At 34.9% G+C, this 72089-nt stretch overlaps 3 protein-coding genes and 1 long non-coding RNA gene across 8 annotated transcripts in view; 1 reads left to right on the top strand and 3 right to left on the bottom strand.

Moving 5' to 3' along the window:
- ngly1 (N-glycanase 1) overlaps positions 1 to 10141 on the top strand; it is a 16171-nt gene extending 6030 nt beyond the window's left edge. The window contains exons 6-12 of one of the 3 annotated variants that reach the window (XR_012394569.1): positions 1681 to 1802; positions 3588 to 3627; positions 3736 to 4708; positions 7324 to 7500; positions 7610 to 7798; positions 8966 to 9143; positions 9264 to 10141. Coding sequence is in view for 1 of the 3 variants with exons in the window: in NM_001020601.1 (NP_001018437.1) it covers positions 1681 to 1802; positions 4452 to 4708; positions 7324 to 7500; positions 7610 to 7798; positions 8966 to 9143; positions 9264 to 9439 (1099 nt within the window). In the remaining 2 variants the exon portion in view is untranslated. 3 annotated transcript variants of the gene reach the window in all.
- An 8718-nt stretch (positions 10142 to 18859) lies between these two features.
- On the bottom strand, positions 18860 to 46786 carry kat2b (K(lysine) acetyltransferase 2B). The gene is made up of 18 exons (NM_001045034.1): positions 46586 to 46786; positions 44000 to 44138; positions 43655 to 43800; positions 39981 to 40067; positions 39426 to 39607; positions 35912 to 36103; positions 35731 to 35828; positions 35524 to 35649; positions 32158 to 32297; positions 31150 to 31358; positions 29173 to 29299; positions 28966 to 29076; positions 26911 to 27054; positions 26719 to 26833; positions 25718 to 25748; positions 21736 to 21799; positions 21549 to 21633; positions 18860 to 19053 (listed from the first exon to the last, which is right to left on the bottom strand). The coding sequence occupies exons 1-18, from the start codon at positions 46784 to 46786 to the stop codon at positions 18860 to 18862; spliced, it is 2391 nt and encodes a 796-aa protein (NP_001038499.1).
- A 2261-nt stretch (positions 46787 to 49047) lies between these two features.
- Positions 49048 to 62753, bottom strand: rab5aa (RAB5A, member RAS oncogene family, a). Of its 3 annotated transcripts, none has more exon segments than NM_201485.1 (6): positions 49048 to 50696; positions 53729 to 53822; positions 53899 to 54021; positions 57397 to 57548; positions 57624 to 57855; positions 62615 to 62742. In NM_201485.1, coding segments are annotated over 5 exon segments (651 nt in total). In that variant the 5' UTR covers positions 57790 to 57855; positions 62615 to 62742; the 3' UTR covers positions 49048 to 50580.
- Positions 62754 to 70054: 7301 nt separating this feature from the next.
- LOC141379071 (uncharacterized) overlaps positions 70055 to 72089 on the bottom strand; it is a 19569-nt gene continuing 17534 nt past the window's right edge. The window contains exon 3 of the long non-coding RNA XR_012395038.1: positions 70055 to 70256. This is a non-coding gene — a long non-coding RNA (uncharacterized lncRNA). The remainder of the gene's footprint in view (positions 70257 to 72089) is intronic.

Raw genomic sequence — 72089 nt, 5'->3', positions numbered from 1 at the left:
AGCAACAATTGCTCTTATAATGTAGTTGAATATTTGTTATCATTGGAATTTTTTTTTTTTTACTCTTTATGTTAAATTGATACGTAGGAATAACAGGATTAATCACCCACCCTCATGTTGTTACATGCTTGAATGACTTTTTTTTCCTATATGGAACAGAAAGTTTTTAAAATGTTTTTGTTTATTTTATACAAAAAACAAAAGGCTTTTGGGACCATGGACTGTTAATCCTCTAAAAGGCACCATAAAATATTACAAAAACAAGATATAATCACTATATCCATATTAATCTCTACTCTATTAAAGGGTACATATTTTACCATCTTTTTACGTCTTTTACCCTCCAGAATTTTAACAGCAGATGGCTCTGTGTGCTGTACAGACAGCCATACTCTGCTTGCATCTAATTCCTTACAATTACCACTTGAAACTAAAATAATCATTATGGTAGGAATAGTTTAAAGGATTTATACATGTAAGTGTTCATACTGAGCTGTGATTACATTAATCTCATGACATAAAAGTTAATATACATGATGCAGCTAAATACACAAGCGCTCTTTCTCGTGAACATTAAAATGTAAGGTTAAAAACTAGCCTAGAGCTTAGATTTAGTGGTGTAATGGATCACAAATCTCACAGTTTGGATCACATTATGGTTTTTAGTCACAAATTGGACCATTTTTCGGATCAGGCAAAAAGGGAAGGAAACAAGTAATTTGCTTTTCATTTATTACAAAACAGTACTGCAAGACACTTCTGGTTTTAACAAACAGAACTTAAAACATGTAAGTTTATTAAAAACAAAACATAGACATAATCAGCTGATTATTCAGCGAAAAAAAATTATAAAATATTTAGTACTGTGAAAAATTAACTGCCACTACTTTGCTGAAATGTTACATTATCATTTGTGCAACTGATACTTACATATAATTCAGTTATTTACTCATAAAATTGCTTGATGTGTCATTTTTGAGGAATTATTCAGTGGCATATTTTTGATGGCTGGTTATCACCACCTATTGGTTAAATAATGTAATTGCTGCCGACAAATTTCTTTTTTGAGTGTTGTTAAATGCATATGACGGTAATTTTATTCTTTACCATAAACATTAGTGGCTTTTATCTAAACTATAAACTGTTATCCCAGTACTTCTGTGTTATTTGACTGTTTGTAACTTCATAACTAACTCAAAAATCTGACTAAATCTCTATCTTGATTTTTGCATTTTTCAAGCACAGATTTCAATGCAGCAATTCGAACGATTAATAAATATATGCAAATCACTATCATTTATAATTTATGTTGAGTGGCTGTTAAGATCCCGATCTTTTAATGATTAATTGTGTAGCTTACACTGAATGCATTAATGCAGGCTAAACAAGTAGTGACAGAAAACACCTTTAATGAAATTCACCACATCCAGAATAACCTACCACAACTTCTGTCATCATTGTATTTTACATGAAAGCCTAAATGCTTTATACATATGATTTTAATGACGCGAGAGTCAATCTTTCTGTGATCGTTACAAATTTAGGATTTATCTACCAGTAAAAAAAAATAAATGTTTCGGTATTAACCTGTAGGCCACATGCATATATATATATATTATTTTTTTTACATTGTTATTTCTGTCATAGTAACATATTTACGTTACTTTTTCCATTACGCAGGTACAATAACCCAGAGAAGCTTCTAGAGACCAGGAAAGGACGTTGTGGGGAATGGGCCAACTGTTTCACCCTGCTCTGCAGAGCCTTAGGCCTTGAAGCCAGATATATCTGGGACAGCACAGGTACATATCTTCACAAAAGCACTAAAGGGATAGTTCACACAAATTTGCCCATCATTTACTCACCTTCAAGAGGTTACAAACCTTTATGAGTTGTCTTCTTCTGGTGAACACAAAAGACAATATTTTGAAAAAATGTTAGAAACCTGTAACCATTTACTCCCTTAGTAGGAAAAACAAATACTAAAGTCTGCTTCCTTCATGTCTGTCTGTTATTTGAGGCAGCCGGGGGTGAAGATTGAGGCACACTGACAGGCATGTGGGAACGGTGGGCAGGAAGACTAGCATTAAAGGCACAGTTCACAAAAACTGCTTTCACAAAGAAAAGTTCACAAAAAAGTTGCTCAAAGCAAAAAATTACAAACTTCTGAGAGGTATATTCAATAATCTGATGGGTGTTTTAAGCTGAAACTGTACAAACACATTCTGGAGACACAAAAGATTTATAATAAATCTGGAAAAAGGGGTAAACTAGGTGCCCTTTAAAACCACTTTTTATTGCATTATTGCTTTTTTAGTTGCTTTATATATATATATATATATATATATATATATATATATATATATATATATATATATATATATATATATATATATATATATAGTGAAGTGAAGGATTTGACCTCCTTTTTTAATAAAATATAAAGATTTAGGCCTAATGCCAATTCTTTTTTTTACCTCTACCCCATTGCATTGGCCCTTGAAACAGACAGTGGAAGGGTTTCAGATTTACCTCTTAGAAATGTGACAGCATTACAACACCTGCACACGTCATCAAATGGTGACTGCTGTAGTTATTTCAGCTAGTTTTTGGTATTTATCTTCAGGAAATCATAATCATAACGAAATAATGTGGCAATAAGCTTGTAAATACAAATGCAAAATAATTACACCGTGGCCACAAGAAAACAAAGTTAATGTTTTAGCCTACCAGACACTATTAAAAAGGTAAGTCCCAGCTTCTAAACTTTTCTGACTGGGTTTTCGAGTGTCATCGAGTGACAGATGTTAAAGTATGTTGTGGGACTACAGGAATTATTATTATTTGGTAAATAGCGAAATTTAGTTTTTTTAATTGTTTTTTTTTTTTTTAAAAACAGGACTGTAAAATACAAACTCTGTTATGAATGTATTCGCTTGTCAGGTCCAAGCCGCTGCTAATTTGAATTGAGAAAATATTCGTTTGTGGCTTTTTAGTCATATCACACATCTCTGGGCTTGCTACATCACAAATACCAAAATTTTTAGCAAATTATTAAAAATTAATCACTTTCTGGCCATCGGATATTAGGTATGGATATATATATTATGATTGTGATTTTCGAAAGTATTACAGCGCTTTATTATTATCATTTGACGAGTCACCCCATAAAGTTTGATGGAGCGCTTAGACCCGGAAGCCGCTTTGTCACACTTAATAAGTGAATTAAAATGTGCTTGTTGTAAAAAAAAAAAAAAAAAAAAAAAACTAATTTATCTTCTGACTCACGTGTGCAGCCATGTTGCTGTTGTAGATGATGTATTCTGAAAAAATTTGGTACCTCTTGGTTTCGAATCCTGGTCCTGGAAAATCTCCATTTTTAATTCAATTCACCTTTATTTGCATAGCGCTTTTACAACGTAGATTGTGTCAAAGCAGCTTCACATAGAAGTTCATAGTAAATTGAAATAGTGTAGTTCAGTTTTCAATGTTCAAGTTCAGGTCAGTCTAGCTCAGTTCAGTTTAGTGTGGTTTAATAATCACTATTGAGATTCCAAACACTGAAGAGCAAATCAATCTATGCGCAGCTCCACAGATCCCGAACCATGCAAGCCAGTGGTGACAGCGGTGAGGAAAACTTCACCAATTGGCGAAAGTGAAGAATTAAGAAACCTCGAGAGAAACCAGGCTCAGTTGGGCATAACCATTTCTCCTCTGGCCAAATGTCTTGTGCAGAGCTGCAGTCTAGGCACCGGAGGCTGGAAAGCTGGACCTCAGCGAAGACTTGTCTGTCCTGGAGCGTCACAGGAGTCAGTCTCATACTCTCCACCCCTCCATGACCACCACAGCAGCTGCCCAGGATACGGCCTGGTCCAGAAGATGAAAACCTTGTGATCATATTGTCGCTGGTCTTGGATCGAAACAGTGGCGCTGCATAGTCGCATAGTATAGAATAGTATACTTTTGAAAGTAAATCTAGCCCCTCCCCCGAACCTTGCACCTTTAAGCTAAAGAGAATTGGAACACCCCTACCCCTTCACGTGAATGCGCAAAACGAGGGGTAAGGGGAAGGGCTAAGGGGTAGAAATGGGATTGGACCATAGTCTTTATATAGTATCAGATATAGTTGTCTGCTGTCACTTTAAGACATATTGGATGTATATAATATACACATCTGATATTCTCCTATATAATGTATCAGGAGAGGCAGGAGTGATGCTCAGATCAGCTCTCTTAACAAATAGTAACTCCCTAACAATTAATTTTTTTATTTGTGATTTTACGTCTGTGAAAAATGTTGCTGCTGAAAACTGGCTAATTTTTTATCAACAAAATAATCAAATTTCTGTTTTTGTTCAATGTGACAAACATCAAATGAGTTCAAATATGGATGTTTTTATTGTACCATAATGATGCTGTGTAAAAAACTCAAAATATTGTCCTGTTTTCAGATCACGTGTGGACAGAAGTGTACTCTCAGTCTCAGCGCCGCTGGATACACTGTGACCCTTGTGAGAATGCATGTGATAAACCCCTCCTGTATGAAGTTGGCTGGGGCAAGAAACTCTCCTACATCCTGGCCTTCTCCAAGGATCAGGTGGCAGATGTAACGTGGAGATACTCCTGTAAGCACCCAGAGGTTCTGTCCAGACGCACACAAGTCCAGGAGACGTGGCTGCTTCATATGCTTAACAAACTCAACGCTGAGGTATGTTCACATTCTGATCCCCTCATCAAAGTAATTTTGCCAAAAGTATCATTATTTTGATACCTATTGATACTGAAATTTAACAATCTGCAATACAGAAATGACACGATATCACTGTTCTACTGTATTCATTCCTTGATTGCCATGGAACCAAAATTTTGCCATGATCACCCCAAAATAAAAATACTATTGTTAATTACTCACTCTCATCTCATTTTAATCCCAAGACTTTCGTTCATCTTCAGGACATTTAAATTCTACCTGTTTCTTATGGCTAAGCAATACAGTACCGTATTGTCGGGTTTCTGTAACCTAAAAGCCAATTATTGTAAATACTTTTATTCATTCATTTATTTTCCTTCAGCTATTTCAGAGGTCGCCACAGCAGATTAAACTGGCAACATGTTTTACGCAGCAGGTGCCCTTCCAGCTGCAACCCAGTACTGGGAAACACTCATGCACACTCACATTCGCACACACACTCATACACTATGGCCAATTTAGTTTATTTATATAACCTATACCACATGTCTTTGGACTGTGGGGGGGTATGTGGAGCACCCGGAGAAAACCCACACCAACATGGGGAGATCATGCAAACTTTACACAGAAATGCCAACTTACCCAGCTGGGACACGAACCAGCATTTTCCCTGCTGTGTGGTAGGGCTGCACGATTAATAGTATTATGAACACGATAAAGCTATTTGTGGCCCACTATCAATAATTAAATATCGTCGCGATTTTACAGTTTAAAGACCAAGCCGTTACTTTAATGGGCAGAGTTTACGGATTATATCGCATTACAAGCATGAGCTGACTGCGTCTAGATTGCAAGTGTTTTTTTCAAGGAATGCAATGTTGATCAGGTAGTCTTTGCTCCTGTTCAGTCCAAACATCCCAAAGTAACACAATAAACCTCATTAACCACCTTAAAAGCCATGTATATGTATATCTTTATGTGTGTGTGTATATATAGGCCCGTTTCCCAGATTGTTTGAGAAGTGTGAGTGCTCTGAATCGGGCTCAGGCACGGATTACTTGGCCGGCCCAGGCCCGGTTGGAAGAAGTGTGCGGTTCACGCTTGTGTGTGAGTGCAAAACGTGCCTGAGCCCAAATCTGAAAGCGAGACATAACTTTTACGGGAATGTTTCATATGGATTAATTAATCATTCTTACTGTTCAATGAACGCAAACTGTCGTCGTTTATTAAAGACGCAAACTCCTCACTGCATGACAGCTGCACCTTCAGCAAACCTCCTAATTCATGAGGACTTTATGATTGTTTATGAGTGTCAAAAGTGTCTGACCTGTTCGGCAAAATATTTGACTGCGTGTAATTGCATATCAAACGACTAAAACAATATAACTAAAGCAATGTCCACTGTGCTGTGCGAAAGTGCTTACTGAATAGCGCATCATCGATGACGTAAGCGTGCCCAGGCCAGAATGTATTGTGAGTACGGGCCGCCAGGGGAGATAGGAGGGGGTACAAGCATGCTTTGACCCGGTTCAAGGCAACAGTACATAGTGTGAGTACGCCCTAATATTCAAATTTGTTTGATGATTTAAAACATTAAAGTGTGACAAACATGCAAAGAAATAAGAAATCAGTAAGGGTAGAAAACAGTAAACCCAGAATTTCTTGTGTGTTTGTGCACACTTGGTGAATAAATCTCATGAATAAATCTCATTTTATTTTGATCATGAATTAAGATATTTTAGATAAAATCCTGGAGCTCTGACAGCAATTGTCCTGAGATGTTTAAAGTCCAGAAAAGGAAGCAAAAACATTACACGTGACTTCAGTGGTTCCACTGTAATCATACAAAGCTCCAAGAACATTTTTGTCTTTCAAAAAATGGTAAAACACCTTCCTATCAGGTCAGGCAATGCATTTACTACAGGTAATAATTTTCTTACATTTATTAATTTTTTTCCACAACAAAGGACAGTGTACATTAATCAACATTGCCCAAGAATGTAAATTTACCCAAAGGTCCCATTTATCGATGGTCCCTTTGTCAGATGTTGAAGGCCTATACCAATAAAAATACAAATTTAAACTGTTTAATTTTAAAATGATATATGATGTTTGCATCTTGCACTGCTGACTTAATGGCAATGGGGTGTGATTTACTGCACACAGTACAATACATTGTATAATACATACTTTTTTTTTTTTTTGGCCTACAAAAAATGTTCTTGGAGCTTTGTATGATTACAGTTGTATCACTAAAGTCACGTGGCATGTTTTGGCAGTGTTTTTTGGTTCTCTGGACTTTTTATCTCTGGACTTTCTGGACTACTATCTACAGAGAGAGCTCTTGGATTTCATCTAAAATTAAATAAATGAATGAAAGTTTCGGGGGATTGGTACTACATGAAAGTGATCAATTAATAACAGTTTATTTTTCATTTTGGGTGAACTAACCCTTTAAGACATGCATAATCGTTGTAATTAATGCTGTGACATCAAAAGTAGTTATATGAAAATGAATACTGATATGTTTTTTTACATTGCCATTACAGTGACATCACTATATCAAACTAAAGATCCCTTCATAGTTAATCTAGACAAACAATTCACCTCTCATTGCCACTTCTTTCCTAAAGAGGCAGCAGTTTCTAGGAGCAGAGAGAAAGCAGCAGCTGTTGCAAAGGCTGCTGGTGGAGCTGGTGGAGTTTATTTCTCCTAAAAGTCCTCAACCTGGAGAACTGGGTGGCCGCATGTCAGGATCCCTGGCTTGGAGAGCAGCTCGAGGAGAAACTGGTGCAAGCAATGCTAAAGAGGTGAGATGCTTGACCGTAATCGATTTTGCTTGATTTAAGATCTGTCATAAAAGACATTAGAGTAGATGCATAAATTTGATTGACGTTACTAATGTTTGTTTCTTCCCAGGACACACAGGAAAATGTCTTCACACCCTCAGAATCTGAGAAGGAAAGCAAACGCTTCCACATTTGTTACAATGTGACCAAAGACTGTTACTACAGAGTGAGCAATGGCCAAGAGACTATTCAAGGATGGCAGAAAGGGGCCTGGAGGACAGAAAACATGTTCAGGAAAGAAGAGCATGACTGGCAGATGGTATGTTTTTTTTTTTCAACTTTTATTTACATACAAATTTGATTATTTATTAATATGCCAGTTTTATTTTTTATTTTTTATTTTAACACTCCACCTTAAAATATTAATTTAACATTTTTTTTTTTTTTTACATTTTATTTTACAAATCCCATACAGTTAAATAGTTGGTTTTAATATTTTATCTTTTATATTTATATTTTATATGATATTTATATTTTATTTTTATCTCTGGGTCTAGTGTGAGCACTTTTTTAGCTTAACTTAGCATATATCATTGAATCAGATTAGACTGTTAGCATCAGACATTAGCATCATAGTTTAGATAGTTTTTCCTATTTAAAGCTTGACTCTTCTCCTGTAGTTACATCATGTACTAAGACTGATGGACAATGAAATTGTAGCCGTGGACTAGATTTTTTTACCTTTTGTCACAGTCTTGCACATGTGAAAGATTAATAACAACATTGCCTTTGATGTATTGATGTTTTTTTTAGCAGCCACCAACAGTAAATTAGGGAGGAAAAAATATTTTTTTCCATGACTACTTTTTATATTGAAAATAAGTAATTTTGTGTGTTTTTTCACTAAATCAGAGACATCATTTATGAATTTGGCAAATAAAGAGTTAAAATCTTGTAATTTTTAAAAACATTTAGTAGATTTGACCAGGACTGAGGTTGATTAACAGATTTATGCAACAATAAATATTAATCTGATGCATTTTTAAACCCAGTGGTTTCATCCCTAACATAACAAAAGGGTAGCAAATTTGCCAAGAGTCTATTATTGAGTTTTTTTTTTTTTCTTAAAGCATTACAAAGCATTTTCTTAAAATATTTGTAAAAATAAGATTTGTCACCAAAAATCATTCTGCTAGCTGAAACACAGAACAAGTTATGGCCAAATTACGACTCAGAATCACCCCAGAGTGGATGAAAACTTCCCCAGCAGTGTGCAATGGAAAGGTTCTTTGAAACCATCAATGCCAGTAACGGAACAATTTTATTTTGAAAAGTGTCCAATAATATTAATCAGTTCCACACAGCAGTCATTATTACGGTTATGTTTTCTATCTTTTATGTCATATTAGTCCTCTTCAACACATTGACTTTGAATTAGACATGCAGGTTCATGCATACTCACTGTGTTGTTTCTCTGGTACTGTAGGTGTATCTGGCACGAACAGAGGGCGCTTCCTTTGGGAGGATGAGCTGGAAGTTCAACTGCGCTCCAGCAGGAATGAAGATGAAATCAGCATCAGTCCGAGCCTTCAGTCAGACCTTCCATTCAGGCACTGTGCGTTGGAGTTTAAGTACCAACGAGACCACCACAGAATTCCCTGGAGGTATGAGACTCACTGTAGGCGTTGAGTCACTAAACTCAAGAGCTCATTTCTGTTAAATGTAACATGATTACTGCTAATTAAGCCTGATTTGTAATATTAGTGCTGGGCTTGTTTTGGCAGATGGTGAACTGCACTCATTTTCAAATGTGTCCGGAGGCACAGAGCTGATTGTGGAGGCCGAGCTCACTGGAGGAGATGGCAGCACTTCATGGCAACACGCTCAGCTCTTCAGACAGAGTTTAAAAGACACAGAGAAAGTTCTATTTGAAGTGATGGTTGAGTTGGAAAAGTCTTGATGAGAGACCGGCATGTGTGAATTGATATTTCTTGCACGTATGCTTATAAAATGAACTTTCCTAAGGTTTCTTTTAAACGCAACTCTGTAAACAAGTTGTATTTCCTTTTTTCAAAACTCTGCATTAAAGGAACAGTTCACCCAAAAATTCAAATGACATCACTGTTTACTCTCATATGGGTTTTAAACATTAATGAGTTATGTTGAACACGAAAGAAGATATTTTGAAGTACACATTGACTGCCATAGTAGGACAAAAATGCTATGGAAGTCATGAGTACAATCAATCAGCATTCTTCTAAACACCTTCTCTTGTGTTCAGCTGACCTAAAGAGGTTTTGAAGGGTGAATAAATGATGACGGGGATTTCATTTTTGCGTGAACTATCCCTTCAAGTCTTAGCCGCATGTCTTCTATTCTTACTGTACGCTTTTTCAGTTTTTTGTATTTAATACTAGACAAATATTTACCTCTACATTACACTGGCTAGCTGGTCAGTTCTGTGAATCGATTTTTAATGTAATATGTCAAGTAAATGTGATTTTAGATGTGGATATATTTGGGAATGTACATCTTAACGTTACTATAATTTGAAGTTTAGGGCATCACTTGGTATATATTTTAATATAGACTGTACATCATCTTTACGTCAAGTGTAATGATCTGACCTTTTAGCCATGCAATAAATTATTTAATTCTTGAATTGTGGGAAATCTTTCGTATTTAATATTCATTAGTGCTTATTTGGGGCTCAGGTTTTCCTCATAGTCTAAAGACATGCAGTATAGGAGAATTGGATTAACTAAGTGGAGTTTATTTCTAAACTAATTTGGAGAGGATGACGTGCTTATGATTGCTTGCACATTCCACCAGTAAAAGTGTTAATGTTTAGCTAGCAGAGTATTAGCGGAGTTCTGCTTAAAATATTGCAATGCACACAACATCATGAGTGGCATGAAGTTCAAAACAAGACAAACTGTTGGTGCGCATCTCACTGGTGCATTTGTGACCAAGACAGCAAGTGATTTATCAAGAGCCACTGTATCCGAGGTAATGTCAGCAAACCACCAAGAACAATTAAATGTGCACCACTTTTTTTTTTTCAGTGTTTTCAACAAAACTGTTCGTTAGGAACTCCACAGGGTCAATATAGATTACCGGACAGCTATAGACAAACATTTGGTCACTCGTGCTAATGCCAAACACAGGGTTTAATGGTGCCAGCAGCAGAAATCTTTAGCTGTGGACAATATGAAACATGTATTGTTGTCTGATGATCCGGGAGAGGTATAGTGTGGAGAAGCCCCAAAGAAGCGAACAACCCAGACTGTTGCATGCCCAGAGTGAAACATGTGGTGGATCAGTCATACTTTAGGTTGCAATATTGTGGTATTCCCTTTTCCCAATACTTGTGCTAGATGGGCGCGTCACTGCCAAGGACTTCCAAACAATTCTGAAAGACCATGTGCCGTGTATCAGGATGACAATGCACCATTGCACACAGCAATACAGAGGGGTTTGAATAAGATGAAAGTGAAGTTGAACATCTCCCATGGACTGCACAGTCACCAGATTTAAATATTATTGAGCCACTTTGGGTTGTTTTGAAGGAGTCAGGAAACATTCTCAACCAGGCATTTCAGTTTCATTGTCCAACTCTTGTATATATATATATATAATCAAATATAGCAGGATAATGTGCCATGTCACAAAGTTCTGATCGAACTGGAATCTTGAACATGACACAGTTCACAATACTCAAACAACTTCCATGACTATATATATATATATATATATATATATATATATATATATATATATATATATATATATATATATATATATATATATACACATATACATACACATCCTCACCAGCCATTTCTAGTCAGCAACTCAAGGCATTTGGCCATGTAGACATGGTCAAGACGATCTGCTGCAGTTCAAACCGAGCATCAGAATGGGGAATATTTAGGTGATTTAATAGGTGATTTAAGTGACTTTAAACATGGCATGGTTGTTAGTGTCAGACCAGCTGGTCTGAATAGTTCAGAAACTGTTGATCTACTGGAATCTCCATGCACAACCATTTCTAGGGTTTATAGAGAATGGTTTGAAGAAGCGAAAAATATCCAGTGAACGGCAGTTTTGGTGGCGCAAACGTCAGAGGTCAGATGAGAATGGCCAGACTGGTTTGACCTTATAGAAAGGCAACAGTAACTCAAATAACCACTTGTTACAACCAAAGTACGCAGAAGAGCATCTCTGAATGCACAACAAGTCTACACCGGGTCCCACTACTATCAGCTAAGAACAGTAAAAAGAGGCTACAATTCGCAAAGGCTCATCAAAATTGGACAATAGTAGATTGAAAAAACATTGCCTCAATTAGCCTTGATTTCTGCTGCGACATTCGAATGGTAGGGTCAGAATTTGGCGTCAACAACATGAAATCATGGATCCATCCTGCCTTGTATCAATGGTTTAGGCTGGTGGTGATGGTGTAATGGTGTGGGGGATATTTTCTTGGTACACATTGGGCCCATTGGTACCAATTGATCATTGTGTTAACGCCACAGCCCACCTGAGTATTGTTGCTGACCATGTCCATCCCTTTATGACCACAGTGTTCTCATCTTCTGATGGATACTTCAAATAGAAAAACACACCATGTCATAAAGTGCCCGACATCTCAGAGTCTGACTAGTTTCTTCAACATGACAATGAGTTCACCGTACTCAAATGGCCTTCAAAGTCACCAGATCTCAATCCAGAAGAGCACCTTTGGAATGTGGTAGAACATAAAATTCACATCATGGATATGATGTATATATACACACACACACAAAGTTGGAGTTCTGACCTTTTCCCCTCACCATTTTAGGTTTAAAATATGCTTTCAATTTTAAGATTATTTAGCATTTTTTTCTGTAAATAACAGGAAAAAAATCCAAAATCTGAACTGTATAAATTCTCAAAGTCTGATCAAGATTCATATATAAATGACAGCTGTTAAATAAACAAGCAGAGTGCGGATTTGAAATGATTTTATTCTCTTGTAGGACCATGGAGAGACACAAGCACAGCTATGTAGGGTGAGTAAATTAACTTTTTTCTTTTTATTTGGCTTTAGTATTGAAAAAAAAAATGCATATGCTACATCGTGATATTGCTAGACAAGACCAGCAATTTCAGCACAGACCCAGGACCTCCAGTCTGTTGATTTTAATACAGACAAATGCAATTTAAGCTTAAAGGAGAGTTCACCCAAAAATGAAAATGTCTTTAACTTTTATAAATTTCCTTGACTCCCATAATTTAGGGAAGGAAGCAATGTTTTTTTCAGGATACCTTCAGAGTTCGAAAGCAACTCAGAAAAGGAACAAGGGGAGGAAAAGTAAATGATGACAGAATATTCATTTTTGGGTGAACTGCCCCTTTAATAACACCTTAATTGGTCAGCCAAAATAAATGGCATACACATAACTGATAAACAATATACATTAACAGGTGTTCTAACACAACAAGTGAAGGATTGACTTTTTTTCTTGGATTTAACAACATCTATATCAAAAAAAGTGCAAAAACAAAAAAGAATTGTGCAGTTTGTGCAACATTACCCTCTACTAAAACAGTCTAACACAAAAGTAGACATTTTCACATTAGTTGCTCTAAATCATTCTATAAAATATGCATTGATTTTAAAAGCAGAGGTACAAAGACCTTAAAATAGCTTTATCCCCTCGTTCCCATGTATGTAGTACAAAGCCCATCTCTTCTTAAAAGTACAAATATTTTACAAAACAACAATAGTACGAGTCATTGCACGTGGCTGCATATTCTCATCAGAAGCACAGCCATGAGGATGAAGCATATTAAGACTGTTTTTCTTGCTGCACAAGGAATGTACATCACACGCACACAAATGTGCAAGTTTCTGATTAGGAATCTTCATTGTACGAACCACCATCGCTTTAGGTTTAATAATAAATAAGTGCTGTTTGCAGATGCAACATTAGCTAGTTAGAGTAATTATCTTAGTCGAGTTGTCGGCCATCTCCTTCACTACTATATAAAATATATATATATATCGCTTTTCATAAAATTGATCTATATAAACAGATTTGCACTATTATGTACACTCACGTACATACATAAGCATGAACACATGCACACCAATTGCATCCAGTCACACACACCGTAAAATTGTTCCACAATTTTGGCAGAAGGAATTTTTTAAGACAAGAAAATGACTTTTATCCACATTTGGTGGTTATAGAGATACAGATGAAATCAGAATTATTAAACCTCCTGAACTTGAGCCCCCGTTTATTTTTTCCTAACTTTTGTTCAATGGAGAGAAGAATTTTTCAACACATTTCTAAACATAATAGTTTCGAATAACTGGTTTATTTTGTCTTTGCCATGATGAAAGTAAATAATACTTGACTAGATATTTTTCAAGACACTTCTATACAGCTTAAAGTGACATTTAAAGGCTTAACTTAATTAGGTTAATTAGGCAGGATAGGGTAATAGGCAAGTTATTGTATATTGCTTAAATGATAGCTATAAGGGGCTTATAATTTTGATCTTAAAATGGTTTAAAAAAATTAAAAACTGCTTTTATTCAAGCCGAAATAAAACAAATAAGACTTTCTCCAGAAGAAAAAATATTATCAGACATACTGTGAAAATTTTCTTGCTCTGTTAAACATCATTTGGGAAATATTTAAGAAAGAAAAATTCCAAGGGGTTTCCCAGGGATGGGTTGCGGCTGGAAGGGTATCCGCTGCGTAAAAATGTGCTGGATAAGTTGGCGGTTCATTCCGATGTTGCGACCCCGGATTAATAAAGGGATTATTAATAAATTAATAAATTCAAAGGGGGTTTAATAATTCTGATTTCAACTGTATTAACATGCCAAAGTCTGACCTTTAAACACTTGGGTCATTATTTGCCAACATAACCAAAGATTCCTAGCTCAAAAGTGTGATTTTGATAAATTTACCAAAAAATCTGGAAAAAAGAAAAGCTTAAATAGTGATGAAAGCCAATTAATAAATGTATAGGAGTCTGTGTTTACATAACAATCCACCATTTTGAAGAATGAGATCAAACTGACAATATGGAGCCTGAATGCTTTTTATTTGAACACAGAGGTTGATAAAGCTAGGCATACACAGTGCAATATTTTTGCTGTCATTCGAGCACGTAAGCATTTGTTGTTGTTGGAAGTCGCAAAATCATAATATGGTGGAATTTTACTAGCTGAGTGGTGTATTCATGTTTTGCCTCTTCATTTAAAAGAAAACAGCGTTTTGGAGACTTAAAATGCATAAATCTGAAACCGGTGTAGTGGAGAGAAATGCTGTAAAATGCACCTCAACTTACACACTTAACTTAAATTGATACAAATTTTTAATAATAGAGTTATGACACTAAAGAGAGTGAGTGAGTTGAGTTTGATGAATGGAACCCTTCTCTTACAGAATATATGTATATACACAGTGTTGGGGGTAACACATTAAGAAAGGTGAGTTATGTAATATTACCTTTTCTAGGTAACGACTAAAGTAACGCATAACTTTTTCAAAAATAAGTAATATTATTTGTTACTTTTTGTAAAATGTAAATGCGAGTTACTTTTTAATTTAAATAATTAGCTTTTAAAAATAAATTGCTGAATTACAATTAGTCACAATGAATCAGGCAGTCAATGAGAGGATGTGTTCATTATTTTGAACGCAACGAAGAAAAAAAAAGGGTATTGTCTCAATGGGAAGTGATTTCACTTGAGACAAATAGTAAAAAAGTAGCAAACACATTGCTTTCAACTTTCAATAATCTGTATATACGGCATGTATAGCTCTGGTGTCTGATAACATTATCTTAACATTGGGGTTTTTTTAAAGGTAAATGTAGGTTATACAGTGTGTTGTTAATTGCAGAGCTCCACTAGTTTAAAAAAAAAAAAAAAAAAAGGTCTGAAAGAGATCAAGCCTCAGCCAGATAATAAAAAAGTAACGCTCAAAAGTAATGTAACGCATAACTCGAATAACGAATGTAACGAATAATTTTTGGGAGAGTAACTCAATATTGTAATGCATTACTTTCAAAAGTAACTTTCCCCAGCACTATATATATATATATATACACACACACACACAGCTGCAATCAGAATTATAAGTCTCCCTGTATTATTAGCCCCCCTGTTTGTTTTTCCCCAATTTCCGTTTAACAGAGAGATTTTTTTCAACACATTTCTAAACATAATAGTTTTAATAACTCATTTCTAATAACGGATTTATTTTATCTTTGCCATGATGACAGAAAATAATATTTAACTAGATATTTTTTAAGACACTTCTATACAGCTTAAAGTGACATTTAAAGGCTTAACTAGGTTAATTATGTTAAGTAGGCAGGTTAGGGTATTTAGGCAAGTTATTGTATAACGCGGGTTTGTTCTGTAGACTAATCAAAAAAAAAAAAAATAGCTTAAAGGGGCTAATAACTTTGACCATAAAATGGTTTTTAAAAAATTAAAAACTGCTTTTATTCTAGCTAAAATAAAACAAATGAGACTTTCTCCAGAAGAAAAAATATCAGACATACTGTGAAAAATTTCTTTCTCTGTTAAACATCATTTGGGAAATATATATATAAAAAAAAACTTCAAAGGGGGTTTAATAATTTTGAGTGCAACTGTATATATAAAAATAAATAGATTGACGTTAAATACAATACCAATTAGATTAAGTGAAGTTAATTGTTTAATGTGTGGTTTAGTTGAAAACAACAATTTAATGTTTTCCATGTAAAAGTTTGTTTAAAACCCACCAAAAAGCCTAATTTTAGAAACAGACTCATTACATTACAGTCAATATTATTATTTGAAATTTACTTGTGAAGCTAGAGTATTTAAAAATGGCTCTTACTTCTCATATTATGTTTTAATCAATTACGGCCTTTGATGTTTTGTTTTTTAAATGTAGGGTGGAAATGCTAATGAAAGTCTATGAATGGGGTGCATTTTAGGGCAGGGGTGCGCTTTTTGGCACAAAACCTTTGTGAAATCGCAATGCTGTTGTGTCTGTAAACACCCAAAAACAAGACCCTTTAGGTGGTGTAGAAATCAATTAAGCACAAATGAATACACAACAATGGCGGAGTATGTGGTAGTTTTGTTGTTGCTCAACTGCTTGCTATCACTTAATCAGTCTGAATTTACTTCACATGACAACCAATAGCAGAGACCCATCATATTTACAAATTCTACGTACAGGTTGTCATCACTTGCTGTAAGGTAATGTTTACTAACAAGGTGACAGTGCCCCTAATAATGGCCTGGGCATACTTAATAAAATATTTTTAGCCATTTTTGCGACCATGTAAATGCTAGAAATAGGCAAGGGGAAAACCTTTTTTTTTTCTCTGTCCATATTTATTTGGGAACTTTCATGCGGTTGTTTTGGAATTAGTATCTGTACTATTTTCACACAAACTCATTGGTAATGTGTGTGTGGATTTTCAAACCATCTGAATTTGCACCATGTATGCCCGTCTTTTACTAATCTTTGTTACATTAAATTTCATTTTTGACTATTCAAACATGGGGAAAATTGTGCCTTCCCATACCTGTAACTCAAGACCTATTAAACATATCTGAATACCCTTTCAGATTTTGGTTCTTAACAAAGAAATTTTTGGTATGTGTTCTTTTGGTATCTATTACTGTTTTGGTAATTTGTACGACCTCATATGGTTTATTCGCAGACGTGATAAATATTCTGTTAAATTGTACACATTATCAGGCGTCAGAAAAATAAACGGACCACTTTGCATACAGCTGATATTTTGTAGAGGAATGTCACTACATCTTGAAACTATAGTATAAATATATCTTGTTTTCTTCTATCAAAGCAACTGTATCTGCATAGAATAATAAAAATATTTTTTTCCAACGTTTACATACCTGAAACTCTTGAAATATCTCGAAAATAGAGATATCCTTTTATATTCTCATTCTTAACACAGTTTCCTTTAGTATACTTCATTTTTACAGCGTGTTTATTTCAGTTTTAGAGTTCATAGAATGGAATTGCGACCCTGTAAAAACTGCGTAATTATACTTCCATGACATGCAATATTTAGCCTTTTTTCAGTTTTTCTGTTTGTGTTACTTCTGAATTTTGTTCAACAAAATCAAAAATTGAGCTAGGGAACTTTCTTAAATGTGTTTTTTTTTTTGACATGGTATGACCCAACTTCATTTCTGTTTGACGCAGAAAGGACAGAAGTGTTGGAAGGTTATTTCTTTGTGCCGTTTTATCTCACAATTCTGACTTTTTTCACAATTCAGAGTTGATACATGCTGTCTAAAGAACATAAAACATTTCTATTGAATGTATGTTGTCATTTTTTATCAAATTTCTGTTTTACTTTGTTTTTAACTTCCGTGACATTTAATATGTAGCCATTTTTACTGCTTGTTTGTGTTTCCTCTAAATTTTGGTTAACAAAATCTAAAAATTTGAGCTAGGGAACTTTCTGAAATGTGGTTTATTTGGCATGGAATGACCCACCTTCATTTCTGTTTGACACAGAAATGATAGAGGTGATGGGAGCTTATTTATTTGCTACGTTTTATCTCACAATGCTGACATTTTCTTACCAATTTAAAGACAATGTCAACTCTGAAAAGAGTTTATATCTCACAATTTAAACTTTTGAAAAAAGATAAAATCTAAGAAAAGAGTTTTTTCCTCACCATTTTAAGTTACAGAACTACAATCATAAATGCTGGATAACTGTGTATCACAATTGTATTTTTTATTTATTTATTTTATTTATTATTCAGGTTGCAATTCTTTCTACTCACAATTCTGAGTTTATACCTCCATATACATTTATTTTTTCACAATTAAGAGCTATAAACCTGATATAAAATATTTTGTCACAAACCTTTGTGTTTATATGCTCTTATAATTATCAGTTTGATGGCACAGCTTTGACTTTTTTCTCACAATTGCAAGTTTATAGGCTTTCTCACACAATTCTGACTTCATATTTGACATGTATTTAACTTTTTTCTTCAGAAAGGTGATATAAACTGCAAGTTTTGAAGTAGAAACTGCAAGATATGAAGTTGCAATTTTGAGGAAAAAAAAAATTGATTTACAAGATGTTAACTGTTATGTCAAATTCCCAAATATAAAAAAACAAAACTCCAAAAAGAGAGATGTAAACTCACAATTATGGATAAATATTCAAATTTGTGAGATAAAACGTGGCAATTGCATTTGTTTTTATAATTCTGTGGAGGAAACAAGTTTCCATATGGATAAATGGAGTTAAATATGCTAAAAAGAGGTAGAGAAAGAGGGAAACGGACTGCGTGCACGTGCCCTCGGTTAGATTACTTGTCGATGAGGCCTGCCTCCTTGATCTTGGTGTAGAAGAACTTCTCTAGTAGATTGGCACATTTGTAGTACTCGCTTTCAGGAGGGTTGTATTCTCGACAGTTAGTGAAGATCCTCTGCATGTCGGCCATGAACAGCTTCCTCGTGGTGTAGTAACGACTTTTCAGCCGCTCGCTCATCGTCTTCAGGTCTACAACAGGAGACATCCATGATCATTCATGATCAGTTTGGGATTTTATAATGTTTTTCAAAAGAAGCCTGTTCTGCTCACCAAAGGGGCTTTTACTTAATTTAAGTTTTACCTGAGTAAAAACTCAAATTTACTATGAATTACTAATAATTTTTTACTTATTAAATGTAGTTTAAAATGTAGTTAATTTCTGTGATTTAAAGATTAAATTTTAGCTTCATTACGTCAGTGTCACATGATCCATCAAAATTCATTTTAATACACAGTAAAACTTGAAAGTATTACTTCAGCTTGTTACAACTACATGAATTAATCCATTTTCACTTAATTTATTATGGTTTTCAGTAATAATTAAGTTTTAGGTGTAAAAAAGTATATTTTTTTATTTAACTAATAAACCTGTTTTTCAGTGATCTGCAAGGTTATTTTAGCAAACGAGGACTAAATTTACAATTAAAACATTTTTGTTAGCTTGAAAATAAAATGAAAAAAAATTCACAATAAACGATAAACTAAAGGAAACTAACATTGAAACACTAACTCAAATAAAAAAATAATTAGCAAAAACAAATCATTATCTTCAGATTTCGTAAGCACTCATTCTGTTGTGGACAATTTGGAAAAATTACACTTTGTTTATTTAAAATGAGCTGAAACAATCACAATTCTTAAGGTTTTTAGGGGACAACTTAATTGTTTTATGTACAATCCACTTAACTTTGTAAAAGTTAACTGAACTCCTTCATGTTGTCCCAACACAAATCGATTGTGTGAAACCCAGCATTTTTTACAGTGGGACCAGCGACGATTTAGAGAAGAACCTGTTAATGGTGGTTTTACGGTCAAACATGTCAGTCAAGATTCTGAAATGTGCATCCAATGTGTGCTACGCTATCCCATAATGCCCCGCGAGAGAATTCATGAACGGGAGTGAATCGAGGCAACTGACACGGGTAGGTCACGTGATCATGACAAAATGGCTGATGTAGTACGTCCGAGCTCCATTCATACATTCATACTGTATAGAAAGTACTTTTCTAATGGTCAAGAAGTACATTTTAATTAAAATGCAGTACCTACTGAGTAGTAGGCAGCTTTGGATGCAGCCTGGGTATGTTAAACTTTATATAAGGATTGATCTTTCTGAATTCCTAATTTGTAAGGTTTTTGGGTTCAGTGTTTGTTCAAATAATTATTTAATGTTTGGATTTGCACAAGAGTTAATGTAAGCTGTGCAACTATTAACTTTAATTTGGTGGACATTGGATATGTTTTGTTAACGCTGTTAAACTACAATAGGTATATGCCGAAGTATGCTAAAAGACTTTAATTTGTCAGTAACCTAAGTTAAGTGTTTCCTGTGAACTGTATGTCATTGCAAAATCTGCGTGTTTAAGGTCTGTTTTCTTTAAAAACCAGCTATCTTTACTAGCTGAGTGATATCAAATATAAAGTGGGTCTCAATTTTTACAAGAAGCACTGCATTAAATAAAAATTTTTCCCAGCCATGTCATGAACATTTATTTTACTAGCCTGCCGATTCTGACGGGTGCGTGCGAGTAAATGTCTTTTTGTCTCGTTTTACACTTGAGCAACTAAATGAATGCCAAAGTCTATTTAAATGATTGTATTGTAATTACATTACAACATCAATGCTGTAAAAGGAACCGTAAAAAATGAAAAAAAAAAAAAAAAACGTCACATTAACCTTTCACCGGAAGTTTATCATTATGGGAAGAAACACTAGCTCTGCATATACCCTATTCCTAAAAAATCTGCTTACATATTAAAATATATATATATATGCTAAAACTAACAAAGCCATTAATGAAATGAACTAAAACTATACTGCAATGCAGAGCACATAAAAAAATACTAACTAAATTAATTTAAAAATACCATAATGTAATAAAATTGATGATCTGCTGTTTATGAAACATTTCTTCTTATTATTATCAGTGTAAGAAATTGTTGGGCTGCTTCATATTTTTGTGGAGAATGCAATACAGAATTATTTAAAAGCCCCATTAAAATTGTATGTCTTGACTTATGTTCATCAGGACACATTGAATTGCTTAAGAGTGAAAGTAAAGATATTTATGAATTAAAAATAAATATTTAATTAAAATTAAAAACAAGTCATTTTGAACTTTTAAAAATAAAAGTAAAATATACGATTTCACAAAACGTTGAAGCAGGGGAAAACGTTTTCACCATCACTAATAATAAAAATCCTTATAAATGAATCCACACCAGTAATAATTGATCATAGTAAAGCAGCAAATCAGCATTGGATGTTTTATACTGCTATAAAATACAGGAATAATTTTACATGATAAAATAAGTTAAAATAGAAAATGCGGTTTTAAAGTAAATTGATATTTTGATTAAATAAATGCAGCGTTGGAGAACAGGATAGGCTTGTTTTAAAATCCATTTATTTAAAAAAAATGATGGCAGTGTATTTGTATGGCAGATAATACATTTTTGCCTACCCATAGGGAAGCGGATGACTTGGTAATACCCGGGCGCCTCATTCTTCTTTACAGGCTCCATGAATGGCCATGCATTTGGATGTGACTAAAGGATACAACATATGTTCAACATTAGTCATTTTATATCATATATTTGTTTAAGTTGTCTTTGAAACATGTAAAGCAATTCAGATATCTGATACGTTACCTTGACCTGTGTTAAGATGTTCTTTAAAGTGCTGTACAACTGATCTGGATCCTTCAGTTCTTTGCTATAAAACAAAATGACACCAAAATGAACCCACATATTTGTTTAAAGGGATACCTCAACTAATTTACACATTAGCTCACCCTGAAGAGATTCCAAAACTGTTTTGAGTTTCTTTTTTTGGTTGAACACAAAAGAAGACATTTTGAAGAATGTTAGTAACTGGTAGCTTCAACAAACTTCTACGGAAGTCAGTGGCTACAGGTTTCCAAGATTTTTTAAATGATCCTGATTTCTATTTAAAGGTCGGGACAGACCAAAATGATTGAGTTATCGGTGAGTTTCTGTCAGGCTAGTTTGTTTGGTGTGTTCCACACATCACTTCTCATCATATCAGATGGAGTTTACCTAATTCGGCATGTAGAATCGTCATTGTCCTTTGGTGAAGAAAGCATTCTGATTGACTGTTCAGTTATAAGTCAAAGCAGGAGAACAAAATTTAAAGTAATGAAGCTACACAAACTACACAAGTCAAAAAGGAACACAAAGAAGCCGGCTGTGATTTTATTGCTTTTCTTTAAAGGGTCACGAAACACCAAAATATATATATTTTTTTAATTTCGACAGTCATATATACGTCCCATGTTGCAAAAAACACTATTAGGACACATATATTTCACAAAAAAGTGAAAATTAGTTGTTTATGTGTTGTTTATAGCCAATCCATTCTTCCAGTTTGAAAAGAAATTTTGAAGCTACGTACGTCAAGGTGATGAGATCATTGTGAAAATTCCAGCGTGGAGATTGGATGTCTGTACTGGACGGTACAAAGTAATGAGATTGAGTTTCCAGCATTAACTCATGAGAATGACTTGGTTCAAACCAATCAGCGTTCAGAGACACACAACGTTATGTTGCCAAAAGTAATTTAAACAATTAGTAGAAGAATTGTTCGGAGACATGGGTCGTCAGTATTAATAAATCTGTTTGTAAGAAAAAAATTTTTCACCCGAGAGCTTTTTGAATCTGGAAATGATGAAATCATGATTTGTCGCTCATCTTCTTTTTAAAAAAAGATGTGGTTCCAATTGGTGATGATTGTCCTGTCTCTACAGATTTGATAAGTGTGTGATCAATATTCGTCGTTTATGTTTCTCTAGATGGCAAAGTTAGTTGGTATCGTGCACTATAATAGAGCTCTCCTCACATTGTTTTTTCCTTCAAAGTCCGTCCTTTTTTCATGTGGTATTGCTGTGCGTTAATAACTCAGTAAGTAACCATGTTCCTTATCATTGTAGATATGTTTAATTGAGTGCCATTGTGTATATTGCTTTAAATCGCCTCAGGAAAAAATAGTACATGTGTACACATAACAGCAGCGATGCACATGTGCTAAACAACTTGTTGGGTTATTTGTAATTAAATTAGATTATTTGTTATTATCAACGCGTTGCTTGCCATGTGTTATTGATGTAAGATTGTATTCAGTTTGATCGGAATATTCATATTGATTATAACGAGCGCGCATGAGGGTTGTCACAGCACACACGCACACAGCTTTTCGCTTGTACGGTGGCTCTGAACTGAAAACACCTCTAAAAAAGGCTTTTTCGGACATGACATATTTGTACATATGTACATTACTGTAACACGTTTTATTCAAGAACATTTGAGCTGGCTTCAGTCCTTGGCTCTTTCAATTTCATTTTATTGAAAATATATTTAATTTGCTTGTTGATTAAATCCCATTTAGTTATTTAACTTATTATTTTTATGCAAAAGTCAAGTTGCATGTTAATTTGGTATGAAGAAAAGGAAATTATTAATTAATAATTATTTTTTGCGTTCTGATTTATGTGAAATCGTGAATATAGGGCATGGCCCTTTAAAAATTTGGGAACGATATGGATTATCAATTTATCAAATATATTTTCACGATTTAATCCCTCTGTGGTGAGAAAGAAGTATGCTGCTTTGTTTATGGTTTGCATGTGTGCAGCACTAGTACAGGTTTCCCGTTTGGGGAATGACAATACAGACTACTGCAACCTGCAGGTATGGAAAAACTCATCCTGATGCAACGGACGCAGAGATACAACAGTCTGATTTCATCGTCGCATTTATGTCTGCATTGGTGAGTCCCAGGCTTAAAGGTCTTTGCACACAAAAGTCCAAAATTTTTGATGCATTTTTTTCGTATTCAAATCTGATTTGTCATGCACACAAACCTTGCTTACTGAGTTTGTGCATATCAATCTATCTATCGCAAAATTATTTGCAAAACAATACAAAATCGAGTAGTGAAGATGTTTAACAAAATAAAAAGTGAGAGGAATCTTTGGTCCATCATATCCTTAGATTGCAGAGAGAGGAAGGAGAGTTCCACCTTCTTATCAAAGAGCTGCAGGATTATTCTGAGATATTCAAAGTTTACTTCAGGATGTCCGTGGCTCAGTTTCATACTTTGCTAGCAATACTGGAGCCACATATTAAAAAGAAGACCACAGATTTCCATAGACCAATTGATCCTGAACAGACACTGGCAGTTTGTCTTATATACGAAGACACAGACAGACACACGTCGACAAAACAGCATACCATAATACAATAAACCACAGAACATTTGTATTATATTATATTATATTATATTATATTATATTATATTATTCATTCTTTTTCTTGTTGGATGAGTCCCTTTATTAATCGGGGGTCACCACAGCGAAATGAACCGCTGTGGTGACACAGCATAATATAAAGACATAAAAAACTTTTCCAGTACATTTTTACGCAGTGGATGCCCTTCCAGCTACAACCCATCTCTGGGAAACATCCACACACACTCATTCACACACACTCATATACTACAGACAATTTAGCCTACTCAATTCACCTGTACCGCATATCTTTGGACTGTGGGGGAAACCGGAGCACCCGGAGGAAACCCACGTGAACGCAGAAAGTACATGCAAACTCCACACAGAAACACCAACTGAGCCGAGGCTCGAACCAGTGACCTTCTTGGTGTGAGGCGACAGCACTACCTACTGTGCTACTGCATTGCCCCCTATATAATATAATATAATATAATATAATATAATACAATATAATATAATATAATATAATATAATATAATATAATATAATATAATATAATATAATATAATATAATATAATATAATATAATATAATATTCATTCATTCATTTTTTATCGGCTTAGTCCCTTTATTAATCTGGGGTCGCCACAGCAGAATGAACTGCCAACTTATCCAGCAAGTTTTTTATGCAGTGGATGCCCTTCCAGCCGCAACCCATCTCTGGGAAACATCCACACACACATTCACACACACTCATACACTATGGACAATTTAGCCTACCCAATTCACCTGTACCGCATGTCTTTGGACTGTGGGGGAAACCGGAGCACCCGGAGGAAACCCACGCGAAGGCAGGGAGAACATGCAAACTCCACTCAGAAACGCAGACTGAGCTAAGGTTCGAACCAGCAACCCAGCGACCTTCTTGATGTGAGGCAACAGCACTAACTACTGCGCCACTGCCTCGCCCATAATATAATATAATATAATATAATATAATATAATATAATATAATATAATATAATATAATATAATATAATATAATATAATATAATATAATAAAATAAAATAAAATATAATATAATATAATATAATAAAAAAACTGTATTGTATAAACACACACACACACACATATGTGGATGCGTCTCTTCGACAACATTTAGAATTTTAGCCTGAATTTGTCAAAACAATTCTCAAAATGCCTTTTTGGATGCGAAAATGGGAAACAAAATCAAACGCGATAATGACATGCGTAAAGTTTGGATTCAGTGTGTAATGACCTTATCTCAAAAAAAGCAAGTCAGGTTTGTGTCAGGTTTGTAACAAGTGGATGGTGAGAGAATTTGTAAATATCCTTTCAAGATTTGGTAAACAAAATACACACTTACCTTTTCCCTAAAGGCTTCCAGCCAGTCTCACCTGTCCAAAGACAGAAGTAAATCAAATTAACATTTAGTTTCATTCATTCATTCATTCATTCATTCATTCATTCATTTTCCTTGGGCTGCCAACTGATCCAGAATATGTTTTACACAGTGGATGCCCTTCCAGCTGCAAGCCAGTACTGAGAGATAACCATACACACTCAGGCACACTATCACACTTTGGCCAATTTAGATGATTAAATTCACCTATAGCGCATGTCTTTGGACTTGTGGGGGAAACCAGAGCACCCAGGTAGCCCACGCGAACACAAGGAGAACATGCAAACTCCAGACAGAAATGCCAACTGACCCAGCCGAGGCTCGAACCAGCGACCTTCTTGCTGTTAGGTGACAATGCTAACAACTGAACCACTGTGTCGCCCGTATTGTAAAGTGCTACCAATGAATGTATTTATACTACTATACAAAACCATAAATGCATTTTTTTGTTGTTATTATTTTTACTTTTCTTCACCAACACAATCCTGAAAATATCAATATTAAAGTTCCTTCAAAAAAGCATTAGAAGTTAAACTGTTGTCAACATTAACAAATGTTTCTTGAGCATAAAATCAGCAGAATGACTTTCTGAAGCATTGACATTTTAGTAATTAAGCTTTGAATCACAGGAATAAATTACATTATAAAATATTTATATAAATTATAATAGTAGCTTTTTTAATCAAAAGATAATTTCACTGTATTTTACTGTATTTATAATCAAATAACTGCAGTTTTGGCAAGCATAAAAAAACTTCTTCAGACTATAAACCTAACATATAAAAATTATTTGTATATGAAAATGTACAAAATGTTCATCATTTTAAAAATCTGTACCATTATATTTAATTTTGTCTACCTAAAAAAAAAAAAAAAAAAAAAAAAAAATATATATATATATATATATATATATATATATATATATATAGGGGAATATATATATATATATATAAAGGGGAACATACGGATTCCTGGAATGCTCTCGATGGCAATCTGCCGAACTCCCTCCTTGAAACAGGACAGTCCTGGGTAGACTTTGCGAATCTGGGCTTGCTTGCGCTCTATAAGCTTCTTAATGATCTGAGAGAAAAAAACAGAATCATAAATTTCACCATACTGAGGGACCTTTTTGACACCTCTTTCTCTATCACACACACCTCTTTCTGTTTCTTGATGATGACCGAGAACTCAGTGTAAGGGATGCAGGGATTCAGCTCACAGCCCATTAGTGTGGCCCCCTCATAGTCTTTAATGTAGCCCACATACTTTGACTTCGGCACTTTAATGTCTTTAGAGAATCCCTGTCAAGAAATAGAGAAACAAAATGAGAAGACAGTTATTTAGTACAATGAGACACTTTTGTAGTATTAATCAGTGTGCGAATGATACATTATACAGCCTTTTGTGTTGTATATTCATGGTTCAGTAAATAAAATAAATTTTTTAATGACAATAAATGCCAACCAGCCGAGGACTACACATACACTTAATACACAAATACACTTAATTGAACATGTAACACACAGATATCAATTTGTTTTTGGAAAGACACTGTATACTATGTAACTGCAGGTTAATTATGTTTATGTTTAATGTTCCCCCTATACACAACTAATTCATTTTTCTGATTTAAATTGTAATGAAGTAATGTGCACCTTTTTATTTTGAACATCTCATTTATTAATCATACTTATTTTCAGTGTTTATTGGATAATGATTGGTAATGATAATGATTCTGACGTACAGTAACTTGTGATGGGCTATTTCAACAGACGTGCTTTTCAAAGAAGACCTATTTTTGATTAAACAATAGTCAATTTTGCAGAACGGTGACAAGATCACAGGAAAACTTTCATGTGCGAGCTTTTAAAATACACATTATGAGTCTAATATGACTTTATGTTTAAGCTATATGCAATGTAGATACAAACCTAATTTGCAAGAAAAAGTGTTTGGAAAACGTTCTGTGTAAAGGCTAGATCTGTTGGTCTTAGACTGCCTTCCTTTTAGGTACATCATGCAATAATATTTATATTTATAATAAGCTATTATTGTTATTATTATTATATTATTCATTATTTAAGATCCAGACCATTGTATATAAACTATTTTCCATCTCACTGGACATCTTGTTCTGACAAGTTAATCAAAGCGGGTCAAACCCCACTGTAAATCACACCCTGGTTTTAATCAATAAATTTTAATAATTTCCTTTTTTTCAGTTTTGTAATTTTTGTTTTTTGTCAAAAAATGTTCTTATTTTAGTGCATCAAATTCGAAATATTTCATTGGCAACTAGCTGAAACCAATTATGTTTTCTATTTTATTTTAGTTATCACTTATGTTTACAAAACAAAAGGGTCAAGTTAAAAAATGATTTTGGATTTTTTATTTTTTTTTGCTTTAGTTAACTACGTACATAAAATTAAAGTGATTACACCTCAAAAAAACTCATTATTTAATTCTTGCTTATACAAAGATACGTTCTTCTTCTTTGCCATTAAAGTTAATTGCAAATTTTGTAAGAGATGAAAGATTTTTAATATAATTGTTTTTTATTACAAGCAAAAAAAAGAAGATTTAGGGTTCTATTTTACCGATCTAGGTGCAAAGTCTAAGGCACATGGTACAAAAGCATTAGAGTAGTGTCCTTTTATTAAAACAAATAATACTGCAAATAATAATAACATTATACAAATGCAGATTGTCATGAAAAACTGAAAAGCCCCCCAACATGAAGAAGGCATGGAGAAAGTGGTTTTTATATTTATGTAGAAAATGATAAATGTTGTGAAATTTTAATCCTTTAACTTTTTTCAAATGTAAAGATATGTACACCCTGTGTGTATTAAGCAATATGTATGCATTTTGGTCATGTTAGTCATGTTGACTAACAAGATCTGAGCTGGACTTTTTATTTTATTTTATTTTATTTTATAGACCAGCACGCCTATGAGTCCATAAAGTGTCACAAATGGATTTGCTATTTAAACAACGTGGCACAAAATATGAAGATTACAGTTGCGCTGGTCTGAAAATGTCAACAAATTGTACCAAACATGTCTTGCACCTTTATGCACTGGGTGTAGGATAGGGTCCATTTTCTCTTTATTGATTGCTATCACTTTAACTACAAGTTTAGCATTGCTTGTTTTTAATATCACCTTTCAATAATAATTTATTGGCACTCAAAAACCAAGAAGAGTACTGACCTGTTTTTTGAAGTAGCCAATGGCGTACTCATCAGCATAGGTGAGAAAGTTGAGGATTTCATGCTTGATGTGATATTCCTTTAGATGGTTCATGAGATGAGTCCCATAACCCTTAAACAACAGTGAAATCATTAAATGTCAAGTTAAGCATGAGTGCCAAATGACAAATAATAATGAAAATGCATCACAATGTTTTAAACCACACACCTTCACTTGCTCATTGGAGGTGACAGCACAAAACACAATCTCAGTGAAGCCCTGAGTAGGAAACATCCGGAAGCAGATTCCCCCAATGACACGGCCATCTTTGATCAGAGAGAGGGTCTTGTGCTTCCTGTTCAGAGTCAAAACAGATAAGAACAATGCTATAAGTTTAAACAGTACTTAACAAATACAACTTAAAGCTGACTGCTATAATTCCAGTTTTAAAATCACCATGAAAAAACTCCAGTTTTAAAGTCACTATGGTCCAAATTTACTAAGCTGGGCAAATTGGCATGAGAGCATTTCCAAAACACTGACAGTGGGCATAAAAATTTCTGCAGATAATTTATAGACAATATGCAAATTAAAGAACAAAGACGCAACATCTTATTTACGTATCAACCAACATAATCAGCATAGTGCTAGTTAGCATAGTGGCAAATAAGCAGAGCTGATGGACATAAGATGCAGGTTATCTACTGTGACCAGGCATAGCGCAATAGACAATATATGTGGGGGTGCACAATTCTTCATTACTTTGTAACACGTGTTTAGTAAATGCCAACAGTATCATTTTAATGCCAAAAAGACCATTTGCACTGAAGTAATCTGTTGCTAAATATGGCCCCATGAGGGCAAAATTGACAGTTCTAATTTTTCTTTTTTAGAGTTCTTTCACACCTGTAGATTGATTGTTTTGTTCCAAAACAGGGAGGAAAATTGTTGCTTTTTGTTCTTGGTGCGGTTCGCTTTCACAAAAGTAGAGTAAACTCTACCCACATTAGTCAGAATTTGGTTTATTTTCCAGGATTCCGCTTAGCTGTCATTCAAACTTATTTTAATTTATGACAATAAGAAATGAGACATTATAAGCGAAAAGGTGCACTTTAATTTTGAATGGTGACAAATGAACCGAACTAAGGGGCAAATGCGCCAGGTTCCGAAATAAAGGTCTAGGTGAGATTTATTTTTATTTTTTTTACATAATCATTATTTTTTTCTTTATGTGTTTTCTTTATGTTTAAATATCTTCCCTTTGGGATAATCTATCAAAAAAGTACAATCAAACAATAGCAATTTACTATCCAAAATCAAGTCTTGCCCTAAATTTTCCTTCCTTTCATTCATTCATTCATTTTCTTGTCGGCTTAGTCCCTTTATTACTCCGGGGTCGCCACAGCGGAATGAACCGCCAACTTATCCAGCAAGTTTTTACGCAGCGGATGCCCTTCCAGCCGCAACCCATCTCTGGGAAACATCCACACACACATTCACACACTACAGAAAATTTAGCTTACCCAATTCACCTGTACCGCATGTATTTGGACTGTGTGGAAAACCGGAGCACCCGGAGGAAACCCACACGAAGGCAGGGAGGACATGCAAACTCCACACAGAAACACCAACTGAGCCAAGGTTCGAACCAGCGACTCAGCGATCTTCTTGCTGTTAGGCGACAGCACTACCTACTGCGCCACTGCCTCGCCCTTCCTTCCTTTGCACAACTTCAATTTTATGCCTGCTTCAAAATTTCTATTGTACATTAGTTACTATATGCATCACACTTCTTAAAGGGATTGTTCACCCAGAAAATGAAAATATCTTCCCCATTGACCCACACTCAAGTAGTTTTAAACTTGATGAAAATGATTTTAGAGATTTTTTGTCACTAGCTTTAGTGGTACCAAAATACCAACTAATAAAGTGGTACTAGATTGAGTGGTCCGAAAATCTTTCTTTAAAAAAAAAATATTTTACAGAATGTTGAAAAAAATTGACATTGGCATCTATAGTAGAAACACAAAAAAACCATGGAAGTCAAAGGCTGTTTTTAGCAACATTCTTCAGTATATCTTCTTGTGTGTTCAACAGAAGAAAGAAACTCAAGTAGAGGATCAGTAAGTGATGACAGAAACTGATTTTTTTGGGGGGTGAACTATCCCTTTTTTAACATCTAAATGTAAATGCTAAGGAACATACGGGTCAAAGACGAGTCTTGTGATGTATTCTTTAGGCATGCGAGGCAGTTGGTGTGAGAAGACGTTCTGCAGGCCAACAAGCCACATAAGGATCTTCTTATTGGGCTTTTGGTTGAGGGAGTTTCCAATGACGTGGAACTCGATGACGCCTCGTCTCTCCTCTAATCGAGCAGCTTCATCACGTGCTGAATGAGCTGAGAGAAGACTGGTCTGAGAGAAAAAGACACTATGATATGATTCAATTGTCCTAAAATATACATTTTACACATTTATATATTTAGATAAGAAATAGTGCTGAGCAAAGATTAATCGCATACAAAATAAAAGTTTGTGTGTATTATATATATATGTTTATTATGTGATACACATACATAGAAATAAAAATAGACAAAACTAATTTTTTGTTACATAAATATTTAAATGTATAGATAATTTGTACAATGAACATATAGATTATTTATCTACGATAAATATAAATAAACATTTACCCATATATATATGCATGGATGTGTGTATTTACATACAGTACATATTAAGTGTACACAGCGCACACACATATATTATGTCAAAACTAACTTTTATTTTAGATGCAATTAATACCAATTAATTTTTTTTCGCAGCACTAATAAAAAAATACATCAGTTAGTAGTTCCTAGTAAATAAATTGTTTCTGAACCATACTCTAGAAAAGAATAGCATATTGTATATATTATAGTATTTACAACACTTTGATAATGAATACTACAGCATACTTAAGATAACAGTGGTTAAATGGTAAACTAATATATTTGAGTTTTTGTAGTATAATTTGAATGATATGAATTTTAGTATTGTATTGTATCATATACTGTACCTTTTTGTCAAAAACTTGGAATAGTTTTGGTTATTTTTTTCATATTACGGATTACCACAACAGGTTAATTAAAGTAGTTTACTATAGTGGGGTTCAAAAACAATTCCCATAGTATATTACTATAGTGTTTTTTTTTTTTTAAGTGGGTGTGTTTACCTCTGGTCCCAGCATGGCAGTAGGGTCTGTAATGGTAGACATGACTTCATTAATTAATTCCATAGGAATGTCACCAACCACACGAGGCCGTTTGCTGTCCTCATGAGATAATGGCTCAGCTGGCTTTCGCTTTTCTCCACCTAGATGTGCACAAAGTGAAACATACTGTGTAGTCATTGTGATTCACAAGAAACATCTTTTACGGTCCCATTTAAACCTGATTTTAAGATAAAGTGCAATTACAAGCAGATTGAGCTACACACTGTTGTTAAAGGCACAGTATGTAATTGTCACCACAAGAGGGCATGTATTCACAACTAACAAATGCATATTTTGATGATGCTGTGAATGAGTGTAGAATATGTATTAAATTAATATGTTTTGTTTTTGATAATACATATAATACATAAAACATATAACACAGAATCTATAAAAGATAAAATACAGGACCCATAAAAGAACTGATTCCTTAAAAAAGGTTCAAACAAAACAATTTCCACAAAACATTTAATCCAAAAAAAAATCACTGTTTGTTCATGTCATATTTTATCAGATATCCCACCCTGCAAAAACTCATTTCAGAGAAGTTTTGATCTGGCCTTGATAAAAAACAACAACAACAACAACAAAATTTAATCTGTCTGTAGTTTATTAATTAACACTCAGACATTAATAGGGTGTGTGCATAGAAACTGTTATTTGTCAGCGTTTATGACGAATTTATCTACACTACCTGATTGAGATACATTATAAAGTGATTCTCTGACCGGACAAGAAGCACTTGTTTAAACAGTGAACCATGTTCAAACCCATGTTTCAATGGTTTTAAATCTCATTTTACACTTGATCAACTGTATGAATGCTTAAGTCTATTTAGCAGATTATATTTAACTCAATTACATTATTGATGCTGTAAAAGGAACCTTATGAAATTGAAAATATTCACACAAACTTTTACTGGAAGTTTATCGGTGGCTAAAAAACTGTTTCTGTGCATAGAGCCCACTATCTTGTCCAGTTATATTTGATTAGAGCTAAAAATAAATTCTGCAGAAGAGTGGCTCTCCAGTACCTAACCCAGCTCTAAGGCTACATTGATTCATAAAGTGATTTCAGGCTCTCAGGCCCCATACACACAGCAACAGATTTAGGTAAATCCACAAAACGTCTAGCCCTATTTATAGACAAAACACCCTTTTTAGAAAAAGGGATATCACAGTACCACATGACCAGAAGAAAGGAAGAAACCCACTCATAACAACCAGGACAAAACAACAATGGCAGATTAAAGCAATAGTATCTGGCTGCAGCCTTTATGATGCAAGCTGAGACTGCATCACTCAGCGATGCAAAGTTAGACACAATGCACTCAAATGGAGTTAGTGAGGTCACTGTGACGGGTAGGGTTAGGGGTGGGGTTAGGTGAGCCCATTAAAAAGCATTGGATGCAGCCCAGATTGCACTACACCATGTCTGGAGCCAGACCCATCTCGATTAAAGAGCTGTGTTTATTAGTGCTATTGCAATACAACCTTCTAATGCTCTATCAACTAGATCAAAGAAGCTTAATCTTGTTTTCTGATGATCTACCTTCCTGCAGAGTTCAGCTCCAATCCTTATAAACACAAATAACCCGCTAAGGCCCCCACTAATACATTTTAGTTTTAAAACGACATTTTAGAACGTTAACGATTCACGTCCACACTGGCGTTCCACATAGCGTTTCTGAAAAAATCTCTGTTTACACTAAACCACTCAAAATGCACATCGCATGACCACATATAATCTGGCATGCGCTGGAGCATATGTGGACATCTGAGCTCCAGGCATTCGGCAAGTGCTTTGAGCACAGCTCCCCAGGTGAGAGCAGTGCAGGTCGGACAGTTAATCAAGGATCTTCTGCTGGATTTCATCTCACTTTAATTGTCAAAAGTGATATTAAATTCATCTTGTCTCTATTTAATGGTCTATTGAATCTATTACTTTTTCTCAGCTAACGTGTTTTGGCTGAGCACAAAGATAAGTTGATTACAAGTACGCTTATAAGTACACTGATTCTGCACATTTGACAAGATTGCTTGCTTTTATTTCCCATATTGTATGAACTTATTGTGTGTTATACTTTTGAAATGGCAAAAGAGTCAGGGTGTTTCATATTTTTCACAGAAAATGAAAAGAGGCAGTTATGTTCTAGGCTCCGTTTTGTAATGAATATGCATACAGCGAAGATGACGGACACGATATATAGCTACAGGACGCCTCAAAATTTTTGGTGGCTGTTAAGTTAATATCAAAATGAAAATAGACAGTTCCTCATATCATGTTTTTATTTTATGGTTAAGAACGTAGCCAGAGTGATGCGAATAACATTATACAGTACATTATTTTTACCCGACGAGTTTTCAGGAGTTTGTTTTTACATATCCAACTTGCAAAGTCTGAACTTAAGGAAAGGATGCAAGATTGAACTTTGTGCACTTAATATTGAGGAAAAAAAAAAACAATTAGATAGGCGAATGTCTGCAGCCATGCCTCCATTTTCAGATGTGTACATTTCCCCCCATCCACACTGACATGGAGCAGCAGTGTTTCCAAATGAAAATGGCCTCTTCAGCAAAACGCTTAGTTTTCAGGGCTCACACACTCCGGGGTAGTATGGACGGAAGGCGTAGCAAAACTTATGAGTTTTAAAACTAAAATGTATTAGTGTAAACAGGACCTAAGCAGGATCTGAAGGAGCACCAGGCAATTAAAGTTGGGTGTGCATGATTAAGGTTGCAGCTAAACTGGAAGGCAGATCTTCAGGAACAGGATTGATCACACCTGAACTAGATGACCGGTGGAGACACATCAACACACATCAGATATTTGTAAATTGACAAAAATGTCTTGTTTATGTCTTTACACAGAGTGCTGAAGAAGAAAAACTTCATGAGCATTCCTCTGTGACTTTATTGTGTCCTGCGGCTCTGTTTGTTTAAAGTGCCACATAGAGTTGTAGCATACGTTTTACACAATTTTAAACCAGTTTTTCTGTTGTCGTCATGTATAGAGACAAGAAAATAAGGTAACACTTTAGTTTGATGGTCCATTTGAGTATTAGTAGCCTGTTTGCTTAATTTCTGCTGATAGTGTTACTACAACAGTCATTTAACTGACTATAAGAAACTTTGCAAGTACATGTCAACTTACACTAACCCTAACCCAAACCTAACAATCTACTTATAATCTAATGAGAATTAGTTGGCATGTATATGCAGTGTAACTTAAATTCAACAAACGGATCATCAAAATAAAGTGTGACCAAAAATAAAATAAAATAAAAATTGCCTCATTTATAAAACGTCTTATAAAATAAGTTAATACCTGGATTGGGTTCAAGGACAGAAGCTGTTTTCCGGGCCGGGCTAACACTTCCTCCTCCAGCCAGCTCCACTGGTGCTGGACTGCTGCTGTAGTACAGGGAGCGATTCACAGGTGGAGCACTAACCACTGCACCAATCAGAAAAGAGAAAGGTTTGTTTACATAGCTATCCCACATAACGAAATATAAAAAAACCCTTTAACATTCACCTGTTGGAATCTGTCCGCCTGATAAACCAATCATGAAGTTTTCACTCCAGATGGGCGAATTATGACTATAAACCTCTTCCTCCAGCATAGACAAAAACCTGGACACAAACAAACACATACACTCATATTCACACAACATCAGTTATTTGTGGAGGCTTCTGGCACTGTGTTGTGTGCTTACTTGGGGAAATGTGTAAGAATGAGTGTGCGTTTCTCAGGTGGTAGTTTGTCTTTCTCCTGGCGGGCCTGTTCCAGCAGCTGCTTTCTCATTATGGTGAACACAGAGCGCAGGAAAATGCGTCCAAAAATCTGTGTGGCCTCGTACCTTGGGAGACTGTCACAGAACTGGGGCACGTTACAATAACACAGCCACCTACGACACAAACACACGAAAAGGCCACAAACGTGTAGTAAATGTTTATGCATGTAAACAATCTGGAATTTTACATAATAAATGTTATGATTTATGTTTTCTTTCTGTCTTTTTTTTTTACCCTCCTCTCCGTTTGCTCAACCCTTAGGTTTCTTATTGGTTTATTATTCTGTCCATCATCATTATGACGTTCTCCGGTTCCACCAATCCCAGGACGAGCCGCAAGGATTTAAAGCCCTGACAGACCAGTGTGTGTGTGCGCTCTGCCTCGGCGTACCCTTTTGTGCTCCACGCAATTTGTTTGTGCAAATGCTTCGTCTATTTAGTGATTTATCTCAGTTACTGTGGTAATTTGAGTTTGCTTGTTGAACTTCGTTGGCTTTGAGTAACATAATATGATGGTTGTTGTGTGATTCTAAACTAAGCTTTGATGGACTTATCCGGTTTGTTTTGTTTTAGTTTAAATTGATGTTTTGTTAGATTAGTTTGAGTGTTTTGCCACCCGTGTATTTTGAGTTTTGTAGTTTAATTAGTTTAGTTTGGGTGTCGTATACACTGAAGATCTAGGTTTTTATTTTGTGTTTCTTTTTGACGCCTAGTTTAGATTTTAGATTTAAGGATTGCTTTGTTTTGTTAATTTCTTTGATTTGGCTTACACTCATTGTTTTTGTTTAAAGATAATAATTATAAATGTTTTTTTTCCCCATTTATTATTGTTACATGTTTCAATTATTAAGTAAAAAGCTTAAATAAGAGTAACTGAACCTTGCCTCATTCTTGATCTGTCGCACACATTACACCTGTGTCACTTAAATATTACAGCATCCCACTTTAACATCATAAAACACGTAACATTTAATTGGTGGCAGCGGTGAGATTATTTAAATTTATCTCTTTATGGGATGAAGTGAGACGATGTGTGTTTGACAGCGGATCAATTTTGAGTTTTGAGTGAATGAAGATTAGTGATTGAGTGGAGTTTTAGAGCATAATATTAGTATGGCTGAGTTTGATTTAAACAGTTTCGTTAGTGCACCATCTGTTGAACAATTGGATACCTTTCGAAAAGATGATTTATTAAAGATGATTTTGTTAAAGCCAAAGGGAGTAAATCTCTCCAACACAAAACACTTACTAGAAATGTTGTTTGTGTGTTGTAGAAAATAGACCAATACTTCTAAATTGTGATAATTGTTGGTCAAAATCTTTATAACGTTATAAGCGGATCACTTTAAAAAGATATATAATTTAATTAAAAATAAACTGAAGATTATTTTGTTTGTTGGATAATTTAGCTTGTTTAAAAGTAAAACTAAGTTAAAAAAAATAAATTAGAATTTTTTTATTCACAATTTTTTAAATATTTGGACTTGAAACAAGTAAAAAATTCTAAGTAAGAAAAACTTTTTTTATGAACCTGCATTCATCCTCGAAACACAAACGAAGATTATTTTAGATAATATCCAAGAGCTTCTTCATCTACAGAAAACAACAATGCTGAAATGTTCTAAAAAGGACCCAAGGCATTGTCAAAACATTTCATGTGACTTTAGGGATTCAACTGAAATCATACAAAAGCTATAAGAATATTTTTGTATCGAAAATAATACAATAAAAATTACCCAAATAAGGGTACTAATTTAAAGTGATAGTTGACACATAAAAAAAAAAATTCTGTCAATATTTATTCACACTTTACTTGTTTCAAACCTGTTTGAGCTTCTTTCTTCTGTTGAACACAAAAGAAGATCTATGTTGGAAATGTAATCATTGGCTTCCATAGTATTTGTTTTTCCTAGTATGGAAGTCAATGATTACAGGTTTTAAGCTTTGATCAAAGTATCTTCTTTTGTGTTCAAGAGAATAAATAATCTCATAAAGTATTGGAACCCATTGAGTAAATAGTGACTAAATACGCATTTTTGGATGAATTATCTCTTTCATATGGGCAATACAATGCAAGGAAGTTTCACTGCTGACTCTATTGGCAATATGTCACACTGTCAGTCATGGGACGAAAACCGGTTTCAAGGTTTACCGCGATTTGAAAAATTCAAAGTTTTAAAACCCGCAAAATCTTTCTGTTTAACCACTTCAAATGTATGTTTAAGAGTTTTTTAAGGTTTGTAAAGAAACCTGGTTTTGAAACTAATGAAGATAGCAAATGCCTTTTTTTATTATTCTTTAGTCTGAGATGTTTACTGTTCCAAAAAATTTTAAATGTTTCCTAAAATAAAATATATTGTGTTCATTAGGGGGGAATTTTTTTTTTTTTTTTTACCAAGACATTTAAAAATAACTTATTTTACAGCAGTAATCACAACACTGTGATATTTTTATCCAAGGTTGACACCGTCAGAAACTTATTCTGCCCCATGTCTACATACTGCCAAAAGTGAATGTGGTTTCATACACAAAAGCGATGTTGGAGCCTTGTAGATTAAAGTTGAACTACTGAAGTCACATGGAATGATTTAGATCCTTTTTTGGACTTTTTAGTGCAGTGCTGTCAATAGCTATGTTTTTCATCCACCTAATATTATTATGTGCATTTTAGATGTGCGCATAAAAAATGGTTGATAGAAATGCCAAGATGCACATAAACTTTGAATATTAACTTTTTATTCAATAAGAAACAACTGCTATAAACTACGATAGAAACACTTTTACCAAACTAATTTCAGGATGCGCATTAAAAAGTCATGTGATTTTTTTTAGAGGAGAGCGTGTGATTATAATAACATGTAAGTGAATGGACAAACCAGCAGGCTGACCACATTGTAAAATATCTGAAATGTTGTTTTGGTCATTCTAAAATGCTGTAACTATTTCAGTATTAGTGGTAATATATTATTTATTACGTCCAGAACTGTCAAAAGTGACTGTGCTCCGCATCTCACATCTTCAAACGCCACCACGCGCTTATTGCATGTCGGCATTGTCTTCAAATAATTTATTAAATGAATAAGATTAATGCAGCTCATCCTACCACAGCAAATTCTGTTTTTATTTTTGATATTCGGCACCAGTTAACGATTTTGTTCTCTTTGACTCTTTGGGTTTAAATGCTGCTTCATTCACAAAACTTTTATGCAATATTCCAGTTTTGCACATAAATTTAATTTCCATCTTTAGATGGAAACATGGCTAAGGGAGGATGAGAGAGCTCTCAAATTTCATCTAAAATATCCTAATTTGTGTTCTAAATGTTGCATAAAAGTCTCAGGGGATTGGAATGACATGATTATGAGCCCTTAATAACTGAATTTTCATATTTGGGTGAACTAATCCTTAGTGTAAAGTAAAAAAAACTAGCAATCACCTGGTGTAATTGACTTTATAACCAGCTACATCATCATCTGGTGCTCTTTGTCTTTTTTGTGAGGGCGTTTCTAGCTGCCAGTAGTTGATCTGGTTGAGGAACATCTTTGCGAGCTCCACAATGGTTTGTCTTTCCTTAGACGGAAGGTGGCTAAACTTGTACTGCACAAAGTTGTTCACACCCTACAACAAAAACAACACAGGAAAAAAACATAAATGTGTCTCCAACAGCAAGGATTTTAGGAATGTGTCTTTGGGTGTTTAGCATATTTGTACATCAGAATTATAGTACAATGCCTACAAATTAAGCAAGAAAGCTGGAGCTTGTGGTTTTCACCAAAGTCTGTTTTAGAAGAAAAGTTATAAAAAGTTATATCATAAATGCTCATTCCTGACACCAATATCACTGATGTTCGCACATGATCATGATGAAGAGGTTGACTTGTTAGTTAAGTATGTCACCAAACACATGCAGCTTATTAAATGTAAAGATTAAGACAATGATTCATTCGTAATGATGAAAAAATATTCTTGCTATTTACAGTTGAGAAGTTACCTGCTCGATGCTTGGTTTTTCAAAAGGCGGGCTTTCCAGAGCCTCCACCACTGGCCTTCCCATCTGCAGGATGCATTTCCTTAGCAGCTGTAACAGTTTAAACAAATAAGCTGGACAAACAGTTGCAAACCGAATATATACAGTTGTAATAATATACACAGAACATATACGGAATGTAAAATTACATTAATATACACTCAACGGCCACTTTATTAGGTACACCTGTCTAACTGCTCGTTAACGCAAATTTCTAATCAGCCAATCACATGGCAGCAACTCAGTGCATTTAGGCATGTAGACATGGTCAAGACGATTTGATCTACTGCCGTTCAAACTGAGCATCAGAATGGGGAAAAAAGATGAATAAAGTGACTTTAAACGAGGCATGGTTTTTAGTGCCAGACGAGCTGATCAGAGTATTTCAGAATCTGCTGATCTACTGGGATCTTCATGCACAACCATCTCTAGGTTTTAAAAAGAATGGTCTGAAAAAGAGAAAGTTTCCAGTGAGCGGCAGTTCTGTGGGCACAAATGCCTTGTCAGAGGAGAATGGCCAGACTGGTTCAAGCTGATAAAAAGGCTACAGTAACTCAAATAGGCACCCGTAACAACTGATGTATGCAGAAGAGCATCTTTGAATGCACAACAAGTCCAACCTTGAGGCGAATGGGCTACAGCAGCAGAAGACCACAGTGAGTGCCACTCCTGTCAGCTAAAAATAGGAAACTGAGGTTACAATTCACACAGGCTCACCAAAATTAGACAATAGAAGATTAAAAAAGCGTAGCCTGGTCTGATGAGTCTCAATTTCTGCTGCAACATTTGGATGGTAGGATCAGAATTTGGCATCAACAACATGAAGGCATCGAGCCATCCTGCCTGGTATCAATGGTTCAGGCTGGTGGTGCTGTTGTAATGGTGTAGAGGATTTAATCTCGGCACACTTTAGGCTCATTAGTACCAATTGAGCATTGTGTCAACGCCACAGCATACCTGAATATTATACTTAAGTACAAATCATTCCAGACTGGTTTCTTGAACATGAAAATGAGTTAACTGCACTCAAATGACCTCCAAAGTCACCAGAACTCAATCCAATAGAGTACTTTTGGGATGTGGTGAAACGGGAGATTTGCATCATAGATGTGCAGCCGACAAATCTGCAGCAACTGCGTGATGCTATCATGTCAATATGGACCAAAATCTCTGAGGAATGTTTCCAGTAACTTGTTGAATCTGCGCCACGAAGGATTAAGTCAGTTCTGAAGGAAAAGGAGGCTCCAACCCGGTAATAGTAAGGTGTACCTAATAAAGTGGTGAGTGTATAATGCTGTTCAAAACTAAAGGTCAGTGATTAGCATTTAAAGTATTTTAAAAATGAAATGAAATTTTAATTGCTTATCCTTAAGTTATCCTCAGAATATATGACTTCCTTTTCTCAGATGAACGCAACCTGATTAACACCATGCTGAATTATGGTGTTGCGTTTTTTAAAGCTTCCAAAAGTACATTGGTTCTTTTGTACAAGTTGTTGAAAATGCGCATTCAGCAGCTGCCGGAAGTCAGGCATTTGAGTTTATAATTTTAAAATTATAAATATTTTTTTGTTACAAAAACATACTTTTTTTTTACTTTTACTTCATACAACATGCGTTAACCTCGTGACAGCATATGGGTTCATTTTATGACAGATTTACAAGCTTAAAAAATGACCACTACCCAACACCATTATACCTGGAAGAGTCAGGATAAAATGTTAAACTACTCTGGCTGTGTTTGTCTGAAAGAAGAAAGGCATGTACACTAAGGATGGCTTGAGAGTGAGTAAATTATGAGGTATTTTTGCATTTTTAATGAACAAATAAAAACGGATTAAAATTATTAAAAGTGACTAAAGACATTAAAAAAATATGTTTTAAATAAATACTGGTCCATTGAGCGATTTATTTACCTTTATGTGTTTTGGTTTCCACAAAAAATATTAAGTAGAAAGCAACATTGATAATAGCAAGAAATTTTCTTGAGCACCAAATCAGCATATTACAATGACTTCTGAACAATCATGTGACAAATGAAAATTTACAATCATATGAAAAAGAATAGAATTTAAATTATATTAAAATAGAAACCAATTCTTTTAAAATGTAATTATGCCACAATAATACTATAGTATGATTTACTATATTTGTTTATAAAACACTCTGTGAGCAAAAGAGACCAGAAATCTTTGGTAATTATATTCATAGTAATATATAATCAGAACAGATTCTGTAATCATTTAAGCACCAGGGTTCCCAAATATCCTTGTTTTCCAGTCATGGAAATAATCTGGAAAATTATCGAAATGACCAAGTGTCCTGGAAAAAGTCCTTCTTGATCTAGATTTTGTTATTGTTGTTGATGTATTTTTCAGTTTGAATCTACTTACTGTTGATAAGCCAAATATGATGACAGCTGAGCAAGGTTGTGGCTTCTACGGCAGAATGGTAATTACAGTTAACGTCAGAATTATTAGTCCCCTTTGAATTTTTTTTTCTTTTTTAAATATTTCCTAAATGATGTTTAACAGAATGAGGACATTTTCACAGTATGTCTGATAATATTTTATTTTCTGGAGAAAGTCTTATTTGTTTTATTTCGGCAAGAGTAAAAGCAGTTTTGAATTTTTTAAAAAACATTTTAGGGACAAAATTATTAGCCCCTTTGAGCTATTTTTTTTTCGATAGTCTACAGAACAAACCATTGTTATACAATAACTTGCCTAGTTACCCTAACTTGCCTAGTTAACCTAATTGACCTAGTTAAGTCTTTAAATGTCACATTAAGCTGTATAGAAGTGTCTTGAAAAATATCTAGTCAAATATTATTTACTGTCATCATGGCTAAGATAAAATAAAACAGTTATTAGAAATGAGTTACAAAAACTATTATGTTTAGAAATGTGTTGAAAACATCTTCTCTCTGTTAAACAGAAATTGGGAAAAAATTAAATGGGGGGCGAATAATTCAGGGGGGCTAATAAATCTGACTTTAACTGTATATTTCAGTTTTCACCCTCTGAGGTTTCTCAAGTGCTTTTGTAGCCATTTTTTTTTTTGAAAGTGCATTTCATTTAGTTAAATTTTAGTGTTTTATTTTGGAAGAACGAAAATTGATCATACACATTTTTTTGACCACTTTATATATTTTTTGTTTTATAACGATTTTAATATAACAAATTTTAAATTTTAAATAAATTGCTCCGGGTGCTCCGGTTTCACCCACAAGTCCAAAAACTTTTGGTATAGGTGAATTAAGTGAGGTAAATTGTCCCTAGTGTATGTGGATGAATGAGTGTGTATGAATGGATGTTTCCCAGTGATGGGTTGCAGCTGGAAGGGCATCCGCTGCGTTAAAACATATGCTGAATAAGTCAAAAAATCATGTGTCTGACCCACTTCCATTCTTCTGGCCTACTACCGTTCCATTTTCCATACCTTTATGGCATTCACATTCAAATTAAAAAACAACATTTAAACAAAAAAGCAAAAGTTAAATTAATTGCAATTTCAAAAAATGCCTACAACAAGTCCATTTGAGATCAACTCCTGTCATAGTTTATGTTCTGGAAATTATTTCTTCTAAAGAGTGGGAAACCTGAGTGGGACCAATGTGTAACAACCCAAATGACTCACTTTGAAGAGAGAGAAGTAAACTTGTTTAGTGTCAGGATCCTCCTCTTTATGGACACACGTGTACAAGTACTCCACATCCAGTACAATCCCAAGCAGTCTGTTCATCTCCTCTTCTGACACATTCTCCAGGTGCGTCACATGGTCACCTAGGCAGTAATACAAACACATGAAATTGAGACTTTATTTGAACCCTAGGGATTGATGACATTGGTCTAAAAGTTTTTTACTTAAGGTTTACTGAAATGCATTATCCCTAAACCTTAGTTTCTCTATGGTTGAGAGCACAAGGTTTTTTTCTTCTGGAACTCTGTCGTTGTGCTCTGTTATTACACAAACAGTCATTACCGAGGGCGTGGCTGCAGCTTCTGCATGGCTCCATTAGGCTGACAGCGGTTGGTTGCTCAGCCCTGGGTGGGGTTGGAGGAGGCGGAGTAGGGGGAGGGTTTTGACTCTTCCAGCCATTACACTTACAAGCTCCTTCAGCCTGTGTGAAAACCAAACAGATCATTCAGGAGCAGACATGAAAATGACATATTACAAGCCTGTCGCCAGGGGGGTCCCACCCCTCACTGACAAAGATCCAGAGTTTGTCCCATCCATGAGCTCATTTGCCCTATTTTGACCACTATGGCGTAATTAGTAAAAAAAAAAAAAAAAAAACACCTATGAAAATAACTCATCAAAGAAGACTTCTGGCATCCCATATTTTGACTGAGGGACATTGATTGAGCTGACAGTTTGTTATTTGCCTAATAAATGACAATACGCTACAATATGTTATTTAAAAATATATTTTTTAATATTGTTTTTTTTATCTTTTATTCTTTATTCTAAATCTTTAAGAAATGTTTTTGGTACATCAAACATGTGGGTATGATAACCATTCAACAATCAAGCAAAAATGCTTAATATGTCACTACAATGCAGTATTTAAACCTCATAATTAAATAGAAAATGAGGCGAATAAATGCAAGAAGGTAAACTTTTTGAGAAAAACAAACCACCCCTTTCACCAGGCTGGCTACAGGCCTGTATTAGGAAGCTCATAATAATAAACAGTAACAAATAAAATATTTTATTTTATTTAAGGACGACTAATCCAAAATTGTATAATTTTATACATGCACCAAGAAAACAAGTATACTGATTATGTACAGAAAATTCTGAATTTAAAGGCTTTAGGACTACAAACTGAAGAACTATATTACTTAATCTATGATTGCTGATGGGCTTGTTTCTAAAGAAGAACAAATTACTTAAAATTAAACCATTACACGATTGTTGAAACATCCCTAACCACACTCCATTCTAAAAAAAAGTGATGCCCATTATAAAGTGCAACTGCCCACTATTTTCTTTTTTTGCATTTATCCCATTCCTTTTTCCCGTAGGTATTTTTACTAAAGTTCATTAAAGCATTACAAGCTTTGAACCAAATGAAAATTAGACAAAAAGAAAGAGGTGCAAGACTGTGTACATCATGACTAATTCTTTAACAAATTGTTTTTAGAAACTATTTATTTTAAGTTGCTTGCAAAATATGCAAATTTCTTCAAATATTTCAGCAATGCTTGATAACACTCTGATATTCAGCATGACATTATGAATAATGTAGTAGTTCTGCACAAATTCCACTATTAAACATGATTGTTTCGAAAATAAGTTCAATTCATGTAGACCTAGATAAATGTTGAGTGACAGGCTCACAGTAAACACATCATCGGTCACATTTTACAATAAGGTTTCATAAGTTAATGGATTTATTAACATTACTACATAAATATTAATAAACAATACATGTACAAGATTTATTAATCATAGTTCAACATATACTAATACATCATTAAAATCCAAATCGGTGCTTGTTAACATAAGTCAATGCATTGTTAACATGAACTAAATGTAAACTTTATTTCCATTAACATTAGCAAAGATAAATAAACTGTGATAAAGGTATATGTTCAATGTTTATTCATGTTAGTTTTACATTACATTAGTGAGTTCATTAATTAATACAACTTTATTGTAGTCTTACATCATCGAGATGTTGTGGTATGAGAGAGAGAAAAAAAACTTTTTTTTTATTAAAGAATATTAATAGTAAGATATACAAGTACATCATTTATAACACTACAAAGTCAATAAAATAGTCATTTTTACTTCATGATGGCATTAAACGAAACCTTATCTGATAACAAAAGAAAAGCAAAACTAATGCTAAAAATGTCAAATCCAATTTATTGATGCTTTGTTATGTAGCCTAATAGTTATTTCAATGTTTTTATTAACAATTCAATAATGCAAGTTATTGAAATATTTCAACATGAGTAATTTGGCTCTCCGTATGGTTCTAGTGCCTGATCTGATAAGCAGACAACGCCCCCCAGCAACACACCGCGCCCCCAGTAACAGACCACGCCCCTTCAGCAGCTGTCATCCTGTCAAAACAAAGACGCCGCTTTCACCTCTTGAGTAATCAACTTCAGATTGAGTGTTGTGTTGTGGCAAAACTCTCGCACTAAAGCACAACGAGTCCAGTGCGACTTTACAAAACACAAACAAAAAAATCAACAAAAATCACTGCCGAAAGAAGAAATAAATTGTAAACAAGACTCGAGCGCCAAGTGTGCACGTCATTTTGCCCACTACGTTACGGGTAAACACAGCGGTAGTATCTCTGCAGATCACGGAAATGAGCACTTCATGGATACATTTTGGTTTAAGCACTTAATTTAGTTGGCTAGCATAAAGAAACACGCATTCGCAGTTTAAAAGAATGGAGGACAAAGCAACGGCTTTTTGTGCTGTGCTTGCAGATTCAAGAGTGGGTAAAGTAAGGTAACAGCTACTTTCGGCGGTCAGATAAACAAATAAACGCGAACCTCTCCTCCACACTGTAAACGTAAACAATGGTTTTCCGTTAAAACTTACCTTGCACGAGGAATAAACGCCGAGTTTCTCCAGTTTCTTCGGACGCGGGGAGGAGCGGAGCTGCGCCTTCTTGACGGCGATACGTGCAGAACCGACAGCAGCGCCCGAACACTCGGTTCCACCGACTCCTGGAGCAGCCGGAGCCGAGCCTGCCGCGCCCACCGCCGGGGAGCCCTGAGGGATCCCCGTGCTTTCCGACATCGAACCTGCTTGCGCGCTCCGGCTCGAATCCTCGAAGTCCGCCCGCTGTATTCGCTCTCTCTACCCCTCAACAGCGGGATCAGACATGGCGTTCATCCCTGCTTTTTTATTTGACATTGTAAATCCGCTTCGTCTCCACTAGGGGAGGCACGGAATGAATATCCCGTTATTATTCGGAGAGGGATACAAATATGCCGAGATTCTGAGAGAACACTCAAGGTCAAATACATTAAAAGCGTTAGACAGGATTTGTAGGCACATTACTGCTTTGAAAATTCTCCCATCCCCGACTAAGCTGCTGATTTATCTAGCCCAGAAGTTGGACCGACCAGTTTAATAGTCTCCAAAACTTCTCTAAAACCAGCCTGACCAGGCCAGAATGCCATTTTTGATTGGGTTTAGTTTGTCTGCAGAGATTTAAACCAAAGGCTTCTTGAAGTATGAATAACATCATTGTTATAAATAACAGCCTAGCCCTAATGTAATATATGCAGTAAATAATTTTATGATGCTGTGATGAATTTTAGATGGTAAAATATAAAAATATAAAAAAATAACGTAATTTATCTTTTATTCTGTAAACAATTGATGACACTAGGCATGGGACGATAACCGTTTTCAAGGTATACCGGAGTTTGGAAAAGTCAAAGTTTTAAAACTGCTAAAATTTTCTGCTATACCATTCCTAAGGTACGTGTAAGTGTACGTGTGATTTTTTTTTTTTTTGGTCTTTGTTTTTAGGACAACAGTATCTCCAGCAAAAAAAAAATCCAAAAATAACATTTTAAATTGTAAAGAAACGTATAAAGACACCAGAAGTCAAATATATATTTTAATTATTTAGCTTGACATGTTTAATGTTAAAATATTTCGGAAATGTTTCTCAAAATAAAATGTATTGTGTTTAAAGGGGAAAAAGCTTTTTTTTTATACACAGACTTTTGAAAAGAATATATTTTACAGCACAATACCGTGATATTATTATCCAAGGTTATCATACCATCAGAATCTTATACCGGCCCATGCCTAGATGACACTTCTTCTGAATTAAAAAATAAATGTTGTGATCTACAGAATTTTATGTTGCAATTAATATTATTATTTATATAAAATAGCAAAAAGGTGCCATGACTTCTGATAAGTTTCAATTCCTTTTTAGACAACGAAGTACCAATGTTTTAACAATGTGTAAGAGAGAAAAAAAATCATATTTTAGTGCTTGATTTCAAAACACAAAGGGGCAATATATTACTTAAAATTTAAAAGATATTTTTGCAGCCTTTTATAGAATAAAACTAATATAAGCATGTCACTTATACCATCAATAATTAATCTAGTAAATCCAGAGAAGCTGAGAATTTTTAAGTAGTCTGTTAATTGTTTTCATACATGCGTATCTACAGTTGAAGTTGATTTTTTTTTCTTTTTTTTAAATATTTCTAAAACGATGTTTACCAGAGTAAGGAAATTTTCACAGTATTTCCGATAATATTTTTTCTCCTGGAGAAAGTCTTATTTGTTTTAGTTTGGCTAGAATAAAAATAGTTTTACATTTAAAAAAATAACTAAGGTAAATTTTATTAGCCCCTTTAAGCTATATATTTTTTGATTGTCTACAGAACAAACAACTTTTATACAATGACTTTCCTAATTACCCTATCCTGCCTAGTTACCCTAATTAACCTAGTTAAGCCTTCAAATCGGCCTTTAAGCTGAATACTGGCATCTCAAAAAATATCTAGTAAAATATTATGTACTGTCACCATGGTAAACAAAATAAATCGGTTAATAGAAATGAGTTATTAAAAGAATGGTTTAAAAATGTGTTTAAAAAAATCTTTACGTTAAACAGAAATTGGGGGGAAAATATATACGGGGGGCTAATGATTCTGACTTTAACTGCATGCGTATGTATGTACAAATCACAAAACATTCAACTTATTATTGAATAGTGCATAAATACTACTGAAACTAACACTGATCACCTTTCAGCAAAAATAATTACGACAGGCATTCATTAAACAGGCAGGTTCACATTAGTACACTTTGCAGAATAAAGCTTATCCGTAATCACTCATCATAGCATAAAATCAGCAATCAGTCCTTTATAAGCAAACAAATAAGTGTTGTGACTCAAGGTACAATTTACTTATTATGTGTCATTATCACAAACAAACGCTATTACACAAGAATCCGCACTGCGATGGGAATCCCATAAGACTAGTAGTTAATTTGGCCCTCTGAACACACAATATTATCAATACCATTTATAAGAAATTTATTTGATACATTAACAGTAATAGTTAGATGACTGCATTTTGTCTCAAAGGGGAAATGCTTAAAAAAAGAAGACAAAAATTGAACATAGCAGCGAATTGATGTGGTACCAGTATCCTGAAGGGTAGGGGGAATTGACAATGTTAAAAGTGGATGTGCTGTCCGATACTGGGAAGAAACAAAAGCAGAGGAAGAGCCATCATCATTTGTGGACAGTTAGTGACAAAAACATGGACAATGTTTTTGCTTTCTCATGAAAATTACAAAACAGACCACTAAAGAAAAGCTTTTTTTTTGTTTGTTAATAACACTACATACATTTTTATAAGACCACCATTGATTATAATTTAACCATTTTGTGAAAAAGAAACAACCCCCTATATCAAAGCGATTCCTGGTTACTGTACAGTTGTGTTTTTTTTTTTTTTTTTTGCCATTTTGTTTTTTTAAATGATTATCTAACTCCCTATCGAGCATTAGTCCTGCAACAGTAAATGGAAAAGACGAATACATTGCAACACCCTATTTACAGTAAATTATTTATATATATTTATATCACTCTGGCTGTACTTGCAAGAGATAATATCAAGACCAAAAAAAAAAATTAGTGCAAGGCATGGAGTAAGAAACACCTGGGTGAGTTAAAACCAGAAGAGAGTGAGTGTAATGGTGCATGTTTGTGACGTGGAAACTTTACTAAATGAATATCTAAGTCCATGTGCAGGGCGAGTGAAAGCGCAGCCGCATATTCACTTAGTTGCCAATAATGCTGAAAAAAGTGAAGGCTTGCTAACTGGTGAGAGAATAACAAGGAGGCAGGATCTTGGATGTATGTGTGTGCGCGCGCGTGTGTGTGGTTAAGAAGGAGGTGGGCTTTTTGTTGTTGGCGCAGCCTTAGGAAGTGGGCAGTCAGCCACTAAACAGAGCCACTGGGACATCCAGAATGAGAGCGAGAGGGAAAGAGCGGGGATGGGGTGGAGCAAAAAAGGGGTGGGTTAATTTGTCCTCTCTCACTATGTGTGCTGCTGGAGAAAGTTAAAACTCTGATTGACCTTTTTTCAGGCTCTGTAGTGATACATGCATCCATTATTCTGAAAGATTTCTATAAAACAAAGTCATAATAAAAAAAAAGGATGTGGAAAGAGATTTGGGAAAGTTCTGAATTATGATAGGGCAGGTGAACTATTGCAGAGGCCCCACCCCTTTTCGTCCAGGCAGATTTTGTTTGTTTGTTTGTTTTCTTTTTGTTATGGCAAATATTACAGTTTGGAGACAAGGCATGACCTTAAGCATGGATACAGTAAGAGGCCTGGGTCTTTACAGAAAAACAACCAAACAAAAACACCGCAGATACATGGGCGGGGCTGAGCTTTGTTACAGCGTAAGAGAGAGTGATGGAAAATGGGGGAAGCGGAGGCATTTCATTAGTTAGTCAAAACCATAGTTGGAGGGCAGGACCTTGCGTTAGTCGTTGCGGTAACAGAGTTTGGTGAGGGGACGGGGATTTTTGTTTTGCGTTAGTTGCTGCAGCAGGGGGCTTTAGTGGGTTGGGCTGTCTCTGTGAGGTCCACACCCCTACTCCGCCCGCTGTTGGCTCCGGCAGCTTGGGGCTCACTCTTAGGCAACTTTTTCGCTGTTGAAATACAAAAAAAAGAAAAACAATTAACCCATGAAAAAAAAAACTTAGTGATTTTCTTCCTTTAAAAAAAAAACGACATTAACCGTCATTCTAAAGCTAATTTGGTCATCAATAAACATTTATCATCCTCATCAGACTCATTAAGTAACATGTTGCATACACATGCATTATCAAAATCCATCAACATAACAAACTTCCATGAAAACAGCAAAATATATTGTAATGTGTATTTATATAGCGCATTTTTCATGTATGGTCATACAACCAAAGTGCATCACAATCTCTCTCTCCACACCACCACCACCAGTGTGCAGCATCTACATGAATGATGAGACAGCAGCCACAGGAAAATGGTGGCAGTGCACTCACCACACACCGGTGGAGTGGAGAGAGAGAGTGATATGCGTTTATTTTATTTCAATAAAGGTTTATTTTGCAAGCACATATTGCTATTCTTTAGGTGAACAATTAAGTGCAAGGTATCAGACTTTTAAAAAATTGTGTTTAGGTAATTTTCAATTAAATCTGACCATTTGCTTTAATGTTGTGCATGGTGGTCCTTCTCTTTTGATGTCAGACTTTAGTCGCAATATTCTTAACCATGCCTCTTTCTACTGTTAGTTTGTTTTGACGGATTGATGTGCAAAAAGAAAGCCCCGCCACCTATTCAACATTCTGTTTCACTTGGAAGTACAAATAAAAGTCACAGAAACTTCCAGTTTAATAAAAATAATGATAAAACATCTAGACAACAAAGCATTAAAAACACAAAAACAGAAGGTTGAATTTACAAGATTTGATAAAGAACTTATATGTTTAAACTTGGTGTTAGATGCATCACAAGGAGTGAGGCAGTAATGTTAAATCCTTTCTCGTCAAGAATGTTCCAAACAAAACATCCCATAATGTCTACAAATCAAAATAGACTACTGAAAGTAGGTGGTCTTTTCTGGTCTTTAGACCACATTAGTGTCTATTACACTTCAAAAGCAATCCAGTTAAATGCAGTTTAAATATATCTGTTAGTAGTTAAAAGTGGACAAGCGCAAAACATTTTAGAACCTGTTTACATCTAGATTTAACCACCTCTGTTCAGAAAATTGAAAAAATATCTTAAAGAGTTAGTTTACACAATTTTTTAAATTACTCTCCCTCATGTTGTTTTAAAACTTTAATAGTTTATTTCTTCTGTTGAACACAAAAGAAGATATATTGAAGGGTAGGGGTTGCACTATTTGTGATACGCAAATCACGTGGTTTTTGATCTGAACTACATTCAGCCTTACACACAAATGTAGGTTCAATGAATGAAACTGCCCTCGGATAATTGCAATAAATTTAAATAATTTCTTATGTCAGCGTCAATGACTAGGCTTACATGGACATCAGTAATCAAATTATTTGCTATCTAATTAAGAGAATAATAAGACTAAGGTGTTTACATGAGTTGCTTTTTGAATGTTCCTTTCACCATCCTGTTTTACTCATTGTAGCACATAATTTGATTGCGTCACCCTGCTATCGCATTTCCTCCGGAGTTTCATGTAATTTTGGGTGCTTCATTTTTAATTTGTGGACTTTAACAGCAGTTTGGCACTTTCAATTTCATTCACAAAAATTTTATGCACGCCCTCCGTGACAAACGAGATATTGGATGCAACTATAAACTGCTGGAAGACTGTTGTTTTAATAGAAGTTCATACCGCATGCTGAGTGGGGTGGGGGGGGGGTACTATACTTCAATAATGTGACTAAAATAAGCATACACCACACGTCTTAATTCGATTTCTCTTTAGTTTGATTATGACCTTAATCTTATTAAATTAATTAAAAATCGCTGTTTACATGGTTAACTCTTAATCACAGTACTGCCTTAATCGCATTACAATCGAATTATTGGAGTCCATGTAATTGTAGTCAATGATTCACATAACCTTTGAGAGAAATTTAAATCATCAAACAGGTGTCAGTCTGTTAAATCCAGCCATGCAAATTACCCACGAGCAGATGATAGCCAATCATGTTTATGCAACACTGGAAAAGTAATGGAATTGGCTGTGGTCCTCTGTGATGCCACTGACATGTTTTGTGAATGAACTGGGAAACGATCAAGCGTGTTGGTGCAGCAAACATTATCCCAGGTGAGTGTGAAAAGACATGCAGTGTGAGGAGATTTCTGATAACCAAGATGAGCAGTTACCATGACAAAGACGTGAGCAAGATTTTTAGCAGCTTTTTGACCTGCACATCAAAACGGTAAAATCTCCATCTGAGGAGGTCTCTGACAGAGTCGGTGCCTTTGTCTTTCATGCTTTATTTGAGAGCCGGTGTGTTTGGCTTTGTTTTTTATGCGTTTTGTTGTTATAAAATAACTTGCCATGAATTGGTGTTCAATGTTTTGTTGTGTGTTCGATGTACGCATTGCTTTTGCACTAAATATATGTTATTGTTACCTTTTTTTGCAGTACATGCCAAGACCAATGTGTTGACTGGATTTATTTTACACTAAAATTAGCCTGTGCTAATGTTGCACTATTAATGAAATTGAAGTGTTGAGGCATTCATTTTCCATTAAAATTAGTCATTCGTAATGTTAAATTGATTTTGCAATGTGTTATGAGCTGTCAAACAGCAAGTGTATATGTATTTCCAGCAAATAAATAGGAAATTGTGGTGTGTTGCAAAATATTTGCACCTTGTGTTTTATTGATGACGTCACAAGCACCTAGTTGACGTCGAATCGACTATAATAACATAAAAGACAACTTTCAAAAATCTGAAGTCATTCAACCCCTATTGAAGGATTACTGGCACCACTCTTGCAAGTCAATGGGTCCAGGCAACCATAATTTTTCAAAATATTTACTTTTGTGTTGAACAGAAAAAAATAAACTTAGAGGTTTAGAACAAGCAAAGGTAACTGATGATACTATTTTTATCATTTTGGGTGAACTATCCCTGTAAAACCAGGTGTAGACAGTAACAATCAATAATGATGATTTAGTCTGTATGATATAAAACCTTACCAATGGCCATGAAGATCTCGTTCACGTTCATGGAGGTTTTTGCTGACGTCTCCATGAACAGCAAACTGTTGTCATCTGCATAAGACTGAGCATCCTGTAGAAAAAAAATAAATCAGCTCGTGAAGGACGCAGTTATGGACACACACAGATGATCATGAAGTTAAAAATACCTGGAAGTCCACAGCTCTCTTGTTGGCAAGGTCAGCCTTGTTCCCAGACAGAGCGATGACAATGTTTGGGCTAGCCTGCCTCTGAAGCTCTTTAACCCAGTTCTTTGCTCTTGCAAATGACTCCTTCAAGGTGGTAAAAGCAGATGGCACAATGACAGAAGCAAAACGACAAAAAAGTTGGTCATAAAACTGAACTATTTTTAATGGAGATGCTGGGCCTCAGTCATGATACAAGCAGAACAAGTTTTTGTGTAAATACTTCAGAAAGCTAGTCGTATATAAATGTATCATGATTGTATGTTCCAAAAGAAATGTTTGCAAAAAAGTAATGTAAATTTGAAAATATTCATAAAACATTATAATTATGAGGGACTGCCCTAAAAAAATGTACAAGTTCATTTGTCCTTTATTTATATAGCCGAGTGCAGATAACCATTTAAACTTTGGAAAAAACAGTGTTCATGTCACTTTTTACCCAGCTATAGGGCTGCCACAACAGTTGTAGTTTTTTTTGCTGGGCAATATATTACACCCACATTAATTGCGATAAACGATATAACTACTACTTTATAACTTATATCACTAACAAAAAAATAATTTTTACAACATACAGTTGAAGTCAAAATTATTAGGCCCCTATGAATTTTTTTCTTCCTTTTAAAATATTTTCCAAATGATGTTTACAGAGCAAGGGAATTTTCACAGTATGTCTGATAATATTTTTTCTTCTGGAGAAAGTCTTACCTGTTTTATTTCGGCTAGAATAAAAGCAGTTTTTTTATTTTTTAAACACCAGTTTACAGACAAAATTATTAGCCTTTAAGCTATATTTTTTTCTTGACTGTCTTCAGAACAAACCATCGTTATACAATAACTTGCCTAATTACCCTAACCTGCCTAGTTAACTTTATAAATCTAGTTAAGCCTTTAAATGTCACTTTAAGCTGTATAGAAGTGTCCTGAAAAAAATCTAGTAAAATATTATTTACTGTCATTATGGCAAAGATAAAATAAATCAGTTATTAGAAATGAGTTATGAAAATTATTATGTTCAGAAATATGTTGAAACAAATCTTCTCTCCGTTAAACAGAAATTGGGGAAAAAATAAACAAGCGGTCTAACAGTTCAGGGGGGGCTAATAATTCTGACTTCAACTGTAAGTGTAATAATTCAGGTACACTGTTTCAAAGAATCTTTTATTTTTAAGAATATTTACACATTTGAAACTGGAACATGAAAAAAAAAACAAATAAATAATAAATGCTAACAAAAAGTGTAAGAACAAAATAACATGTTTAAGTCAAAAGTAGATTCAGGCGCCTTTACAGGCTCTTTTAATAGTCAGGCAGAGAGTCAGAGACAGGACTGTTTGTTGAAGGTTTGCAGCGTATTTTTTTTTAAATGCTGCTTTTTTTCAAGCATAACAGCTGCATCTCTTTAGCTATATAGTGAGTTACCTGTCTGTGAGTGTGTGCCATTTCACGCTGTCACGTTTATATGTGCCCTGGCGTATAAATGCATCCATTATAGTTAACTGGCTGGAAGACCCCTCTCTATAGTACCGATTGCAGTTGTTGTTTCCATATGATTTAAGGTTAGTTGTGTTGCATTTTTTGTTGCCCCTGTTATGAGGACACAGACTGCAGGTTCCTGTTAGTCTCACTGACACCACTTCCAACAGCAAACTAGTTTTCCCATGTGGTCTTCCATCCAGGCACTGACCAGACTCCAGACTAAGTAACTGGTCTTGGGCTCCAGGCTGTGGGCCTTTTTGTGCTTTTTTATCTAGCTATAGAGCTGGGTAAAAACTATGTTCATGTCCCTTTTTAACTATCTATAGGGCTGTCACAATATCAGTTTTTTCTTGGCAATATATTGCACCCAAATTAATTGTGCATATTACTTATATCACTAATAAAAATATATATTTTTTACAACATAAGTGGAATAATTCAGGTACACTGTTTCAAAGATCAAATAATTTTTTATTTTTAAGAATATTTAGACATTTAAAATTGGAACATGAAAAAACTATCTTAAAACAAATAATTAATAATAGATAATAGACGCTAATAAAAAAAAATGTAAGAATAAAATAACATGTCAAACTTACACTTTTAGATAATCTCAGGCACCTTTAAAGGGCATTTTTTGATTTCCGAGACAGGACCATTTGTTAAAGGTTTGCGCACATATTTTTAATCGCAGTTTTTTCGACCATGTTTAACAGCTGCATCTCTTTAGTTACAGACCATTTGAGGGGTGTAAACAATAACAATAGTCCTACTGTACTTCCTGTTATAAATTTTAAATTTCCATAGCTTCTAAGAATACAGAAAGCTCCAGATATTGATAATTTTTTTCAAAGACAGCTGTGTTAACATTAGTTATGATTGAATCACCTTTTGCTACAGTTCTGAAATTGTTTGACGACAAGCAAGAACTGTTAATGGAACAATGATATTGCCATATTGAAATGGTCTATATAGTAAGTTACCTGTCTGTGAGTGTGCATCACCTCACGCTGTCACGTTTATATTCGCACTGGCAGGTTAAATGCATCCATTACAGTTGCATTATACTGGCTGGAAGACCCCTCCTTCAGTACCAACTGCAGTTGTTGTTCCCATATTGAAAATATACATCAAGTGGTTATGTGTCATGTGTGATTTAAGGTTAGTTGTGTTGCCTTTTTTCGTAGCCATTGTTATGAAACAATTTTGACATATTGGCTTGTTCACATTAACAAGCTTAAAGTCATTAAGTAACAAATTACTAATACTCAAACTACTGTAATTGAGTATTTCTTCTCGGGACTGTGTGTGTACTTTTACATTATTTTAAGTACATTTTTAGTGCAGTATCTATAGACCATCGTCTATGGAATTAGAAAACATCTAACCTAAAATCAACCATATATCAATATCTAATGATGTTACAGCTTGAGGTAGTGTGGATGTTACCACTATGATGTCTATCAAATGTTGGATTTTGGTTGCCAAACCTGACAAATAAATGCCAGTATTTGACTTCAATATCATGTTGGATTTTCTTACATTTCTCTATATTTAATAGACAATATATTGTGCCTCCAATTTTAACCACCCTCGTTTATTTATTTTGCACGATAAGTCAATATATTGACTATCGCAATAGGCCTACCTAACTTTACTTGAGTAACAAGAAGAAGTTTATTATTACCGGATCCTGCATTTTTTAATTCAGTAATACTTTTTATAATGAGGCTGGAATGCAATACCGCCGTAGATTCCAAATTATAGTAACCAAAGCATCTCAACCGGAAAAATGCTTTCCCACTGAAAGCATTCTCAAATGGCACGTTTAACAAATAAATCTAATGTTTACAAAGCATTTGTGAATCTAGGTGTGTGTGTGTGTGTTTTTAGAATGGTCTGCGTTATACAGAATTCACTCCTAACATACTCCTATATTTAGGAACATTTCATGAATGAGGCCCACTGAACAAATCTACTCACCTCATTGGTGATGTCATAAACTACAATGGCGGCCTGGGCACCTCTGTAGTACATGGGGGCCAGACTGTGGTAGCGCTCCTGTCCAGCTGTGTCCCAGATCTCAAACTTTACCGTCGTGTCATCCAAGCACAGTGTCTGTGTAAGAAAGGCCGCTGGAAGCCATATTCAAAAGTCGGTGAGAACATGTGCAAGCGGGTGTATACCAATTTAGTAGCAAAACCCCCTACCTCCTATTGTGCTTTCCTGAAACTCGTGAAACTGCCCTTTGACGAAGCGCAGAACGAGGCTGGACTTCCCCACCGCTGACTCTCCTAGCAAGACCAGTTTAAACTGGCAGATCTTATTGCCCGCGTTGGACCCGTTGGGGCGTGTTGCTCCTCCCCTATTGGCCATGACAGTTGTCAATCACCCCGTCTTCTTGAGTGCTCACACACACGCCGAGAGCTGTCCCAGTACTGGCTGCACAGTTCGACATGTAACCAGAAAAAGAGAAATGAAAAAGAGCACTTTCATGTTGACTACAGACAAAGATCTATTCGTTCTTCTCTTTTTTCCTCTATACAGAGCTCACTTACAGGGAATCGCTAATCTTGGTTTTAGCAATAGCGACTAATAACTCAAAAGCTATTTTCGGTTTGGACACTTTAAAAACACTGGATGATTCAATACTGAATTGATTTACGCATCTCTGTCATGCTTTCTACTTTACGGCTGAACATATGACAATGTGACAAGTCACAGTGAACTCCCATTTATATTCAAACATACAAAATGAAGCCAATTATACAGTTTTAGATATGAAACAACCAATAATATTCAATATAATGTTTATTGTTCAACACCTCTTCACCTTTGACATTATTTAGTAAGGATACACAACCATCACCATTTCCCTAAAAACATTAGATAAGATCATGTGACACTACAGACTGCTATAATGGCTGCTCATTTAATTGCAAAATACAGCTTAAATGCCACACATGATTAGATTACTTTTTATTATATCTTCAAATAGAAAAGTATAAAATTGTAATACACACCAATATTCTTCTTTGTACAGTATTTCTTTCTGATCAAATAATGCAGCCTTAGTGAGCATATAAGGCTTTTTTCAAACACATTTCATTTGTTTGTGTGTAAAACAATTTTTGTTAGGATCCAGTTTAGGCTTATTGAACTACTTCATACAGAATAAAACAATACAAGTCTATTGCAAAACTGCACAAAGCAAGCTGCACAATCGTAAAATGTACCTTAGAATGTTAAAAGATCCTAAAAAGGATGTTAGGTCCTAAAAAGAACCTAACATCCTAAGCAAAAAAGGTCTATTATACATTTTTTAAAGAAGAAACCTACTAAAACTTAGTTTAGCAAGTTTGCACACCAATATCATCTTATTGGAATTGCAAAAAAATCACTTAATGACATATTGAAAGACTATGCAAGGATGACACTGCACACATAAAACTCTAATTATTATAATTTTAAATCTACACTTTGCATCTATTCTTCAAAATCACTTAAATAAATACTTACCATCAAGTATGATAACACATAAGTTTAACAAGTGCACGTCAGAATAAGTATGTTGTTTAATTTTATTTCATAAATATATCTCTTACTTTGAATGACTGCAAAAGAAAAAGAATGACTATTTGAATAACAATATTTTTAGAACTGTATTAATAAATTAGTTAACTAATTACTTCAGCGGTATTTCATTCATGTTCAGAATGTCCCTGCTTGCTTAGCTTATCAATTTGATTTTGATCTACTTAATATGTATTGCGGTGTTTATGAATAGTTTCATTAATTTGCCAACATGAATGACATTGTCAGAATGGGCATTTCATAATTCTCAAATGATCTCTTTAAAACTTATGACACAGCTTCTGTCCTGAGAGTGGTAATTCTTGACAATTGCAATCTTTAATATAGTTCTCATCTCCTTGCTAAGAGTGCTGCCATAGCAACTGGGGTAGTGTTTTTTGTTGTGCCTTGCAACTCTTTCAATCAATAAGATGATAAAACATATATATACATTATGTTATACATTAGTAGGGCTGCACGATATTGGAAAAATCCGATATCGCGAAATTTTATTTTTCTGCAATAAATTTTTCGATTTGAAACGAAGGTTTGAATAGCTCTATTTGACGGTGCTGACTGACTGACTGGGGGGTGCATAATGCGTGAGGCCAGGAAACACGATGTAGCCCTTTCACTTTACTTCAGGACGCATTAATACCGCTCCGTAGGTCTATTGAGACATTCATAAATATTTCTAGCAAATCTAATCAATGTTGGAGACATACTTATTACATAAACGCACTAAATCGCACTTTAGCAGCATTTATTTAAGAGCGCACAAGAAGATTTGTGCTTGAGCAGCATATGTTTGAGGGGCGTGTAGGAAGTTTTGTGCACGAGCAGAGGAAATCGGCACACAAGCAAAGAGATTTACATGCTTGTTGGCTATAAATGCGATCTCGACAAACAACATTTGTCATTGAAATAACGCCACAGGTAGTTGGTAGATCTGTGTATAAAAAAAGGCCTGTCGCCACCGCTGGAAAAAATCCTAGAGAAAACATTTCAATGCAAAAAAAAAAAATGCTTTTCTTCCTTTGCTTTGTTCTGTTTTTAGTCCAGATATCTAACAATTCTTAGATCAAATAAAAATTGTTTTATTTTCACCGTCAGAAGAAATTAATAGTTTTTTCCCCTTAAAAACAGGCAAAGTTATCTGCCAATGTGGTAAGTAAAATAATCTTGTTTTCGTTTAGAAATGTAGAGATTTGGACTAGAAAAAAAATAAAATAAAAAATATATATAAGAAAACCTTCTTCATTTTTGGTCACTTTATTTTGATAGTCCATTTGTTGAATTTAAGTTACATTGCATCTACATGCTAACTAATTCTCATTAGATTATAAGTAGATTTGTTAGGTTGGGGTTAAGGTTAGTGTAAGTATAGATATTAAGCAGACAGTCTACTAATACTTAAATGGATAACATTTCTATTGATTGTACCATACTTCTTTCAGTTTTGTATCTGTATTTGTTGTAATGTATTGTTATTATTGCAATAAAAAATAAATAAATAATACTTAAATGGACCATCAAAATAATGTGTTATCTAATTGTGTGTGCTGAAATGTTCTAAACTCTGTTGAAATGCTCAGTCACGGTCCTCAAAAACACATGCAAACTCTACAAATCACATGTGTTCTGTGGCTCCTGGTCAACTATATTTCAGATTGCAGATGCGCACATTGCGATATCGATGCTGAAACGATATATTGTGCAGCTCTAATGTATAGTTTAATTCAATAAACAGGTGGTGTACCACAGAATATGTGCATCTCTCTGAATGTCAAAAAAAGATTACCTAAAACTTTTACTTCAATACACATTGCACGCTATCAACTGACAATTCTGCACTAGTAAAGATAACACAATTACTCAAAACATATGCTGATTTTTCAAAGGGTCTAACAATAAAATCTAACATGTCTTAAAATGATAAGTAGTTTAGCAACTTTATTATATTATTATATTGATATTACTATAAAAATGTGAAATTATCAAATATTTATAAACTCACTTTACTATCAAATCTTTAACCTATCAAATATATCAAAACTTTCTTTAGATTTAAGACTTACAAACATCCTTAATTTTTCAATAATATTTTGAGTCAACATATTATTTCTACAGACAAAAACACAGAAAACCACTGCTTCATTGAACATAATTTACATAGCTGAAATACATGTCTGTAGCCATGGTAACCCATTCTCGCATAGAATGTCCTGACTAAGCAGACACAACAAGCAGGCCCATTTAGCTCAATGAAACAATTCAGCAGCTGGAGAAACATGTCACTTCCCAATTAAGTGCACACATATTTGGGTTACAAAACCACAGAAAAATCCACCAACTGTCAATAATAAAAGCCTAAAAGAGCCTTCAAAACACTTTCTAAACTCCGCTATTACTGCCGTTGTGAAATAGGAGAGCATAAAAACAGAATGCCCATGTGGGTTTGCAGCATCACAAGCTGAACTTTCTATAAGAGACACCGAGATCTGCTTTCACACTGACATCAGATTAACAACAGGATCTCTATCTGCATAACAGGACATAAACTAATTCCTTGAGAAGCAGGCCTGTCGTTTCTGGTTTAAGATAACCAAACCATGTCAAAATGTTGTATATTCATACTTTAAATAAAATTACATGGTTGCCCTAAATTTTTAAGTTGAATTAAACTAATTTTGTGCATATTTTTAACTTAAAATTCATTAAATTGACTTAAAAACATATGTTGCCATGACTGAATGATCATACAGTTTTAACAGCGTAGATTTGCTGTTAACGTTACATATATAGCAGCGGATTTAACAACCACATTTGTTGTTTCACACTTTCCCAGTACAATATTGCTACTTGCTAACATACAAACCTCAAAAGTGAAAGAAAAAAGTACAGTGTTTGGATGAAGTTTTTGCATGACACTGCAAAAATCATATCTTCTCTGTAAGAATTTAATCAGCTTCTTCTGGAAGGATTGTAGTGTCATTTTAATGACAGACCTAACACAAACAAACCTGTGATTTCTGTGTTGAAGGTTGACACAGTCATTCTGACCATGAATCATCCACTCAAAATAAACCCGTTTTATCACATCGCTTCCTCAAGTAAAAAAAAAAGCAAGTCGACATTAGACTTTAAATCGCCCAACTTAAACAATCTCTCTGTTTTTCAATACAGCCCTAAGCTTCAAGCCAAGGAACAAGCTGTCTTGTTCCTTGCAAAGACAGCCCACATCAGGTCAGATGCCAAATCTGTTGAACTCCAGTAATCGGCCATAAATCTAGAAGAATTAGTTAATAACGAGAATATAATACAGCGATAAGCAACTTTCACTCCAGCATTCCCACCCTGTTTGGAGCCAAACTGCATTTCGACATAAGCTTCAGCTAAGCAAACAACGCAGGATGACTATATATTCAAGCTTTTAAGAAAAAAATATTACGTATAAAGCATATACTTGGCTGAAAAGAACCGATCTGATGACTTAAGAAGTCAGACTAAGGACAAGGGGCCTGTAACATTTTGTCGACATCTAGCAAGCTAAAGTGGCTACCTAGCTTGAGGGATACGCCAAAGCAGTAAACGGCGCATTGAGCGGAGGTATTCGGTGTCTTTTTACCTGAATGACAGCCGACAGGTTGCTTGAACTGATTTCCGACGACGGGGTAATTAAATTTTTGAGAGGTCTTCCTTATTATTGGGGTCGGTTAGAGGGAATTTTACCAACCCCGATCAAGTCTCCTCCTTTCTTTTCTCTCGCAACTTCCCCTTTAGAACCAAAACACAAACAAGCGTTTCCGCCCCTCAAACATGCCACGTCAGATGACACTTCCGCCCTGAAATGACGTGCTTCCTCCAGGTCGAATCAGTCTGGTCAAACATGTGTTGTACAGTTTATGTTTAAAACAAGGAACATCATGACGGTTTAATTTTTTTAAATATAATATGCCTAACTTACTATCTAAAAAAAAAACAAAAAAGTATATATAATTCAATGTTTATAGGCCTATATGAAAGGACTCGGATTGACTTCAAGTTATTCACATGCGTATTTGAGGTTATGAATGCAAACTAAAAGCAATTCAAATTGAATGTAATGTTATAAACACAGTAACAGATTTTTTAAATACAAAATAAATTCATTGGCGGGCATCATGGTGGTGCAGTGGGTAGCACAAACGCCTCACAGCAAGAAGGTTGCTGGTTCAAGCCTTGGCTGAGTGAGTTGGCATTTCTAAGTGGAGTTAGCATGTTCTTCACATGTTCACGTAGGTTTCCTCCAGGTGCTTCAGTTTCCCCCACAAGTCCAAAGACATGCGGTGTAGGTGAATTGAACAAGCTAAACTGGCTATAGTGTATGTGTGTGAAAGAGAGTGTATGGATATTTCCCAGTTATGGGTTGCAGCTGGAAGGGCATCCGCTGCGTAAAACATATTCTGGATAAGTTCATTCCGCTGTGGCGACCTCAGATTAAAAAAGGAACTAAGCTGAAAGAAAAAATTAATCAATGAATACAATTTCACCAGATGGCTTGATGAGCTCCATTTTAAAAGATTAAAATTTATCTCAATTGTATCTCAATAATTCAGATCGACTAGGGTGATGAAGTCTTTTTCTTTGCCTTACATCTGCATAAAATCGAATAAATTAAGCATATATAACAATGGTCTCAAACTCCATTCCTGGAGAGCCGCGGCTCTGCATTGTTTTTGCTCCAACCATGGGCGTTGCTAGGCCTATTTTAGGGGGGCTGTAGCCCCTTATATTTCTACTCAACCCCCCTAAAACTTTTGCGGTTAGCTCATAAATTGTACATTAAATTATCACCTCAGTCCTTTTTAAATTTGCTAAGAAAATGGCAGCTGAATTTGGCTCCTCCTCGTCTTTCATCATCATCATCATATTCTTGTCGGCTTAGTCCCTTTATTAATCTGGGGTCGCCATAGCGAAATGAACCGCCAACTTATCCAGCAAGTTTTTATGCAGCGGATGCCCTTCCAGCCGCAACCCATCTCTGGGAAATCCTCGTCTTTTGTTTATAATTTTTTAATAAACACCACCTGCAGTGGGGTTTTTACGGCGTTCACCTCATCAGCACAGCTGTCTCCTCCAGCAAAAAGTGTAAATCTTAACAAACATTTAGCTAATTTTATTTCAAAATGAACTACCAATATAAAACACTTTACAGTGTGTGTGGCATTATCTATACCAGGGGTGTCCAAACTCGGTTCTGGAGGGCCGGTGCCCTGGAGAGTTTAGCTCCAACCCTAATCAAACACACCTAAACTAGCTAATCAAGCTCTTGGTAGATTTACTGGAAACTTCCTGGCAGCTGTGTTTAAGCAAGTTGGATCTAAACTCAGCAGGACACCAACCCTCCAGGATTGAGTTTGGACACCCCTGAACTATACCATGCAGTCTTGCGCAGAAAGGATTAAACATAGTGATAGAACCACTTAGAGACGTACTCGCTTTAACTGTCACTAAGTCACTATTACTATTAAATTACTACTTAAAATTGTAATATTTAGCTTTTTCAACTCACACCTGCTTAATTCACCTTATTCTTTGCCGACGAGCGGGCGCAGCCATTTGAATCTTTTTGGCTCGAGACTTCCAGTTTCATTCACTTCCATTCATTTTTAGACATTAAAAACTGCTCGTTTCACTTTTTGATGTTGCTAACTGATATTTTCTTATTACATTATTCTACTTGGTCTGTATAGTCATGCAAACATTTGTTTGCAGAGTAAGTAGTTTGACCATTTTCTGCCGTTTATTATTCCTAGTCATTTTTTCCATAGGCGACTGAATCGGAAGTTCTGAAACAATCACGAAAACAGGCGTACTTCCGCATTTTAGAATAAGGTGAATAGTATCTGTGTTGAACATCTTGATTAGTTGCATCAGCTATGTTTGATTAGGGTTGGAGCAAAACTGTGTAGAGCTGCGGCCCTCCAGGAATTGAGCTTGAGATCTATAATATTCAAATAGAACAGAGGATAAAGTTAAAATATGAATATATAATTTATATAATATATAAATAGAACAGAGGACAAATATGGTAATTTGGCCTAACAGTATTCAAATATAAAAATTTAACATTCATTCATTTTCTTTTCAGCTTAGTCCCAGTATTAATCAGGGGTCACCACAGTGGAATAAAGCACCAACTTATGTTTTACACAGCGGATGCCCTTCCAGCTGCAACCCATCACTGGGAAACACCCATACACTCTCATTCACACATGATTAAACATATAATAACTTGATAATTATTGTACAAATAATTGTATATTGTAAATAATCTAATCCTGTAACTTTTGCAAACACACACATTGAGATATTGATCCTCAAGTGATATATCGTTCAGCCCAGTTCACACAGCTTTCAATTTTGCATACTGATTCTTGACCAAGGTCACTAATTAGTTATTTGTTCATTAAATAATTGTTCTGCTGGAATACAAGTGCATAATTTAACAGATAAGGTTTGACATTTTAAATATCCAATGCTGTCTGTTCCACTTGATTACTACAATAGAAAAGGGGGTCCATATTTAATAAAAATCTTGTACTTTCCCTTTAACTAAAGCAGGGCCGGTCATTTCTTTAATCCATTGATTCTTTCAAGTCTCTTTCCATTGTAAAGTAATAACAAAAATAGCCTGGAGCAAACTAAAATAGTTTGTGCTTGTATTCACCACAAAGTTTATGTGATATAAACAAACAATTTAACAACTAAAGGCGCATTCACACTTATAATTTAGCAGTCCTTTCAAAACCTTTGAATCTCAATACACTCCAAAATACAATGACAAAGGAAACCCACTACTTTGCATTTCAAAAAACTCTCAGGATTATTTGGATTGAATTTATGCAGTTTAACCGTGATAAAGTAGATTTGTTGGAGCCATTTGTATTGCAGTAGTTTGTAATTTTGGGCAAATTTTTTTAGATTTGTATATACACTTTTTACCAATGGTTTCTAGACTTTGCAACTAAATATATAAAAAAATCTTTATTTCTGTTTATATTTATTTGTTAAGTTACATTTGAGCCACTGAAAATAAGAGACTTTTTAAATTGTTGTGATATCTGAACATCTCACTAGAGATGTTCTAGTTTAACCCTTTGAATTACCTATCTGTCTGTCTTTCTGTATGTCTGTGTCTGTCTGTCTGTCTGTCTTTCTGTATGTCTGTGTCTGTCTTTCTGTATGTCTGTGTCTGTCTGTCTGTCTGTCTGTCTGTCTTTCTGTATGTCTGGGTCTGTCTTTCTGTATGTCTGTGTCTGTCTGTCTGTCTGTCTGTCTTTCTTTCTTTCTGTATGTCTGTGTTTGTCTGTCTATCTGTTTATCTGTCCACCCCTCCGTTCATCCGCCTTTCTGTCTATCTATCTGTATGTCTGTCTGTCTATCTGTATGTCTGTCTGTCTATCTGTATATCTGTGTCTGTCTGCCTCTGTATGTTCATGCCTCCATTTATTCATCTGCCCATCTGTCCGTCTGTCTTGTCAGCCCATCTGTCTTTCTGTCTGCCTCCGTCTGTACATCCCTCCGTTTGTCCATCTGCCAATCCCTTCATTCATTCAATCATCTGTCTGCCTGTCTGTCTTTCTGTCTGTCTCTCTGTATGTCTGTGTCTGTCTGTCCGTATGTCTGTCTGCCGAAGTGTGTCCATCCCTCCGTTTGTTCATTGCCCGTCTGTCTGTCTACTTCTGTTTGTCTATCTGTCTGCCTCAGTATCTTTACTCTTTGTGTGTCCATTCATCTGTCTGTATCTATCTATCTGTCTTATCTATATGTATGTATGTATGTATGTATGTATGTATGTATGTATGTATGTATGTATGTATGTATGTATGTATGTATGTATGTATGTATGTATGTATGTATGTATGTATATGCATGCCTCTGTTTGTCTTTCTGTCTGCCTCTGTATGTCTATCTTTCCGTCTGTCTATTTATCGATCTGTATGTCTGTCAGTATGTATGTCTGTTTTCTGTCTTTTTTTTCTACATGTCTGTGTATCCCCCTCTCTCTCTCTCTGTCTTTTTTTCTGGATGTCTGTCTATCTATCTGTGTGTATGTCTATATTCCTTTCTGTCTATCTATCTGTCTGTCCATTCGTCTGTCTGTTTATCTATCTGTCTATCTGTCTGTAAGTACAAAGCAACATTCATTCTTACATGCAGTTGTAATGTCCATCAACAGAGGGCGCAAGGATGCTGTCTTTAGGTAAAGATTCTGCATAAATACCAGCATTTTAATGCTGATCCTTGAAAGGAACAGTCACATGCATGAGACAATTTTTCAGACAAAATGTGATTTAATATTATTCCCCAAACAACCTCAAATTAAAATTGCAGTCATAATAAAATTCCTTCAGTTAAGCAACAAACAGATAATGCCTCTAAAATTGATTAAAGAAGATCTATCTAATTCGAGCTAAACGTGTTACATTTTAAGCACGAGGATAGAAAATGTGAGCTTAAAATATTAGACTTAAATATGAGCTGGGTCTAAAGATTGCTGATATTTTGCTGTAATTGCTGGAATGAACACTTCGGTGGAGACAGACAGTTAGTGTTCATTAAAGCAGACAGGAAATGGCTCACAGAGTAAACCTAAATTGCCCTTTGAAATGAAATGATGCACACGCACACATGCGCGCACACAACCCCCTGACACTGTACTGTATACCATAAATATTAGCCTGGAATGGTTTGGGACAAAATGAAGATAAATTGGACAACAGTGAAATTGGTTCCATGTGTCAAGCAGGGAACAGTTCCCAATGGATCAAGGCCAGAAGTGTCTTATAAAGTAGCTGGTGAATGATCTAAACGGGTTCCGTGGATGTATTTGAGGCAGTTTCTCAGATGATTAATCAGTCGGTGCTGAAAATGCTGAATTTGCTGTTATCACTTCTAAAATGACATGCTCAAATCAAACAGAGCTGATTTAGACATTGCTTTATGAAGGCGAGGGCAAGTTCACACAAAAATAAACATTTTGTCACCATTTACTCACCCTTCACTTGTGCAAAACATATATGAGTTTTTTCTGTTTAACAAAATAAAGATTAAGCAATTTAAGTTTTTGGATGAAATATCTTGTAAAATTATGGAAATATGCGCAAATTACATCTATGAGATACACATTCATATGTGGATTTTACACATATAAAATATACATCATATACAGTGAAGTCAGAATTATTAGCCCCCCCTTTGTGTTTTATTCTTTTTTAACTATTTACCAAATGATGTTTAACAGAGCAAGGAAATTTTCACAGTATGTCTAATAATAATTTTTCTTCTGGAGAAAGTTTTAATAGACATATGGCAAATATGGCCACTTGCATATATATTTTTCAACCATTGTAATTACAAATATGTACATACACTCACCACCCACTTTGTTAGGAACACCTTACTAGTAACGGGTTGGACCTGATTTTGCCTTCAAAACTGCCTTAATCTTTGGTGGCATAAATTCATTGACAAGATGCTCATTTGATTTTAAAGGGCCCAAAGTGTGACAAGAAAATATCCCCCACCATTACACCACCACCACCAGCCTGAACGGTTGATACAAGGCCGGATGGATTCATGCTTTCATGTTGTTGATGCCAAATTCTGACCCTACAATCTGAATGTCACAGCAGAAATTGAAACTTCTATTGTCCAGATTGTTTCAATCTTCTATTAAACAGTTTTGATAAGCCTGTGCGAATTGTAGCCTCAGTCTCCTGTTCCTAGCGGACAGGAGTTGCACCCAGTGTGGTCTTCTGCTGCTGTAGCCCATCTGTCTCAAGGTTTGAAGTGTTGTGCATTCAAAGATGCTTATCTGCATACCTTAGTTGTAATGAGTGGTTATTTGAGTTACTGTTGATTTTCTATCAGCTCGAAGCAGTCTGGCCATTTTCCTCTGACATCAACAAGGCATTTGCAACCTCAGAACTGCCGCTCACTGGTTCAAAGTCACGTAAATCTCCTTTCTTTCCCATTCTGATGCTCGGTATGAACTGCAGCAGATCGTCTTGACCATGTCTACATGCCTAAATGCATTGAGTTGCTGCCATTTGATCTAATTAGAAATTTGTGTTTACAAGGAGTTGGACAGGTGTACCTAATAAGAGTGTAATAAGAGTGAGTATATGTAATTCGTAATTCTACTGGTTAAAATTATATATATATATATATATATATATATATATATATATATATATATATATAATTTGCCGCTTGCCGCTTTTGCAATATTTCTAAATATCATCATATGTGTCATAAGTAATTTGCATATATTCCCATATATCAGATTTCTCTTTGGCATCCCTTTAAGGCTGTAACATAACCAGTGTTTGAATTTATTCTAGTATTTGTAATATTCTGGTCATTTTCGTTTTATACTAAGTGATTTTAAATACATACAAATGTGTGTATGATGATGACTGTGCAGGTCACAATGTACTGTAGGTGATATACAGATGCTACAATGCATGAATCGTTTTGCTGATTTTGCAGTAGTTCGTCAAACACTTGCGATCTATTTCTTTTCTGTTCCGTTTGCTTTCTTGGAAAAAAAGGTCAGTGTTCAGATCTCACCAGCTGCCTTTGTGACCTACTGTGTCACGATTACAAGAGTCTGCCATTGTAATTGCGGCCTCTGTGGGACCCAAAGTAAGCTGCAATAATTGGCCTCGAAAGAATATAGACCTCCTTTGAATAGACTGCAATGCAATATTCACTGTGAGCTTATAGCAATGCCTGGAGGCACTCCATCAACGAGACTGAAAGAATCTTCACATTTTGCTCAAGGACACAGACAAATCAGATTAAAATGCACATTGATCAGACTTTGCAGCTATATCAAAAATACATTATATATCCAAGTTATCATTTTTTGTGCGAGCAATGAATCAATAAAGAATGAAAAATGTATTCCAAATAATTTTACATTTAATTAATGGAAAATCTTTAAGGTTTTTGATTATCTTAGTTTTACAGTTTCTATTCATGTGTATTGACACAAAAGGAGACGGGAACCAGAGATGGAATTAAACAGTTTATTTAAATAGAATGGCAGGGTGAATAACAGGCGTTAATGGAGATGAATTGCAGGATGTATATGGATGAGAATCAAAGGGGCCAGAGGAGTATTGGTAGCCAGGCACACAGATAGATGGGATCAGGGACAACCAAAGGAAGTTCAGGAGAAACCACACTATGAAGGAGAGATGCAGACACTGGATATCCTAGGGAAATGAGAGAGTAAACTTAGATTTTATAGATAGAGTAGATTTTAGACACTGACTGTGTGGTGAGTGTAATCTTTCTAATACCAATGAGGCCAATGTCCTGACATTTTATCCTACCCATCAGATTAACAGTGTATTTGAATGGTTCTGATGTTGGTTTTAGGTAGGCAGCTTCATATCACACTACTCCACATTAAAATTTACATTGGAAGCAAAATCTGATGGGTAGCATATTGCATCATCAAAATATGCTACCTACTTTTTGAATGGGAGGTGGGACAATTTACCAAGATAGGACAAATCGACAGAACACCAGACACTGAGGACTGGCGAGAAGTTTTATGGTACTGGTGTGATGACAGTGAATGATGTGCTGGTGCCTGGCTAATTAGTAATCAGGTGACTGTAATCGTGATGATTAGGGTGACTGAGCATGCATTGGGAGAACCGGGCCTGTCTGTGAAATGTATACAGTATGCTTTCTCAGATGTGAGCATATATAACCAATTTAATTGGATGTAATTAAATTACATATCCTCTAAAAAATTAAAATGTTACTATTACTAAAGGATTACTATTTATTTTAAGGTAATGTAATTACAGCCCCTTATAACATACTTGGCTTAAATGACTAAATTCAATAGTATAAATTAGTTCAGTAAAGCAGTGTAATTGTATTATTCTGCTTTACAAATATTTTCAGAATAATTCTATTTTTCAACTAAAGGAGGTTGCATTTATCAATATGAGATGACAAAAAATAGTTCTGGTTTACATTCAGAAAATCAGAGTAACTTTTATTATTCAGACATTTTAAATAAAAATTTTTTTTTTTTTTAACCAAAAAGGTTATTGTTGTTTGACAATTGCACGTACTTAAGAATCTAAGAATTGAGTAAATGACAGTAAATGGTGTGTATGGAAATATGATGTCATTGCTGACATGATGTTTTACTTTTACTTTCCTTAAGTATTGCATTTTTAAATACAACTAAAATACCCTGTTTGATCTAAATAGTTAAAAACAAGAGTTTATTTAATTTAATTTCTATTGCTGATAAATTGAAGTTTGCAGGAATATTTAATAGGTATATAAATTCCTTACTGAGTAATTAAAACACCCCTCAGATATGGTAATTTAAGCACACATACGTAATTACAATTTTTTTATTTTTAATAATGTAATTAGTAATTAATATCTTTTTTTGATGTAATGTTCCCAACACTGAATTCAACAGAGTTTGTAGTTTTAGTCTTTGGCTTAGTTGGTTAAGTCCAGACCTAAAAGCTATTTTTAAGCTATATTTTTCAGTAGTCTACAGAACAAGCCATCATTATACAATAACTTGCCTAATAACCCTAACATGCTTAGTTAACCTAATTAATCAAGTTAAGCCTTTAAATGGCACTTTGAGCTGTACAGAAGTGTCTTGAAAAAAATCTAGTAAAACATTATTTACTGTCAGCATGGCAAAGATAAACACGCACACACACACACACACACACGCACGCACACACGCACGCACACACACACACACACACACACACACATTTAATTATTTGCCTAGTGTTATTTAATTATTTGCCTTTCACACCCTTAGTAACCTTACAGTATGTTATGTATTGTGCTGTACAAGCCAGTTCCATCTGGGTATAAAAATAGGTGTGAAAATGGGAGTTCATCCTTGTGGATTTGTGGAGATGATGTTTTTCATCATGCTTCGTGGCGTTATATATTCATGTATTCCTCTGACTGGTAGTTCATAAGACCTGTAAGTGTAGCACTGTGCGAAACATGAAGTACATTATCCTATTAAAATTCAGCATGAA

Source organism: Danio rerio, chromosome 19 (genome assembly GCF_049306965.1).
Source record: "Danio rerio strain Tuebingen ecotype United States chromosome 19, GRCz12tu, whole genome shotgun sequence".
Classification (NCBI taxonomy): domain Eukaryota; kingdom Metazoa; phylum Chordata; class Actinopteri; order Cypriniformes; family Danionidae; genus Danio; species Danio rerio.
The sequence above is the reverse complement of the archived record's forward strand: the minus strand, read 5'-3'. Positions and strand labels throughout refer to the sequence as shown.

Bases quoted from the DNA above. Each gene is read 5' to 3' on its own strand.
- rab5aa (XM_073930594.1), bottom strand. From the start codon at position 57,789: ATGGCCAATAGGGGAGGAGCAACACGCCCCAACGGGTCCAACGCGGGC. The intron at 57,549-57,623 runs GTAGGGGGTTTT...TATGGCTTCCAG, and splicing joins TCAGGAAAGCACAATAGGAG to CGGCCTTTCTTACACAGACA. The intron at 50,697-53,728 runs GTAAGGTTTTAT...GTATTTCAACAG, and splicing joins CGAGATCTTCATGGCCATTG to CGAAAAAGTTGCCTAAGAGT.
- kat2b (NM_001045034.1), bottom strand. From the start codon at position 46,786: ATGTCGGAAAGCACGGGGATCCCTCAGGGCTCCCCGGCGGTGGGCGCG. The intron at 36,104-39,425 runs GTGATTGCTAGT...TTTGTGTCGTAG, and splicing joins TATAAAGTCAATTACACCAG to GTGGCTGTGTTATTGTAACG. The intron at 31,359-32,157 runs GTAAACACACCC...TTTTTCTCTCAG, and splicing joins CTGCCATGCTGGGACCAGAG to ACCAGTCTTCTCTCAGCTCA.